The 72,089-nt window shown below is 40.2% G+C and overlaps 1 non-coding gene and 1 pseudogene across 1 annotated transcript; one reads left to right on the forward strand and one right to left on the reverse strand.

Moving 5' to 3' along the window:
* The first annotated feature begins 25,540 nt into the window (after positions 1-25,540).
* LOC117197265 (U6 spliceosomal RNA) lies at positions 25,541-25,647 on the forward strand. The gene has a single exon (XR_004477797.1). It is a non-coding gene; the product is annotated as a U6 spliceosomal RNA (small nuclear RNA).
* A 9,557-nt stretch (positions 25,648-35,204) lies between these two features.
* On the reverse strand, positions 35,205-41,254 carry LOC101286649 (tRNA wybutosine-synthesizing protein 3 homolog; annotated as a pseudogene).
* Between the last annotated feature and the right edge of the window lie 30,835 nt (positions 41,255-72,089).

Raw genomic sequence — 72,089 nt, forward strand, 5'->3', positions numbered from 1 at the left:
AGCAAAAAAAAAGAAAAGAAAAAGAAAACAGATCAATGATGTTTAGGGTGAGAAGATATAACTATGAAGGGGCAGCATGAGGGAGTGTGGGGGGTGATAGAACTATTCAGTATCCTGATTGTGGTGGTAGTTACACAAATCTATATATGGTTTCAAATTCATAGCATTGTACACCAAAGTAAAAAGTCTGTTTTACTGTATGATCATTTTAAAAGGGGAAAAGATGAAAAAATTCAAAGTGGCTAAACATTTGCCAATGTGTAACTTATTTTAAAGTGGCTCATGAAAGAAAATACAATTTTAAATTGAGCTAACAGTGGTAATGACAGCAAAACAAAGGCAAGTATGTTGGTGCCATTCCAAGTTTAGATAGGTTATTAACCTCTGTCATGTTGTCAACCATTACTATAGAGATTGTTCTATGGAATATTGCCTATGCCAGTAAGGAGAGGCTGCAGTGGCTAGATGGTAAATGTCATGGATCTGGGGCAGATGGAGGATCATTAGATGTGCCACAAATAGTGTTCTGCAATATCAATGCCTCTGGAATAGCATTACTAATTAAGACATTTAAGGTGTCATTGAGAATTTGGCCCAGATTAGAACAGTGGACTACAAGTCATTCCCAGAAAGGACAAATAGTATTTTCAACTTTCATAACCAATGCCTAATATGTCTCTGCAGAACAATAACTTGTTCAGCATTCACAGGCAGGCACCACAGGGAGTTGGGTTTCTCTGGGGTGAGCCTCTCATGGGCAGGTACTTCTGTTATTGGAGCCCTGTGGTAATGAACACGCTAACATTACCTCCAGATGGTGGCAGTGATGAACAATAACTCTAATCCCTGTTCATCCAATTAAAGAGCTCCTAGTCAGGTTTTGCAAACCAATATGATATTGTCTTTCTTTGCCATCCAAGGACGTATCTCTTCATCTAGTCTTTCAGAGTCCATTTTTCAGTTAGTTGAAATATGATTCCTTCTAGATGAGAGAACCAAGAAAAAGGAAACACTGATCATACATCTCTATCATACGCTCTCTCCAACATACCTGAACCACTACAAGTACCAAGAGAAGAAAATAAATGTATTTTCTTTGATATCCACCTAACTGCAAGGGAGGGTGGCAAATGGAGTCTAGCAATGTTCCCAAGAAGAATTAAGCAGTTTGGTAAACAGCCAGCCAGTCTTTGCCACAAGCATATTGGTGGTGATGGAGGATGAATTGAAGAGAGACCACTTGGACAACTTTCCCCAGAGGGTATTCACTGAGTGATCGATGTCAGCCAAGAATGAAGACTTTGAGGCAGAGCCACAAGACTGTGATCTCAGACTTGTTTATTAGTTGAGTCTTCCGGGAACAGATGTTAAGACAGAGTTAGGAGTGAGGAGGTTTACTGGTAGGTAATGCTTGTGAAAGATAAAGGGGAGAGAATGCCGGCTGGGCAGGGCCAGCTTCAGAATGCAACGCAGACCTGACAGTCTTAGCCAATACAACGGGGAGCTCCAAAGTGAAGATTGCTTGTTACGGGAGTTCCATGCTGCGTAGTCATGGCAAGGGCTTAGTACCCCCACCATACTCAGACATTGTGTAGGAGCTACCAAGGAAGAGAATGGCCTTGGCTCGAAAGCTGAGGCATAGTGATGTCAGCAAAATGGCAGAAGAGGACCTTCTTTCCTCCCATGGAGACACCCAATTCAACAGTACACGGATGAGAAATCCCTTTATGAGAAATCCAGAAACCAATTAAAAGGCTCCTGTACACGAGGCAAGCATGAAACCAGCTATATCAAAGCCAACAGGAAATTTTGTGGCAGCCTCTCACCATAGTCCCTCCCCCTGGCACAGTGCCATAAGATCATGAGGAAACTCTCAGCTCCTGGCTTCTCCACAGGGAGGGAAAGAGAAGACTTGACTATACATCCAACGTTCTGACTTTTCAGGAGGGGCTACCCAAGGGACTGGCTTCTGTCTCACCTGTCTCAGAGTGCTGACAGGACCCAGCATACTTTAAATGCCTGGGGGCCACTGAGAACGCAGACACACACACACACAAAGACCTGGGCAGCATGCTGCTGCTCCTGAGAACCTTCAGTACAGCAGACAGAGGCCTCTCTCTCAAGGAGCCTCTCCCTCAAGCAGAAAGGGAAGAGTGGAGCATATGTCGAATGTTCTAATTTTGCAGGGGGCTGCCCACGGGACTGATTTCTGTCTAGCGCAACTTGGGGTGCTGACAGGACGTGATATACTCTAGATGCCTGGGGGCCACTGAAAAAAAAAAACCTGCCAGGTGGCATGCTGCTGCTTCAAAGGACGCACAGTAGAGCAGATAGACGCCAGAGTAAGCAAGAGATTATGAGCTCCTGAATGAAAAAACAAGCAAGTCTCTTTCATGAGAAATCTACATGCACAAGTCCAGAGAAGACACATCCACAGAAAAGGTGTGAGAGGCCCCCAGAATCTCTAGCCAAGTTGATTGGTGAAGGCCTTCCCCTGTACAAAGCCAGTCCTAAAGACTGAGGGAGATGGCTGTTTTTTCAGTATCAACAGCTATCAACACAAAGTTATAAGGAACATCCAGAAACAGGGGAAAATGGCCCAATCAAAGGGACAAAACACTATTTACAATAGCCATGACATGGAAGCAACCTAAATGTCCATCAACAGAGGAATGGATAAAGGAGATGTGGTACATATATGCAATGGAATATTACTCAGCCATAAAAAGGAATGAAATAATGCCATTTGCAGCAACATGGATGGACCTAGAGATTGTCATACAGAGTGAAGTAAGTCAGAAAGAGAAAAACAAATATCGTATAATATCACTTATATGTGGAATCTAGGAAAATGGTACAGATGAACTTATTTGCAAAGCAGAAATAGAACCACAGATGCAGAAAACAAACTTATGGTTACCAAGGGGGTAGAGGGGATGGGATGAATTGGGAGACTGGGACTGACAAATATACACTACTATATATAAAATAGATAACTAATGAGAACCTACTGTACAGGGAACTCTACTCAGTGCTCTGTGGTGACCTAGATGGGAAGGGAATCTAAAAAAGAGTGGAGACATTTTATATATATATATATATATATATATATATATATATAAAAAAACAGATTCACTTCGCTGTACAGCAGAAATTAACACAACATTGTAAAGCAACTATACTCCAGTATCAATTAATTAAAAAATTAATAAAAATAAATAAAAACAAATCTCTAAAAACCGACCCTAAAGAAATGGAGATACATGAATTACCTAACAAAGAATTCAAAATAACCACCATAAAGGTGCACAATGAGATCAGAAAAATGATACATGAACAAAATGAGTTCAACAAAAAGAGAATGTAAAAGAGAACCAGATAGAATTTTGGAGATGAAGAATGTAATAACTGAAATGAAAAATTCACTAGAGGGGTTCAATATCAGACTTGATCAGCAGAAAAGAGAATCAGCAAACTCAACAGTTCATTTTGAAATTATCCAATCAAAGAAGCAACATGAAAAAGGATGAAGAAAGCCTAGGGGATTTATGGGACACCACTGAGCAGAACAACATAGGCATTATGGCAATCCTGGAAGGAGAAGAGAGAGAAAGGAGGAGAAAGCTTATTGAAAGAAATAGTAGCTGAAAACTTTCCAAATCTGGGGAAGGAAGTAGCATCCAGATGCAAGAATCTGTCAAAAGTCAAAGACAAAGAGAGAATTTTGAAACCAGCAAGAGAAAAGTGACTCATCACATTCAAAGGATGACTCATCACATTCAAAGGAACTCCTGTAAGACTATAAGTGAATTTTTCAGCAGAAACCACGCAGGCCAGAAGGAATATTACTCAAAGTACTGGAAAAAAAAAACAAAACAAAAACCTGCTAACCAAGAATACTATATCCACCAAAACTGTCCATCAGAAATGATGTAGAGATTTTCCCAGATAAGCAAATGCTGAAAGAGTTAATGACCACTAGACTAGTCTTACAAGAAATCCTAAAGTGAGTCCCTTAGATTGAAATGAAAACACACTAAACAGCAACACAAAAACATATGAAAGTATAGGGCTTCCCTATCAGTCCAGTGGTTAAGATTTTGCGATTCCACTGCATGGGGTGCAGGTTCAATCCCCTGGTCAGGGAACTAAGATCCCCCATGCCGCACAGTGCAGCCAAAAAAAAAAGCATAAAGCTCACTAGTAAGGATATATATATAGGTAAATACAGAATACTGTCATACTGAAACTATGATGCATGAATCACTTTTAATTGTGGTATAAAGTTAAGATACAAAAGAATAAAAATGACTATAAAAATAGTTAATGGGGGCTTCCCTGGTGGCGCAGTGGTTGAGAATCTGCCTGCCGATGCAGGGGACACGGGTTCGAGCCCTGGTCTGGGAAGATCCCACATGCCACCGAGCAACTAGGCCCGTGAGCCACAACTACCGAGCCTGCGCGTCTGGAGCCTGTGCTCCGCAACAACAGAGGCTGCAACAGTGAGAGGCCTGCGCACCGCAATGAAGAGTGGCCCCCACTTGCCGCAACTAGAGAAAGCCCTTGCACAGAAATGAACACCCAACACAGACAAAAAATAAATTAATTAATTTTTAAAAAAAGCTTTAAAAATATGTTAATGGATACACAATATAAAAGATGTAATTTCTGACATAAATAACATAAAGTGGAGGCGTGAGAAGTAGAAGTGTAGAGTTTTTATATGTGATTGAATTGTTATCAGCTTAAAATAGATTGTTACAACTATAAGATGTTTCATTTTAAGTCCCATGGTAACCACAAAGAAAATGCCTATAGAAGATATACAAAGAAAATAAGAAAAGAATCAAAGCATGTCACGATTAAAAAAAAAAAAATCAATGAAACTCAAAGGAAGACAGCAAGAAAAGAGAGGGACAAAAGAGCTATAAGACAAACAAGGGGGGTGTTAAAGTCCCCTACTATGAATGTGTTACTGTCGATTTCCCCTTTCATGGCTGTTAGTACTTGCCTTATGTATTGAAGTGTTCCTATGCTGGGTGCATAAATATTTACAATTGTTATATCTTCTTCTTGGATTGATCCCTTGATCATTATGTAGTGTCCTTCTGTGTCTCTTCTAATAGTCTTTATTTTAAAGTCTATTTTGTCTGATATGAGAATTGCTACTCCCGCTTCCCTTTGGTTTCCATTTGCATGGAATATCTTTTTCCATACCTTCACTTTCAGTCTGTATGTGAGTGTAGGTCTGAAGTGGGTCTCTTGTAGACAACATATATATGGGTCTTGTTTTTGTATCCATTCAGCCAATCTGTGTCTTTTGGTGGGAGCATTTAGTCCATTTACATTTAAGGTAATTATCAATATGTATGTTCCTATTCCCATTTTCTTAATTGTTTTGGGTTCGTTATTGTAGGTCTTTTCCTTCTCTTGTGTTTCTTGCCTAGAGAAGTTCCTTTAGCATTTTTGTAAAGCTGGTTTGTTGGTGCTGAACTCTCTCAGCTTTTGCTTGTCTGTAAAGGTTTTAATTTCTCCATCAAATCTGAATGAGATCCTTGCTGGGTAGAGTAATCTTGGTTGCAGGTTTTTCTCCTTCATCACTTTAAATATGTCCTGCCAGTCCCTTCTGGCTTGCACAGTTTCTGCTGAAAATTCAGCTGTTAACCTGATGGGGATTCCCTTGTGTGTTATTTGATGTTTTTCCCTTGCTGCTTTTAATATGTTTTCTTTGTATTTAATTTTTGACAGTTTGATTAATAGGTGTCTTGGCATGTTTCTCCTTGGATTTATCCTGTACAGGACTCTCTGTACTTCCTGGACTTGATTAACTATTTCCTTTCCCATATTAAGGAAGTTTTCAACTATAATCTCTTCAAATATTTTCTCAGTCCCTTTCTTTTTCTCTTCTTCTTCTGGAACCCCTATAATTCGAATGTTGGTGCATTTAATGTTGTCCCAGAGGTGTCTGAGACTGTCCTCAATTCTTTTCATTCTTCTTTCTTTATTCCGCTCTGCAGTAGTTATTTCCACTATTTTATCTTCCAGGTCACTTATCTGTTCTTCTGCCTCAGTTATTCTGCTATTGATCCCATCTAGAGTATTTTTCATTTCATTTATTGTGTTGTTCATCGTTGCTTGTTTCATCTTTAGTTCTTCTAGGTCCTTGTTAATTTTTCTTGCATTTTGTCTATTCTATTTCCAAGATTTTGGATCACCTTTACTATCATTATTCTGAATTCTTTTTCAGGTAGACTGCCTATTTCCTCTTCATTTGTTAGGTCTGGTGGGTTTTTATCTTGCTCCTTCATCTGGTGTGTGTTTTTCTGTCTTCTCATTTTGCTTATCTTACTGTGTTTGGGGTCTCCTTTGTGCAGGCTGCAGGTTCGTAGTTCCCGTTGTTTTTGGTGTCTGTCCCCAGTGGCTAAGGTTGGTTCAGTGGGTTGTGTAGGCTTCCTGGTGGAGGGGACTAGTGCCTGTTTTCTGGTGGATGAGGCTGGATCTTGTCTTTCTGGTGGGCAGGTCCACGTCTGGTGGTGTGTTTTGGGGTGTCTGTGGGCTTATTATGATTTTAGGCAGCCTCTCTGCTAATGGGTGGGGTTGTGTTCCTGTCTTGCTAGTTGTTTGGCATAGGGTGTCCAGCACTGTAGCTTGCTGGTCGTTGAGTGAAGCTGGGTGCTGGTGTTGAGATGGAGATCTCTGGGAGATTTTCGCCATTTGATATTATGTGGAGCTGGGAGGTCTCTTGTGGACCAGTGTCCTGAAGTTGGCTCTCCCACCTCAGAGGCACAGCACTGACTCCTGGCTGCAGCACCAAGAGCCTTTCATCCACATGGCTCAGAATAAAAGGGAGAAAAAGTAGAAAGAAAGAAAGAAAGAAAGAAAGAAAGAAAGAAAGAAAGAAAGAAAGGAAGGAAGGAAGGAAGGAAGGAAGGAAGGAAGGAAGGAAGGAAGGAAGGAAGGGAAGGAAGGAAGGAAGGAAGGAAGGAAGAAAGAAAGAGAGAAAGAAAGGAGGGAGGGAGGAAGGAATGAAGGAGGGAAGGAAGGAGAGAAAGAAAGAAAGAAAGAAGATAAAATAAAATAAAGATAACAAAAATAAAGTTATTAAAATATAAAATAATCATTAAGAAAAAAAAATTTTTTTAAAGAAAAAAAAAATGGACGGATAGAGCCGTAGGACAAATGGTGGAAGCAAAGCTAACAGAAGGCAAAATCTCACAGAGGAGCATACACATACACACTCACAAAAAAAAGGAAAAGGGGAAAAAATCATAAATCTTGCTCTCAAAGTCCACCTCCTCAATTTGGGATGATTCGTTGTCTATTCAGGCATTCCACAGATGCAGGGTACATCAAGTTGATTGTGGAGCTTTAATCCGCTGCTTCGGAGGCTGCTGGGAGAGATTTCCCTTTCTCTTCTTTGTTCTCACAGCTCCCAGGAGCTCAGCTTTGGATTTGGCCCCGCCTCTGCGTGTAGGTCGCCGGAGGGCGTCTGTTCTTCGCTCAGACAGGACGGAGTTAAAGGAGCCGCTGATTCGGGGGCTCTGGCTCACTCTGGCCGGTGGGAGGGAGGGGCACACAGTGCAGGGCGGGCCTGCGGCGGCAGAGGCCGGCGTGATGTTGCACCAGTGTGAGACGCGCGCCGTGCGTTCTCCCGAGGGAGTTGTCCCTGGATCCCGGGACTCTGGCAGTGGCGGGCTGCACAGGCTCCCCGGAAGCGGGGTGTGGATAGTGAGCTGTGCTCGCACACAGGCTTCTTGGTGGCGGCAGCAGCAGCCTTAGCGTCTCATGCACGTCTCTGGGGTCGCGCCTGTCTCTGGAGCTCCTTTAGGCAGCGCTCTTAATCCCCTCTCCTCGCGCACCAGGAAACAAAGAGGGAAGAAAAAGTCTCTTGCCTCTTCGGCAGGTCCAGACTTTTCCCCGGACTCCCTCCTGTCTAGCCGTGGTGCACTAACCCCTTCAGGCTGTGTTCAGTCCGCCAACCCCAGTCCTCTTCCTGGGATCTGACGGAAGCCCGAGCCTCAGCTCCCAAGCCCCCATCTGCCCCTGCGGGAGAGCAGACAATCCTCTCGGGCTGGTGAGTGCTGGTCGGCACCGATCCTCTGTGTGGGCATCACTCCGCTTTGCCCTCCGCATCTGCATTGCTGCACTCTCGTCTGTGGCTACAATGCTTCGCCCCCCGCCCCCCCCACAGTCTCCACCCGCGAAGGGACTTCTAGTGTGTGGAAACGTTTCCTCCTTCACGGCTCCCTCCCACTGGTGCAGGTCCCGTCCCTATCCTTTTGTCTCTGTTTTTTTCTTTTTTCCTTTGCCCTACCCAGGTACGTGGGGACTTTCTTGCCTTTTGGGAGGTCTGAGGTCTTCTGCCAGCGTTCAGTAGGTGTTCTGTAGGAGTTATTCCACGTGTAGATGTATTTCTGGTGTATCTGTGGGGAGGAAGGTGATCTCCGCATCTTACTCTTCCGCCATCTTCCCCTCGTCCTCCTCTTTTCTAATGTAAGCATTTAGTGTTTATAAATTTTCCTCTCAGCACTGCTTTAGCTGTGTCCCGCAAATTTTGATAAAATGTGTTTTCATTTTAATTTTCATTCAGTTCAATATTTATTTATTTAACATTTATTTTATTTATTCGGCTGCGTCAAGTCTTAGTTGCGGCACACGGGATCTTTTAGTTGCAGCACATGGGATCTAGTTCCCAGACCAGGGATGGTACCCGGGCCCCCTGCATTGGGAGTGCAGAGTCTTAGCCACTGGACCAGTGGGGAAGCCCCTCGATATTTTTTTAAAATTTCACTTGAGACTTCCTCTTTGGCACATGGGTTATTTGGAAGTGTTCTGTTTCATTTCCAAGTTTTTAGCGATTTTCCTGTTATCTTTCATGTACTGATTTCTAGTTTGATTACACTGTAGTCAGAAAACAACTATATGATTTCAAATCTTTTAAATTTCTTGAGGTTTGTTTTATGGCCCAGGATATGCTCTATCTTGGTATATGTTCCATGGGCACTTGAAAAGAATGTGTATTCTTCTTTTGTTAGGTGGAGTGCTTTATAAATGTTGATTTAGATCCTATTGGTTGATGGTAGTGTTGCGTTCTTCTATATCTTTTCCAATTTTCTGTCCAGCTATTAATTGTTGAGAGAGGAATGTTGAAGTCTCCAACTATAATTGTGGATTTGTCTATTTCTCCTTTCAGTTCTATCAGTTTTTGTTTTTTGTTTGTTTTTTTTGCGGTACGCGGGCCTCTCACTGCTGCGGCCTCTCCCGTTGCGGAGCACAGGCTCTGGACGTGCAGGCTCAGCGTCCATGGCTCACGGGCCCAGCCGCTCCATGGCATGTGGGATCCTCCCGGACCGGGGCACAAACCCGTGTCCCCTGCATCGGCAGGCAGACTCTCAACTACTGCGCCACCAGGGAAGCCCAGTTCTATCAGTTTTTGATTCACATATTTAGCTGTTCTGTGGTTTGGTGCATACACATTTAGGAATGCTATGTCTTCTTGGTGTATTTACTCTTTTATCATTATGTAGTATCACTCTCTGTTCCTGGTAATTTTCTTTTTTCTGTAGTCTACTTTATCTTCTATTGATATAGCCACTCCTGCTTTATTTTGATTAATGTTTGAATTATATAGCTCTCCCATATTTCTACTTTCAATCAACCCATATCATATTTGAAGTGTATTTTTTATAGACAGAATATAACTGAGTCATTTTTAAAATCCATTCTGCCACTCTGTCTTATAATTGGTATATTTAGGCCATTTAAATGTAATTATTTATATGTAAAATCTTACGTCTGCCTTTTTATTTTTTGTTTTCTGGTTATTCTCTGCTTTTCATTTCTTTTTCTGCCTTCCTCTGGGTTTCTAGAATATTTTTTAGAATTGTGTTTTATGTGTAGTGTTTTTGAGTATATCTCCTTGTATAGCTTTCTTATTGGTTCTTCTAGGTAATACTTATACTAATGTATATGAACACATACATATTATTCCTGTCTACCAGTGTCACCATTTTACCAGTTTTAGTGAAGTCTAGAAACTTTATCTCCTTTTGTAACCCTTTACCCTCCCCAATTTATAATATAATTGTCTTAAATATTTCCTTTACATACATTTACACCCATATAAGATCTCCATGGCTCTTGGTATGATGAATAATTTTCTGTTGAAACCTGTTACGAGACTTGGGATTTAATTCGTAACCAGCTTCTAGGTTATGCTGATGCTGCTAGTCTACAGACCACACTTTGAGGAACAAGTTTCTCTGCCTCTCTTCTCAGAGAATTTTCAAATCAAAAAAAATTAAATAATTCGTTTTCTGTGCAAAAGAAATATTGACATCTGATCTCAGTCCATAGATGACTGTCCTTCTAGTTGGCTGAGACATGAAAGAAAACACAGGTGCTCTGAAATGCAGCATTCTCACCACCAGAAAAACTTGCCTCGTGTATTTCTCAATATTATGTTTTAATTCTGTAGCTAAGCACCAAGGCCTTTCCTAAACTGTATTCCCTGAGATGCCAGCCTCCTGCAAGGTGTTAACAGGGCTTCTTGAGGAAAAGGGATTCTAAGGTCAATTGAATTTGGAAAGCCTATAGCCTGCACATTTGGAAGTTGACAAAGCCCATTAATTTCCTAAAGACTACAAGAGTACTGAAGTGAAGAAGCTTACTTAATTTTGTTTAACCCAAGCATATTTGACCCCCGAATCTCATAACACCTATTAGCGTCTCAAAGTCCAGCAGAGTTCATGCAACCCAGGTAGGAAGAAGTGGTGTGCACAGGGGACTTTGGTATTTTTTCCTCTAATAATACATTATAGAAAGTATATTATTATACATTATTATGCTAGTGTTCAAATCAGGTATGCCTTCTCAGGAAAACACTTAAATCTTTAACCTTGAATATGCAATCTCTTGCCTTAGTTTGGGCTCCCCCAGAAGCAGACCCCAAGACAAGAATTTGAGCACAAATTTGGGGAGCAGGGGGAAGGTGATCTCAGGAAACATCAGTAGGAGAGTGAGAAAGTAACTTGGGGAAGAGAAGGGAGACAAAAAGTGTGAGTTGGTGAGCGGGTTACAGTTATGGGCAACTGAGCCTCCGTCCCGCTGGGGAACTCTGGGAAGACAGAGCAGGACACACTTTGGGGGTGTCTAGTTACCGCCGTACAATGAAGAAAAGAAGCCAGAGTATTTATCCTCAACTCCATCTCTGGCTGAGGGCTGCTCGCAGGGGTGTTAACGCTCTGGCATTTCCTGCCTGCCCTGCCCTGCCCTGCCCAAGGCTGAGAGAACGTGCACAGGCTGAGTCACAGGTGCTCGCTGGAGGGAGCCTGAGTCTCATACTGGAAAAGTGAGCGCCAAGGGGCTGTGAATAGGGCACTGACAGCATCCGCCACATCCCTGGATTCTAAGCATGTTTTTCCGAAAAAATGCCATTTGCAGCAACATGGATGCAACTAGAGATTATCATACTAAGTGAAGTCAGTCTGGAAGAGAAAGACAAATACCATATGATATCACTTACATGTGGAATCTAAACTATGACACAAATGAACCTACCTACAAAACAGAAATAGACTCACAGACATAGAGAACAAACCTATGGTTGCCAAGGGGGAGGAGGCGTGAGGGAGGGATGGACTGGGAGTCTGGGGTTAGTAGACGTAAGCTCTTACATATAGAAAGGATAAACAACAAGATCCTACTGTATGGCACAGGGAACTATATTCAATATCTTATGATAAACCATGATGGAAAAGAATATTTTAAAAAGAATGCATGTGTGTGTGTGTGTGTGTGTGTGTGTGTGTGTGTGTGTGTGTGTATATACACACACATATATATATAAAACTGAATCACTTTGCTATATAGCAGAAATTAACACAACATTGTAAATCAATTATACTTCAATTAAAAATATTGATTGAAATAAATAAATGTGCTTTTCCTAGTCTCTTCTTGGCTCTCGTGTAGGTAAACGTAAAACCCTATTAGTGGGACTTCCCTGGTAGTGCAGTGGTTAAGAATCCACCTGCCAATGCAAGGGACACGGGTTCGATCCCTGGTCCAGGAAGATCCCACATGCCACAGAGCAACTAAGCCCATGAGCCACAACTACTGAGCCGGCGTGCCACAACTACTGAAGCCCACGCGCCTAGAGCCTGTGCTCTGCAACAAAACAAGCCACCGCAATGAGAAGCCCGCGCACCACAACGAAGAGCAGCCCCCGCTCGCCGCAACTAGAGAAAGCCCGCGTGCAGCAACGAAGACCCAACGCAGCCAAAAATAAATAAACAAATTTATTTATTTAAAAAACCCTATTAGTAAAATATTTTTGAGGATGCTGAAATGAACTATTTATTTATTTATTTACTATGTATATTCTAATATATTTTTTTTCTCTTTTTGTTTTTTAAGAAGCCGTCTGGGAATGACCAGGTTGGCTGCAGTAAGATGAGGGAAGGCTGGGAAGGACTGACATCTCAAACTACCCCCTCCCTCCCTGGAATGGCACAGAGGCCAGTGGGGACAGTCTCAGCTGCAGGGACATGGGCCACGACCCAGCTTCTAGGAGGAGAACAGTCCAATATAGCAGAAAGCCCGTGGCCTCTGACAGCCATGGCAAAGCACAGCTGACTGTGATCTTGGCAGCATTAGGAAGGACACACCTGGGTGAACAAAATGTCCCTGAAGGTGCTCAGAGCAAGTGATGGGAATCAGGCATAGGTGATGCTTAGAGAGCCAAGAGGACAGACGGGCAGCGGGTGACAGTCATCAGCTGCCTCCACTGGGGCCGGTCCCCGGGAAGTGATTTGGGCACTACTCTGGATTCTGTGATTAGCCAATCAAGGCTACAGCAAGGCCCCCAGCCTGAAAGGCTTTTAGGAACCAGACGGGTGTCCAAGGCACGGCCTTAAATACAGAGCACAAATCCAAGACCAGGAGAGAGTAGAACTGTGGCTTCCAGTTAGGGAGACAAAAAGATCCAGATGACATTAACAGCAAGGCTGCCCTGTTTCTGGGTCCCAGCACGTGGGGCCAGGGCTCCTGAGATAGCCCAGGCTAAGGCCAGAATTTGTCCTCAAGCTTTGGGAAAGCTGCACAAACAGATGGTCATCGAGCAGCCCTAGCAGTAGGGGAGGAAGTTCGCTGAGACCAGGCAAGACTTGGCCCCCTACTGTGATATTTGTAGCCAGGTGGTCAGCGGTTCTTGGCAAGGAGCCCAGCCATCCTTCCCAATACCTTCCTCAGGGCCTCGCATATCCCCTCCTCTCCCTGCCCCACTGCCACCCTAAGCTTTTGGAGCACTTAAAAAACTGGGCATCATGAGCCTGCCCAGTGGCCTTGAAAAACAGCTGACTTCTGGGATGGAAAATCATAGGAGCTAATCATTCCTGTGACGACATCCAGAGCTTCCTTCCTCTGTAATTCACAGAGATAGAATTGGCAGGTAATTTGAAAGGCCTGCATTTTTGAATATTTAAAACCCGTCTCTCCCCGAATTTTCTGCTTGCCTAGTGTTAATGGCCCCTTGTCCCCCTCGCCCTTCCGGTGACACTGTCTGTACTTGTCTATTTCGGTTGGTTTCCTGTTAAATGTGCTTCCTTTCCTCTTTCTATTCTTGCTCCTTATTCATCTTTTCCCTTTGACTCATTTACTTGCAATTTTTTTTTTTTAACCCCGAGTTTGACCCCGGCCGGCTGTCCCCATGCCATGACCCCAACACCACCCCCAACACCACCCCCAACAAGATGTGGATCTTTTCATTTCTATGGACCACGTCACCAGCCATTTATTCCTCGTAGTACTTTTCTTATCCGGTTCCCTTTTTGTTTTGTTTTTAATCCTTCATTACCCAGCTTTCCCTGGCCAATGTTCAAGACAAAACTGCTTATTTGTCTAAGCTTTCTCTCTCTTTCGGTTCTTTTTTCTTTGCTCCCTTTTGCCCCTGGTTTTTCCCCCGAACATCTGCCAGAGGGTCTATTTTATATCTTTGTTTATACCAATAACAAATACTTCACTTACTATGTTGAATAGATGGTGCTTTTCAGCTCATGGAGAACTTGTTTCTCCTTTGAAAACATTGTATTCAAAGAACCAGATAAACCTCTCTGCTACTTTTCTTGAACTATTTCTGCATTCTCCTCGCAGAATTCCAAACATGTGGCATCACGCGTATTTGGAGCCAGACTTCTGACAAGATGCCCTCCGTCACCCACAGCTTCTTCATGAGTTTTTCCATCAAATGTGACTTCGGTTGTTAAGATGTCCCAGGTGATTAGACTTGCCGGCAGCCTCCTAAATACTCAGCTGAGGAAACCTGATATTGTTGGGAGAGGCTGTTCGGGGGAGATTACTTTGCAACGGTAAAAGTCAGAGGCCTGATGTCTGCAGAATTTTGTTCACTTCTCAGAAGTCCTTTGACTGTGAGATGTGAGGAAGTCCCTCTAAACAATGCTTTGCACGTCTTGTATATTTCACCACAGCAGATCTAGCAAACTACTTTTCTTTGTCCCAGTCAGGCACTCTGAGGCAGAGAACTGTTCAGGGTGGTAAGGCTAGCCAGGGGGTAGCCTGTGGGGTATACCGTTCCAGGCATATTTCCTTAGCTTTCCAGTATTTCGTACATCTGAGAGTTCTTTTTTTTTTTCTTGAGACTATCTATTCCTTATGGTTCAAGTTAACAAGGGCCGATGGAGTAAAATGATGATGGAGAGGCAGTATAACACGGTGGTTGAGAATATAGATTTGCACGGACATAGAGAACAGACATGTGGTTGCCCAGGGGTTGGCGGTTCGCGGAAGGATGGAGTGGGAGGTTAGCAGATGCAAACTATTATATATAGAATGGATAAACAACAAGGTCCTACTGTATAGCACAGAGAACTATTTCAATATCCTATGATAAACCATAATGGAAAATAATATTTTTTTAAAAGATGTAAATATATGTATAACCGTATAACTTTGCTGTACAGCAGAAATTAACACAACATTGTAAATCAACTATACTTCAATAAAAAATTTTTTAAAAAAGAATATAGATTTGGAAGGCAGGTGCCCTGGTTTCGACACCTGGCTCTGCCATGTTTAGCATTTTTTTTTTTTTTTTTTTTCTTTTTGGCGGTACGTGGGCCTCTCACTGTTGTGGCCTCTCCCGTTGCGGAGCACAGGCTCCGGACGCGCAGGCTCAGCGGCCGTGGCTCACGGGCCCAGCCGCTCCGCGGCATGTGGGATCTTCCCGGACCGGGGCACGAACCCGTGTCCCCTGCATCGGCAGGCGGACTCTCAACCGCTGCGCCACCAGGGAAGCCCTGCCACGTTTAGCTTTGTGGCAAGTTACTTAACTTCTCAGTGCCTCAGTTTTCTTATCTACAAGTTGAGAATCATGTTCTGAGGATTAAGCAAGGTAATATTGTAAAGGGCCTGCTTGGAACAGTGCCTGACACATAGTGAGTATGTTAAAATACTTGGTAAATAAAACCATTGATCCAATTCTAATGGTCTTAATGTTATACAGTCTTTCTTGAAAAATAATTGGATAAGATATATCAAAAGACTGGAAAGACAGCCTTCTTCTGGCAATGTGGAAAATAAAATGTAAACATAGCAAAAATACAATTCTTTAGGGAGCGCCAGACAGACCATCAAAATGACCCTGCTGGCAAGATATCATACTGTGAAACAATAACTCACTGATGGTTGTGCTGTTTATAACTGAGAGGATGGAAGGACGAAAGGGAGGGAGGGAGGGAGGGAGAGTGGAAGGGAAAGAAGAGAAAAGAAAGTCCTCTGAGGTTTGGATTTCTTTTTTACAAATGTACATCCAAGAGAGTTCCTGTAGAAATTTGGGAAGTGTGACAGATTGCATGTGGCCAATATGGCTGCATCAATTGATGTATCCCATCCCACATGCTCTTTTTTCAATGTGACTTTGACACCCCTCCCACCAAGAAGTGGGGTCTCTGTTCCCTCCTCTGGAATCTAGGTGATGGTTCATGACCGATCCAACCAATGGAATATGGTGGAAATGATGCTAATGTGACTTCCGAGCCTAGGTCATAAAAAGGATACAGCTTTGGCTCTGCACTCTCTCTTTCTGGATACTCGCTCTTGGAATCCAGCCACCATGCTATGTGAGCCATCTGAGGAGGCGAAGTGTAGGTATTTTGGCTGGCAGCCATCATCAGCCACTAGATATGTGAGTGAGTAAGTGAGCCTTCAGATGTTTCCAGCTCCCAGTCATGGAGTCTTCCCAGCTGAGGCCTACACATTGTGAAGCAGAGACAAAGTGTCTCTGCTGTCCCCTGTCTGAATCCCTGACCCACAAAAACCGTAAGAGATGATAAATAATTATTGTTGTTTTAAGCCACTACGTTTTAGAATAATTTGTTATGTAGTAATAGATAAAATAATACAGGAACTATAAGAAGGTAAAGAGTATGGTTTCTAAGAAGGACCATGGTGAACTCCTACACTGTTGGTGGGAATATAAACTGGTACAAACACTATGGAGAACAGTATGGAGGTTCCTTAAAAAACTAAAAATAGAACTACCATATGATCCAGCAATCCCACTCCTGGGCATATATCCTGAGAAAACCATAATCCAAAAAGATACCTGCACCCCAGTGTTCACTGCAGCACTATTTACAATAGCCAAAACATAGAAGCAACCTAAATGTCCATCGACAGAGGAATGGATAAAGAAGAGGTGGTACATACATGCAATGGAATATTACTCAGCCATAAAAAGGAATGAAATAATGCCATTTGCAGCAACATGGATGGACTTAGAGATTATCATACTAGGTGAAGTGAGTTAGAGAAAGACAAATATCATATGATATCACTTATATGTGGAATCTAATTTTAAAAATGATACAAATGAACTTACTTACAAAACAGAAACAGTCTTACAGATATCAAAAACAAACTTATGGTCACCAAAGGGGAAACGTGGGGGTGGGGGGTGATAAATCAGGAGGTTGGGATTAACATACAAGCACTACTATATATAAAATAGATAACCAACAAGGACCTACTGTATAGCACAGGGAACTATACTCAGTGCTCTGTAATAACCTATATGGGAAAAGAATCTGAAAAAGAATGAGTATATGTACATGTATAACTGAATCACTTTGCTGTACACCTGAAACTAACACAACATTGTAAATCAACTATACGCCAATAAAATTAAAATTAAAGAAAAGAAACTGAAAAAAAAAGAATTTTCCCATGGCAAATCCTCTTTATTTAAGCCTTTGGCATCCATGCCATTTTATGTTGAAATCCTCCCCCCAACAAGCAAACTCATCATTCTAAAATAGTGTCAAATGAACTATGCTTGATCCAAGTCAAATTAAGAATCTCTGAAAAGGTGCCATACTTGGGAGCCTTGAAAGCCCGTCATAGAGATCCAGGGCTCCCTGACCAGGCTGCCATCCAAGGACCCAGTGAAGGAAGGGCTAAAGATTTTCAACCTGAGAGTAATTATGAAGTGGCCTGATGTATGGAGCCCATGAAAAGCACAACCAACAGCATTTTGAACTTATTTCCTACTGTGTTGGCTACAAGTATATACAATAAATGTAAGAAAATATAATTTAAAGTAACTAAAAGAAAACACTACTCAATCCTCTATTATTTCCTAATTAAATATACAAGTAATCCATATTTCATTTTAGATAAATTAAAAAGTAAAAAGTTTTAAAAAGAAAAAAATTAACAAAATCCCACCACCCAGAGATAACCACTCATAATATCTTGGTGTATTCTTTAAAGAAATTATACATATTAATGATATATATAATAAATTATAATATACAATAAAGAAATATTGTATTCACCTGGATATATAGACAGGTGACCATATGAAACATTCAATTCTGTATCCTACTTTTCTCATTTAACAACATATCTATACATCTTTCCATGTCAATAAATAAATATAGCTGTACTTTACTATTTTAATTGTCATATAGCAACCCATTGCTTGAATATACCATAATTTAGTCAATTTCCTATTATTTGGAATTTTGTCATTTCTAGTTGCTTTGTTTTTTAATAAAAATTGTACATATTAAGATCTACAACATGATGTTTGATACACATATAGTGAAATGATTACCACAGCCAAACGAATTAACATATCCATCTCCTCACATAATTTCCATTTGTGTGTGCATGTTATGTGTGTGTGTTATATGTGGTGTGTGTGGAGAAAGCACCTGATATCTACTCTCTTAGCAAATTTCCACTATACAATACAGTATCATTAACTACAGTCCCCATTGCTGTACAGTAGATCTCTAGAACTTATTCATCCTACATAACTTCTCCTTGGTACCCTTTGACCAACATCTCCCCATTTCCCTCAACTTTCTGCCCCTGGTAACCACCATTGTATTATCTCCTTCTATGAATTCAACTTGTTTTAGATTCCACATAAGTGAGATCATGCAGTATTTTTTGTTCTGTGTCTGGCTTATTTCACTTAGCATTATGTTTTCCAGGTTCACCCTTGTTTTCAAAATGGCAGGATCTCCTTTTTGAAGGCTGAATGATAATCCATTGTATATATATATCAATATATATACTACATCTTCTTTATCCATTCATCAATCAGTGGACACTTATGTTGTTTCCATATCTTGGCTATTGTGAATAATGCTGCAATGAACACGAGAGTGCAGATATCTCTATAAGATGCTGATTTCATTGCCTTTGGCTATATACCCAGTAATGGGATTACTGGATTGTATGGTAGTTCTCTTTTTAATTTTTTGAAGAACCTGCTTACTGTTTTTATGGTGGCTGTACCAGTTTACATTCCCACCAACAGTGTGCAAGTAAGTGTTCTTTTTTCTCCACATCCTCGCCAACACTTGTTACCTCTTTTTTTTTTTTTTGCGGTACACGGGCCTCCCACTGCCGTGGCCTCTCCCATTGTGGAGCACAGGCTCCGGACGCGCAGGCTCAGCAGCCACGGCTCACGGGCCCAACCGCTCCGCGGCACGCTGGACCCTCCCGGACCGGGGCACGAACCCATGTCCCCTGCATCGGCAGGCGGACTCCCAACCACTGCGCCAGCAGGGAAGCCCTCCCTTATCTTTTTGATAATAGCCAACCTAACAGGTGTGAGGTGATACGGCTCATTATGGGTTTGATTTGCATTTCCCTGATGATTAATGATGGTAAGCACCTTTTCACGTACTTGTTGGCCATTTGTATGTCTTCTTTGGGAAAATGTCTATTCAGGTCCTTTGCTCATTTTTTAATCAGATTGGTTTTTTGCGGTTGAATTGTATGAGTTCCTTTTTTTTTTTTTGGATATTAACTCATTATCAGATATATGGTTGGTGAGTATTCTCTTCCAATCTGTAGGTTGCCTTTCCATTTGGTTGGTTATTTCCTTTGCTGTGAGGAAGATTTTTAGTTTGATGTAGTCCCACTTGTTTACTTTTGCTGCCTGAACTTTTAACGTCATATCCAAAAAATCACTGCCAAGGCCAATATCAAGGAGCTTTCTCCCTACGTTTTCTTCTAGACGTTTTACAGTTTCAAGTCTTATGTTTAAGTTTTTAATCCATTTTGAGTTGATTATTGCGTATGTTGTAAGATAGGGGTCCAATTTCATTATTTTGCATGTAGATATTCAGTTTTCCCAACACCATTTATTGAAGAGACTATCCTTTCTCATTGTATATTCTTGGCACCCTTGTCAAAAGTTAGTTGTCCGTATATGCTTGGGTTCATTTCTGGGCTCTTGATTCTGTTCCATTGGTCTATGTGTCTGTTTTTATGCCAATACCGTACTGTTTCTACTTGCTTTCTATTACACAGCCTGGAAGTGACCATACTTCTACACACACATATCTGATTAGTTCTTTAAGATAAATTCCTAGAAGTAGAATTGTAGGATCAAAGAGTCAGAATCTTATAGTCTTTGGTGAAACAGTGCTATATTGCCCTCTAGAAAGATTATAACAATTTACACATACACCAGCAGTATATGAGAGTTATATACTTGCTAGCGATCAGATTATTTTTAACTTGGCTAAACTTATAAGCAAAAAATTGTGGATCACTGTTGTTTTAATTTGTACCTTTTAAAGTTGAACATGTTTTTCTTTTGTTTTGGTTTGGGTTTGGGCCATTCGTAGTTATTCAGGAATTGCCTGCTCCTGTTCTTTACCTTTTTTATTAATGTATATACACTTTCTAATTGATTTGTTCGAATTATTTATGTGGTAAATATATTAACCCATTGCCTATCAGAGATACTGTAATTACTTAAGTTTCATTTGTCTTTTAATATTATTAATGCTGGTGGCAGTGTTTTCTTTTTTTTTTAATTTCTCCAAATTTTCTAAATACAAAATACCTTCGCGCCTAGTGACAATTTTGTTAAATTGTCTGATATTAGCATACACCATATATGCAAAAAGTCCTGGGGGGAAGGTTGCTCTTTGTACTTTTCTGTACTTCTCAGGTTTACTAAAATGAGTAACTAACTTTTATAATCTTAAAAAGTACTCTAAAGAACTTTTTTTTAAGTGCAGAGACATTTTGTGGTCTATGTGAGTGGAATGCCAAAAGCAAGAAGGAGGATGGCAGGGGGAAGAGAGGTGAAGGATGAAACTGGAAATGAAAATGGGAACCAGACAAGCAAGGACTTTGGATTCCATATCTGGGTTGCAGTTGGTAGTTGAAAGCTTTTCGACAGGAAAGTGCTCTAATAGGATCTGTATTTTAGAAGGAGAGCTCTGGCTACAGTGGGAAACATTAATTAGATTTTGGAAATAAGAAGCCATTGGTGATGGTATCAGTTGTTTATTGCTACAATAATGCTGTTTAACAAGGAACCACAGAACCTCAGTGATATACAACAGTGTTCATTGCTCACATGTCTGGGGTCAGCCAGAGGCCAGCTAGGCAATCCTGCAGGTCTTGGCAAGGCTCATCCACACGTCTGTGAGTAATTGCCTGTTGGCTGATCTAGACTGGCCTTGGCTTGTTCCGGACTGTCTTTTCATGGATGTTTGTATAGCTAAGAGGCTTGGAAGATAGAGATGGTATCTCCCTCCACAGCAAAGGGCAAGCATGTTTACTTACCATCTATTATAAAAGATTCACGTTCCCTAACCTTAGAGTTATTCTCCTGTAACCGCCGTCCACTGTGTGTGCAGGCATCCATCTGAGCCCATCCACATCAGCTTCATCAGACTTGGGGAGCAAGTCTGCTTGCTGCACCATGAGTAATGAAATCCTTTACCTTTGACCCAGAAGTCACATGTCTCTTGCCAGCAACCAGGAAACTGTGGCAAGTTAATGGGGTAGAATCTCAAGATCCTTCAGTTTATTTTAAAAATAAAAGTGTTTATTCTTTTTCAGTTTTATTGAGATGTAATTGACATACAGTGCTATGTAAGTTTACAGTGTACAGCATAATGACTTGCATATACTGTGAAATGATTACCACAATAAGTTTAGTTATCATCTATCACCTTACATAATTACAGAAACAAATTTTCCTTTGTGATGAGAACATTTAAGATCTACTCTCTTAGCAACTTAGAAATATACCGTACAGCAGTGTTAACTGTAGTCATCATGTTGTACATTACATCCCGAGTACTTATTTATCTTATAACTGGAAGTTTGTACCTTTTGACCACTTTCATCTAATTCCCCCTGCCCCCACCCATGTCTCTGGCAACCAAAATCTGATCTCTTTTTCTATGAGTTTGGGGTTTTTTTGTAGGGTTTGTTGTTGCTGTCGTTGTTGTTATTGTTTAGATTCTACATACGAGTGAGATCACACAGTATTTGTCTTTCTCCGACTTATTTCACTTAGCATAATGCCCTCAAGGTCCATCCATGTTGTCACAAATGGCGAGATTTCCTTCTTTTTTATGGCTGAATAGTATCCCCTTGTGTATGTATGTGTGTGTGTGTATGTGTGTGTGTGTGTATATATATATATATATACACCACATTTGCTTTATTCATTTTAGAACCTTCACAATTCTTGACATCAGTAGCTTCTGCCTTGCAACCATTGGATCCATGAGGATCTTTCACAGTCATATTCCCAGTGCTGGGCACAGGGCTTTTATTTAATTGGCACTTCGGAAATACTTGTCAAATGAATGAATTATTCATTTTTATTTATCCTTTGTTTTTAATAAATAGTCTTGGAAATACCATTTTACTTGACATGGTCATCAATCTCCTGTCATTGCCCAGTACTTCTTAAGACAGTGGTTTCACAGCATTGGGGTATTTGGGTGTATTGTAATTTTTAAAGCATTTTGGGATGGTGCCTGATGCAGCGTTTCCTTATACCCAGCACAGTTATACAAGGGCTCTTATTTTTCTGAAATTCATTTCATTATGAGCTCTGATTTCTTTATGGAAATTCTTCCTGTAGACTTTAGAAAAGAAACTCGTAATGCTTCCCTGTACACTTATAGGTTGGATTCCCAACTATTTGTCCAACTGAGTGGGCAAACCCAGAAGGAAAATAGGGGGAAATAAAAATAGGGAATCAATTGACTCAAAAGGGGAGAAATGGATAAAGGTTAGGACAACTTGTCCATTCAACTGTATTGTGCAAGTTTTCTGCAGCTGTCTGTTCAGCTGCTGAAGTCTGGGTTAGAGTTCAAAAGGGAAAGTTCTATGTGCACATATTTTCCAATTTAAAAAAATGTTCAAGTATTTGCAACTCAAACACTTTCATACGTTAAAAATCCAGTGATGAATTTTAATAAAGCATATATGCAGGATAGGGGAGATTCAGCTCAGATTTAAACATCATCAATATTTAAACTGCATTAATTTTAAAACCTCAACCTTGGCACACTTAGCCTGTCTCCTCCTGCTGACTCTGGTGACAATCTCCAGGCTAAACGTGAGTCATAACTTGTGACACTGCAGACAGCATCTGTGCAGTGGGGTGTTTCACTTCTCACTTTAGCTCATGTTTGCTTGGGCTGCTTGGAAAGTAGGGACGTAAGAGGAAAGCAAATTTGAGAATAGGGTTCTCCTAATTTCATTCAAAAGGCTCTGTGTGAAAAAAAAAAGCCTCTGGACTAAGAAATAAAGTTTTTTTTTTTTTTTTTTTTTTAATGGAACAGATGAGACAGTTTGAGCTTCAATAAGGAGACAATGTCACAGAACTGTACACTTAACCATGGCTAAAATGGTAAATTTTATGTTATGTGTGCTTGACCACAATTTTTTTAATGTAATGGATTAAAACCCATAAAGTATGTTTAAATATTTTAATTTATAGTGATATTTTAAAACTAGCCTCTTTAGAGGATATCAGGGAACAAATTCACCATCTGGAAACTAAAAATGAAATTTAAAAATCATCTGAAAAATAAAGGGAAAGAATCAAATGTATATCCTGCTTTTCCTATAGAAACTGTACCACTAGGCAACCAAATAGTACATCATGGAAGCATTTCTTTGTAAAGTTATTCCAACCAACTAATAAATGCAAATAAAATGACAGAATTAGATTATCACTATTTTGCAACTCTCAATGAAGTAACTGATTCAGACAATGAGAATCAACAGGTGCTAATGTTGCAAAAAGAGACACGATCAGAAGCTGTGTATCTCCTGATGAAAGACCTCAGCACTGCTTATAGTCTTGCAAAAGAAATCCAGTTTAAGTCTGGTCAAACCTCTGAATCCAGGACTACTTTTAAGAAAAGTTGGGGACAGGATACATGTTGAAATGCACCATGAATGTGTCATCAACAAAATTCAAATTGTGGGAAACTCTATAGGTCAAACTGTCCGTGTTCTTCAATAGGTAACATATAAGGAAAAGAAAGCAATGAAGAAGGGACCTGTAGATTAAAAGAGGTTTAAAAGATGAATCAATAATTTTTTAATGAGCAAGTCTAAACTAGAGTGTCTAAGGATGTACACTTGCATAATGAAGCCATAAAGAAGCGTGAGGAAAGTATTACTATAAAAATCAGGATCGTGGGCATGGAGCGGCTGGCAAAGTACTACTTCTTCACCTGGATGGTAGTTATGAAGGTGTGACCTTATAATAAGTCACTAATCTATACATTGGTTTTGTGTGCATTTCTGTGTTTTATCTTAAAATAAAAATATAACTAAGTGGTACCCAGACTGCCATGTGGATGTGGACAGCTGGTCAGAAAGAAAGACAACAGGAGAAGTGGTGAGGCCTCAGAGTTCGCCTACGCACCAAGCGTTTGCCCAGCTACATGTGGGCAGGGGGCTATTGACTTGTATCATGAATTTGGGTCAAGACAGAGTTTTCAATTCCTGGCAGAAATGAAGAGGAAAGGGCTCAGAAGTTGTTTTACGCCAACCGTATTTTAGTTCCTGGAGCAATTCTGTTCTCTGGTCATCATAGCTCAGGCCAGTCAATTACCAGCAAAAACTTGGAATTACACCTTCAGAACTGTGCTGTCTGAAGGATGTGAGTGAGGAAGTACTAGTTTTAGACACCTCATTTCATTACAGAGCAATGATACAGCATCCGTATCAGCAATGCACTTAAAGCTGTCTCCAAGGCTGCAGCTAGCTCTTTTTCTACCAAGAAATGTGGAGAAAGTGAGGAGCTTATGACATAAACGATACCAAAAAGCCCAGATGTAAGTCCCCAAGGGGAAGGTAATATAAAATGTCAGAGTAGGAGAAATAATGCCAAAGAATCTACCGAAGATTATATTTAAAAGTAGGATACCAATAAACACCTATTAGAATCCTAAAATCCACAAACATGTCAACACCAATTGCTGGCAAGGATGTGGAACAACAGAAATTCTAGCCACTTTGGAAGACTATTGGGCAATTTCTTATAGAGCTAAACGTAGTCTTACCACACAATACAGCAATTGTGCTTCTAGGTATTTACCCAACTGATCTAAAAGTTACGTCCACATAAAAACCTGCATGCGGGGCTTCCCTGGTGGCACAGTGGTTGAGAGTCCGCCTACCGATGCAGGGGACGCGGGTTCATGCCCCGGTCCGGGAAGATCCCACATGCCGCGGAGCGGCTGGGCCCGTGAGCCATGGCCGCTGAGCCTGCGTGTCCGGAGCCTGTGCTCCGCAACGGGAGAGGCCACAACAGTGAGAGGCCCGCGTACCGCAAAAAAAAAACCCCAAAAACCTGCATGCGAATGTTAATAACAGCTTTATTTATAATCACCAAAAAGTGGGGCAACCAAGAGGTCCTCCAGTGATAAAAAGGAATGTGCTATCAAACCACGCAAAAAATATGGATGAATCTTAAATGCATATTGCTAAGTCCAAGTACCCAGTCTGAAAAGGCTACATACTGTATGGTTCCATTTATATAACATTCTGGAGAAGGCACAACTGTAGAGATAGTAAGTAGATCAGCAGTTGCCAGGGGTTTGAGGAAGGGGGAGGGTTGAACAAGTGAACTACAGGGGATTTTTACGTCAGTGAAACTATTTTGTGTGATAGTATACTGGCAGATACATGGTGCTATGCATTTGTCAAAACCCACAGAACTGTGCTTGCTTCAGCAGCACATATACTAAAATTGGAACGATACAGAGAAGATTATCATGGTCCCTGTGCAAGAATGACACGCAAATTTGTGAAGCGTTCCATATATTTATCTGCATAATTTTCCGTTACATAAATGCATCAAAATCTGTTTTGCTATTAATGGATATTTTTTTCAAAAATGTTTTGCTCTTACAAACAAGATTATGATGAATACCTCTGTAAAAACATTTCCCATCTGGGTAAATAAATCTTATGACAAATTCTCAAAAAAAAAAAAAAAACCATAGAACTTTACAGCTTACAGAGGGAGCTTATCTCAATAGATGCAGAGAAAGCTTTCGAAAAAATTCAACACCAATTTATGATAAATACCCTGCAGAAAGGAGGCATAGAGGGAACTTTCCTCAACATAATAAAGGCCATATATGACAAACCCACAGCCAACATCATCCTCAATGGTGAAAAACTGAAACCATTTCCACTAAGATCAGGAACAAGACAAGGTTGCCCACTCTCACCACTCTTATTCAACATAGTTTTGGAAGTTTCAGCCACAGCAATCAGAGAAGAAAAGGAAATAAAAGGAATCCAAATCGGAAAAGAAGAAGTAAAGCTGTCACTGTTTGCAAATGACATGATACTATACATAGAGAATCCTAAAGATGCTACCAGAAAACTACTAGAGCTAATCAATGAATTTGGTAAAGTAGCAGGATACAAAATTAATGCACAGAAATCTCTGGCATTCCTATACACTAAGGATGAAAAATCTGAAAGTGAAATCAAGAAAACACTCCCATTTACCACTGCAACAAAAAGAATAAAATATCTCGGCATAAACCTACCTAAGGAGACAAAAGACCTGTATGCAGAAAATTATAAGACACTGATGAAAGAAATTAAAGATGATACAAATAGATGGAGAGATATACCATGTTCTTGGATTGGAAGAATCAACATTGTGAAAATGACTCTACTACCCAAAGCAATCTACAGATTCAATGCAATCCCTATCAAACTACCACTGGCATTTTTCACAGAACTAGAAGAAAAAATTTCACAATTTGTATGGAAACACAAAAGACCCCGAATAGCCAAAGCAATCTTTAGAACGAAAAACGGAGCTGGAGGAATCAGGCTCCCTGACTTCAGACTATACTACAAAGCCACAGTAATCAAGACAGTACGGTACTGGCACAAAAACAGAAAGATAGATCAATGGAACAGGATAGAAAGCCCAGAGATAAACCCCCGCCCATATGGTCACCTTATCTTTGATAAAGGAGGCAGGAATGTACAGGGGAGAAAGGACAGCCTCTTCAATAAGTGGTGCTGAGAAAACTGGACAGGTACATGTAAAAGTATGAGATTAGATCACTCCCTAACAGCATACACAAAAATAAGCTCAAAATGGATTAAAGACCTAAATGTAAAGCCAGAAACTATCAATCTCTTAGAGGAAAACATAGGCAGAACACTCTATGACATAAATCACAGCAAGATCCTTTTTGACCCACCTCCTAGAGAAATGGAAATAAAAACAAAAATAAACAAATGGGACCTAATGAAACTTCAAAGCTTTTGCACAGCAAAGGAAACCATAAACAAGACGAAAAGACAACCCTCAGAATGGGAGAAAATATTTGCCAATGAAGCAACTGACAAAGGATTAATCTCCAAAATTTATAAGCAGCTCAATAACAGAAAAACAAACAACCCAATCCCAAAATGGGCAGAAGACCTAAACAGACATTTCTACAAAGAAGATATACAGACTGCCAACAAACACATGGAAGAATGCTCAACATCATTAATCATTAGAGAAATGCAAATCAAAACTACAATGAGATATCATCTCACACCTGTCAGAAGGGCCATCAAAAAATCTAGAAACAATAAATGCTGGAGAGGTTGTGGAGAAAAGGGAACACTCTTGCACTGCTGGTGGGAATGTGAATTGGTACAGCCACTATGGAGAATAGTATGGAGGTTCCTTAAAAAACTACAAATAGAACTACCATATGACCCAGCAATCCCCCTACTGGTCATATACCCTGAGAAAACCATAATTCAAAAAGAGTCATGTACCAAAGTGTTCATTGCAGCTCTATTTACAATAGCCCGGAGATGGAAACAACCTAAGTGTCCATCATCGGATGGATAGATAAAGAAGACGTGGCACATATATACAATGGAATATTACTCAGTCATAAAAAGAAACGAAATTGAGCTATTTGTAATGAGGTGGATAGACCTAGACTCTGTCATACAGAGTGAAGTAAGTCAGAAAGAGAAAGACAAATACCGGATGCTAACACATATATATGGAATTTAAGAAAAAAATGTCATGAAGAACCTAGGGGTAAGACAGGAATAAAGACACAGACCTACTGGAGAATGGACTTGAGGATATGGGGAGGGGGAAGGGTGAGCTGTGACAGGGCGGGAGAGAGGCATGGACATATATACACTACCAAACGTAAGGTAGATAGCTAGTGGGAAGCAGCCGCATAGCACAGGGAGATCAGCTCAGTGCTTTGTGACCGCCTGGAGGGGTGGGAGGGAGAGAGATGCAAGAGGGAAGAGATATGGGAACATATGTATATGTATAACTGATTCACTTTGTTATAAAGCAGAAACTGACACACCATTGTAAAGCAATTATACTCCAATAAAGATTAAAAAAAAAATGTCATTTAGGAGGTCTAGGGATCCCTAGATGGAATACAGACTGTGACAAAAGAATCTAACTACATTACAAATGTATGAAATAACTGCACTGAGGGGGGTGGGAAAAAAGGTAAGATCCTAAGTAACTTTGGAAAGGAGTAGATACTATAAGACTAAAAACAAAAGAAACTGTGTATAAGCAGCACATTCTGGTTGATAAAGTGGTTTCCCATGGAGGGTAGAGGTTAACAATTCTAATGCTGCTGTACGTGTATCCTGGACATGAGCAATTAAGCAAATAGATGGCAGATCCTGGAAGCCAGGTTTCTCGCCGTTAGAGGGGAAGGTTCCAGACAAGCAAGAGGAGAAGGCTAGAATAATCCTTTTGGTACTGGATTAAACTTGGAGACATCAGTATGGAGATATGTTTAGCTTAATATCGATATAGATGAATACATATAGAACTATTTATAGATATGTAGATATACATTGGTTAGTATACACACGTTTCCTTACTCCATCAGCCGAGAATGCTAAGAAGCAATGATGAACTAGTAACAATGAACACACCTAGTGCCTAGATATTGGTTTCTAATACTGTTTTCTAATTAAAAAAAAAAAGAAGGCACCCAGGCTCTTTGCAGAAATGGCTGATTCTAGAGCTGGGGCAGGGGATATACAAAATAAGCCTAGAGCATCTTGTAGTGCCAGAAGGTAAGGTAGTGCTGAACACACACACACACACACACACACACACACACACACACACACACACACACACAAGGGGTATGGCTAAAGGACAAGGAGTCAGGGACTTCCCTGGCAGTCCAGCGGTTAAGACTGTGCTTCCACTGCAGGGGCACAGGTTCGATCCCTGGTCAAGGAACTAAGAACTGAAAGAGCTCCCAGTAGCCAAAGCTAGAACAATTCGAGTAACAAAATAAAGTACTATTGGATTATAACCCATATATTCATGAGTCCATACTCATGATATAAATGACTGAATAGATAAATAAGTAAGTGGGGAAGAAGAGACAAATGTCCCTGTGCAGAAGAATTCCAAGTAATTTATGTAGATACTCCGCCCTTTAGGAGGTAGAGTGTATCTCCCAACTCCTTAAGTGTCGGCGGTATATAGTAATGTCCTTACAAAGAGAAGAGTATGGAAAGGCAGGGCAGGGCGGGAGGAAGGAGCAGCTTTATGGTAAAGAAATCTGACAAACACTATATCAGCCTGGTGGTCAAGGTCAACATTAACAATGATGTCATGTTGATAGTTTGTACACGTGATATGATGTAATGAGAACTGCACTTTACCTCTATGGTCTTTCTCCCCAAAACCTGTAACTGCAGTCTAATCATGAGAAAAAACACCAAACACATCCCCATTGGAGGACGTGCTACAAAACATCTGACCGCAACTCCTCTGAATCCTTGTCTCAGGGTCCGCTTCTAGAAGAGCACAAGCTAAAAGAGCCTTCAAGTTCATTTAGTCCAGGAAGGAAAAAAAGAGGTGAAGTGACATCCCCCAGCCCTCACATTGAATTAGTAGCAGAGCTGGGTCAGTGACTCACACAAAGTAAGTGCTCAAAAAACTATTGGTTGAAGAATTAAGAATGAAGGTGTAGAACCCATGTTTCCTGCCTGCTAGTTTGGTGCTCTTTCCACGAAGCAATTTACCCTTAGTTATTAAAAATTGCACAACATTTGGGGGCTACGATTTCATAGATAAACACATAGATGGATATGGTAACTGTCAGCCATTAGGACTGGAACTTATTCCTTATGAAAGGCTGGATGTTTGAAGGGGTCAGGGACCACCTGGGAATGGTAAAGTTGGAAATGGGATAGGAGTTAAGATCAGAAATGAGGGGAGGGTCACCAGGCTGAGTGGCACAAGCAGGAGCCCAGAGTGGCATCAGTGTATGAGTCACCAAATCCAAGCAAGAGAAGAGGCAGTAGGGTCACAGCGCTGGCAAGAAGCAAGGTAGCAGAAAATAGGATGCAACCAGGATGGCTTTGGACAAAGTGCTGTGGAAAGCCCTCCCCTGTGAGGGGACCCTATGGAAGGGTCCTGTTGTCTTAAAGTGGCAGTGTTCAGAATGTGCTACAAGCAATTCACAAAATTACAATTATTGAGGTTGACAGACTGTAGCACAGATTGCTAGTTGCCTATCCACTGTTCATTCTCCCCTTCTTTGTTATGAACAGAAACCCTATATTATTGGGGGTGGCAATGCGCTTAGCTTTAAAACAATACTTTTCCAGCTTTCCCTGCAGATATTGATGGCTGATAGGGTGAAAGCAAAAGTCATTGCGTGAGACTTCTGAGAAAGCGTTGTAAAGAAAACTGACTAATGCAAGTGATTTAACCTTTTGCCCTTGCCCTTTCCTCCTGCCTATGGCCTTGAATGTGTACATATAATGGCTGAGTTGCAACAGCCATCATGGACTGTGAAGCAATCTTGATGATGGGAGCCATGCACCAAATATAGGGGAGCAGAAAGAAGGGTCCTGGGTCCTAGATGTGTGTAGAGCTGCCATATCAGCCCTGGATGCCTACTCCGAAACTCCCTTCATGGGAGAAAAAAAAATAAACCCCTATCATGTTTAAGCCACTGTACTCTGGGTTTCTGTTACATGCTGTGGAATCTAATCCTAACTGATACATTGACCAAGGAAGGGAAAGTTTAAATTTTACGTATGAATTATCCTAAAGAAAAATGCCAGAAATGTTAGGTTTCCTAAGGTAATGATTAAGCCACTTAAATCTGAAATCATTGACCGATATATAAGGAAAAGAGGAACTTTAATTCAGCCAATCGTTGTATTTTTTGTTTGTTTGTTTTTGTTTTGTTTTGTATTTTTTCTTTTTTGCGGTACGCGGGCCTCTCACTGCTGTGGCCTCTCCCGTTGAGGAGCACAGGCTCGGGACGTGCAGGCTCAGCGGCCATGGCTCACGGGCCCAGCTGCTCTGCAGCATGTGGGATCCTCCCAGACCAGGACACGAACCCGCGTCCCCTGCATCAGCAGGCGGACTCTCAACCACTGCGCCACCAGGGAAGCCCCAATCGTTGTATTTTTTGACAAAGGAAAAGTCCGCGTGAGCAAATTTGTGGTGCTGGGTTATGTGCTGCTGTACCTTTGCTATGCTATGGCTTTGGTGAGGGAGCACACAGACCATCTTAAAGAGTTTAGACTTGATGTTGGTTTCTACAATACTATGATTTATAAGAAATATAGCAATTTGGTCATTCAGATGACCAAAATACATTTCTCACATACATTTGGTCTTCATCCACAGTTTCTCGCTCATAGTTACCCAAACCCTTGGAATTTCCTGAGCAATAAGAACAATAGGAACATCTTTCATTAAAATATTCATTCTCTTGCCCTCAGTTTCCTTCAGAGACATTAAGGCGCAATGGGTGTCTTGTTATTCACAACAAGCCCCTTTCTACCACAGCTGGGTTCATGTTAATGAGGTGACTTTGGAGAGCACCTAAAGATGGGGGCTACTAGGGAAGCCAACCAAGAATAGAGGGGGTGGAACTTTCAGTCCCACCACCTGATTTCCGGGCAGGGGAGAGGGGCCGGATGCTGACTCAACTGCCAATAGCCAATGCGTTAATCAATCATGCGTATCTAATGAAGCTTCCAAAAAAACCCCAAAAGGACGGGGTTTGGAGAGCTTCCAGGTTGGGCAACCAGAATGCTTCCATGTGCCCCACGCTGGGCCCCAAACTCCACGAGGACAGAAGCTCCCTTGGTCAGGACCTCGTCCTGTGTATTTCTTTATCTGACTGTTGATTCATATCCTTTAATATCCTTTGTAGTAAACCTGTAATCTAGTGAGTGAACAGGTTTCCTGAGTTCTGTGAGCTGTTCTAACAAATTAATCAAACCTAAGGAGCGGGTCATGGGAATCTCTGATGAATAGCCAGTTGATCAGAAGTTAATGTTGTATGTGTGTTGATCACACACACACACACACACACACACACACACACACACACACACATACAATGGAATACTATTTAGCCATAAAAAGAGAACGAAATCCTGCTATTTGCAACAATATGGATGGACCTAGAGGGCATTATACTAAGTGAAATAAATCAGACAGAGAAAGCCAAACACCGTATGATCTCACTTACATGTCGAATTTAGAAACAACACAACAACAAACCAAGCTCATAAATACAGATAAGAGATTGGTGATTGCCAGAGGTGGGGGATGGAGGCTAGGGGTGAGAGGAGTGAAGGGTGTCAAAAGGTACAAACTTCCAGCTATAAAATAATTAAATCATGGGGATGTAACGTAAAACATGGTGACTACAGTTAATAATACTGTATAGCATATTTGAAAGTTGCCAAGAGAGCAGATCTTAAAAGTCCTCATCACAAGAAAAAAAATGTTTGTAACTATGTATGGTGGCAGATGTTAACGAGACTTATTGTGATGGTCATTTCACAATACATACAAATATCAAATCTGTACATCTGAAACATATATAATGTTATATGTCAATTATACCTCAATTAAAGTTTTTAAATTATGTCCAATAATTTAAAATATATAGTGTTGACTGTACATCTCTTGTGGGATATATCCTATAGACAAAAGAAATTTTAGAAAATCTTAAACTTTTAGTGATGATTCTACTATTGCTTTTTTGAAACTATTAGTGTGTATGATATATATACTTTACCCAGTAAAAATAACTAGGACTCCCTGGACCAGGATATATACAAGATAAGCTATTAAAACAGAAAACATGGAAGCTATCAAATATTATTGATGTCAAAAGGGCACAGTAATCGATTTTAAGGGGTTCTACTTGCTAAAGGTGGAACAATTTGAACATTAAAAAGAACAATGATCCTAAAGTCAGGAATAAGATAAGAAGGTCTGCTCCTAACACTTCCATTCAACATTGTACTGGAGGTTCTATCCAGGACAATTTGGCAAGAAAAAGAAATAAGAGCCAGGAAAGGAAAAAGTAAAAATATCTCTATTTGCACATGACATGATCTCGTAAATAGAAAATCCTCAGAAATCCCCTAAAAAACTATTAGAACTAATAGTTCAGCAAGATTGCAGGATACAAGATCAATAAACAAAACCCAACTGTACGTCTATACACTAGCAATAAACACTCTGAAAATAAACAATTCCATTTATGACAGCATCAAATAATACTTAGGAATAAATTTAACAAAAGAAGTGTAAAACTTATACACTGAAAATTACACAACATTGTTGAAAGATTAAAGATTTAAATAAATGAAAACTTATCACATGTTTATGGGTAAGGTAGTAATACTTCCCAAAGTGATCTACAGATCCAGTGCAATACCTATCAAAATCCCAGCTTGCTTTTTTGCAGTAATTGACAAGCTAATCCTAAAATTCATATGGAAATGCAAGAGACCCACAATAGCCAAAACCTTGAAAAAGAAGAACAAAGTTGGAAGACTCACATTTCCTGATTTCAAAACTTACTACAAAACTTATAATCAAGACAGTGTGACACTGGAATAAAGACAGACATATAGATCAATGCAATAGAACTGAGAATCCAGAAATAAACCCATTCACTTACAGTCAAACAATTTTCAACAAGCATGCCAAGACTATTTAATGGGAAATGAAGAGTCTTTTCAAGAAATGGTGCTGGCCACCGTGTTCATAGCAGTACTATTTACAATAGCAAAGACATGGAAGCAACCTAAATGTCCATTGACAGAAGAATGGATAAAGAAGGTGTGATACATATATAGAGTGGAATATTACTCAGCTACAAAAAAGAATGAAATAATGCCATTTGCTGCAACATGGATGGCCCTAGAGGTTATCATACTAAGTGAAGTAAGTCAAAGACAAATACCATATGAAATCACTTATATGTGGAATGTTAAAAAATGATACTAATGAATTTATTTACAAAACAGAAATAGACTCATAGACATAGAAAACAAACTTATGGTTACCAATGAGGAAAGGGGGGAGGGATAAATTTTGAATTTGGGATTTACAGATATATAAAATAGATAAACAGCAGGGAACTGTACTCAATATCTGGAAACAACAGGGAACTACCTTCAATATCTTATAATAACCTATAATGGAAAAGAATCTGAAAAAGAATATATATATCTGAATCACTTTGCTGTGCACCTGAAACATTGTAAATCAACTATACTTCAATAAAATTTTTTAAAAATTTTTAAAAAAGAAGCAGTGCTGGGACATCTAGATATCCACTTGCAAAAGGATGAAGTTGGACACTTACCTCACAACATACACCAAAAATTAATTGAAAATGGATTAAAGACCTAAATGTAAGAGTTTAATCTGTAAAACTCTTAGAAGAAAATATAGGAGTAAATCTTCATGACCTAGGGTTAGGCAATGGATTCTTAGATACAACACCAAAAGCACAAGCAACAACAACAGAAGAGAGAAATTAAACAATACCCAAACTAAAATCTTTTGTGCTGCAAACAATACTATCAAGAAAGTGAGAAGACAAAGGACAGAAGGAAATTTGGCAAATATATCCTTAAGAAGGGACTTATATCCAGAATATGTTTTTAAAAAAAGAAACTCTTAAAACTCAATAATAAAAAGACAACCCAACCTAAAAATGAGCAGAGGATCTTTTTTTTGGCATTAAAAATCATAATTTTATGTTTTCAATGACTATGTGACTAAAAAAGATGGTATTTAAGAGCAAATATTATACACAGGTATTTTTTAAAGCTAAGGGTTTCTCTAAAATATAGGAAAAAATTAAATCTTGCTTTTCTGACAGGCTGATACACTCAACAGACTAAAATACTCTAATATAGAGCAACTTTATAAAATCTATTAGAAACATTATTCTACCAAGACACTTTGGAACCAGATCTCAGCAGTCTTCAGGGAAGACAGTTACACCCTGATTCCTGGATCATCGTGCTCATCATTTTCAAGTTATTTATCACTTCCTTCAGTAATACATTTGCCATGTGCTTTTTCTGGGTTTCTTTTTTTCTTATGAGTATATGATGAGTTATTTTTCTCTTTGATTTTCTCTTTGGGATGTGAGGTAGTAGAAATAGTTTCTTTTTACAAAGCATGTTATAGGCAGAAAACCTTTCAATTCTCTTCTTGCTTTCCTCCATTTTTTGATTTGCTTATCTTTAACAGGAAGTCAGTATATTCCTCTGTCACCATCAGTTTTCCTTTATGGCTTCATGGAACTTCTAAGCCACGTGTGCTCTGGACAGCCAACACAGTCTTTCCTCTCTTTCCCACTATTATGCCAGAGTTCCTGAAAGCAGAATCTATTGCCACTGAATGCTATAAATTCAAGTATAATCACAAAATTTTGCCAGAATCTGTGCATCCTGCAACTGTTGACGCTGCACATGAAGAACAAGTGGTTCAAATTTCAAAATGGCACCACCATTCGCTTTCTTTAGGGCTACAATCACGTCATCTTTCACGTACAGTTTGTGTGTAACCAGTAGCCAGCAACGGTTTTGTTTCTGAACCTCAAAACCATTTATACCCCCGTCTAGGAGGATGATGCAGCCAGCGCAGGAACTGGCAGTGAAAAACTGTTCTCGCCCAGTCAAGGGCTGCACAAGCTCTACCACATCCTCGTCCACACTGCCTTTCCAGCTGAGGTCCACTTTGCTCAGACACTTGCACCTTCCATCTCTTGAACGCTGCACTACTATCCGTGCAAGGAGGGAGTTAGGGTCTGCACTTTCACATTAGCCTCGCCTTTCCCTGGGGGCAGCCATATCGAAGCCAGTGGTGGCCAGAAATGTCCAAACTCTAGAGGATCTGAGTAGACATTTCTCAAAAGAAGATGTACACGCCAATAAAAATGTGAAAAGATACCTCAAAACTGGGGTGGGGGAAGAACGTGAAAAGATGCTCAATATCATTAGTCATTAGAAAAATGCAAATCAAAACCACAATGAGATACCACTTCCCACCCAACAGGCTAGCTATAATCAAAAATACACATGATAATAAGTGTTGGTGACGATGTGGAGAAACTGAGACCCATATATGTTGTTGGTGGGAATGTAAAATGGTGCAGCTGCTTTGGAAAACAATTTGGTAGTTGCTCAAAATGTTAAACATACAGTTACCATATGATCCAGCAATTCCACTCCTAGGTATATACCCAAGAGAAATGAAAACATACGTCTGCACAAAAACTTGTATGTGAATGTTCATTGCAACATTATTCATAATAGCCAAAAAGTGAAAATAACCTTGTATTTGTTTCCTAAGGCTGCAGGGCGGCTAAAAACAACAGAAATTTATTCTCTCACAGTTCTGGAAGCCAGAAGTCTGAAATCAAAGCGCTGGTAGGGCTGTGCTCCCTCTGAAGTTTCTAGGGCAGAATCCTTCCTTGCCTCTTTCAGCTGTTGGTGTCTCCAGTGGTTCCTTGGCTTATTGTGACCCCATCAATCCAATCTCTGCCTTGATCTTTACATGTCTCCTCCTTCTCTCTCTCTCTCTCTCTCCTCTATGTGTCTCTTATAAGGATATTTGTCACTGGATTTAGGGCACACTAGGATGATCTCATCTTGAGATCCCTAACTTAATTACATCTGCAAAGAAGCTTTTTCCAAATAAGGTCATGTTCACAGGTTTCAGGGGTTAAGAGATGGCCATATCTTTTTGGAGGCCACCATTCAACCCTCTACAAACCCAAAGGTCCATCAACTGATGATGAGTAAACAAATGTGGTTCATCCATACAATGGAATATATTTTGGTGCTAAAATGTACTGACACATGCGACAGCATGGATTAACCTTGAAAACATTATACTCAGGGAAAGAAGCCAAAGGCTACATGTGGTGCAATTCCATTTAAAGGAAATGTCGAGAATAGGCAAATCAACAGAAACAGAAAGTAGATCAGTGGTTGCGTAGGGTTGCTGCAGCCTTGGGCAGGCTGGGGAGCAACTGCTAACGGGTATAGGGTTTCTTTTTTGGCAGAATGAAAATGTTCTAAAATTATATTATGGTAATGATTGCACAACTCTGTGAATACACTAAAAACCATTGAATTGTGCATTTTAAATGGGTGAATTGTATGGTATGTGAATTATAATCTCAATGAAATGGTTAAAAGTGAGGAATTAAAAAATGAATGTAATGAATTGAAATACATGACATATGCTAAAAATCCATAGGCTCGTAATGATTTTTCTAAAAAGCTCTTTGGTCATCTTTAGACAATATTGGTGAACAAAGGTAACGAATCAAGCACTTATTCTGCCTTTCTTATATGAACTGTACTTCAGGGTATCCAAACAGTTGATAAAAGTTCTTTATTACAGAAAAATTCCCACTAATAAAGGCAGAAGAAATGACAATTAGAAGCTCACAAATTTGTAAGCCCTAATGATATAATGGATCAAGGCAATGTTTTCCATCAGGTGAAAGGCTGATGGAAACTTTAAAAGAGGGACTAACAGCACCAGAATCTGATGATTAATCTTAGCATCACTAAAAATGGGACAGCCAGACGTCACAGGCCTCCTGATATGGTGCAAAAGGAAGTACACAGTACTACTTACAAAATATATTTTTTAATTGAAATATAGTTGATTTACAATGTTGTGTGTTTCAGGTGTACAGCAAAGTGATTCACATATATTTTTTTTCCAGATTTGTTTTCCTTATAGGTTATTACAAAATATTGAGTGTAGTTTCCTGTGCTGTACAGTAAGTCCTTTTTGGTTACCTATTTTATACATAGTAGTGTGCATATGCTAATCCCAAACTCCTAATTTATCCCTCCCTCACCCTTTCCCCTTTGGTAACCATAAGTTTGTTTCCTATGTCTGTGGGTCTATTTCTGTTTTGTATGTAAGTTCATTTATTAGAACATTCTCTAACACCATACAAAAAAATAAACTCAAAATGGATTAAAGACCTAAATATAAGACTGGATACTATGAAGTATTCTTGCCAGTAAAAGCAAACCTGAATTTGATCAAGCCTGTAAACCTAACTGCCACTTTATAGGAAACACAGGGTTTAAAGGAACATATTAAATGACACTGGAGACATGGATACAATCAGCCAAATACTGACTGTGGGAAATTTGCCAGAGCAGATGTGTCCATTTTTTTCTGCAAACAAATAGCAACAATATAAGAGGAAGGAGTAACCTATCAAAAAGACTTGAGATACATTAACCACATGCAATGAGGGACCCTGTCTGGTTCCTCGTTTGAAGAAACCAACTGTTAAAACAAATAACTATGAGATAATGTGGAAGATTTTGAACACTGACTGGATATAAATGATATTTTTAAACTGTCGATATGTTTTAGCTGTGATAAGGGTTATGCTTGGGGGAAAAAGTTTTTATCTTTTAGAGATACATACTTAAATATTTACAGATGAGAAGACATAATGTCTGGGATTTGCTTTAAGATAATGTCATGGTGGGGTGAAAAACGTAGTTGGGAATGTAGATGAAACAAGATTGGTCATCTGTTCGTAATTGTTGAAACCACGTGATGGGTACATGGTGGTTCATACACTGTCCTACTAGTATATATGTTTGGAAATGTTCCAGAGTAAAAAGGGGTTTTTTAAGTGTTCTTTGGAGCATTGAGTTGAGGCTTGAGTATGTTTTTTCCATATAAATCCTTATGTTTTTTGCCTAGTAAAGTTTATGGGAATTCCTTTTTGCCTAATCTGACTAAAGCAGATCATTTGGACGGCAGAGAGGCACGCTTTGAAACTGGGTCTGCGGTTTGTTTGTTTTTTTTAATTGAAGTATAGTTGATTTACAATGTTGTGTTGTGTTTCTGGTATACAGCAAAGTGATTCGGGGTGTGTGTGTGTGTGTGTGTGTGTACATATTCATTTTCGTATTCTTTTCCATTATGGTTTATTGCAAGCCTGAGTTTGAGTTCTAGCACCAGTATTCACTAACTTTGTCAGATACTTAACATTTCTGAAGCTCAAAGCTCTTCACTGGTCAAGCAAGCATCATAATAATAGCTCTCACCTGGGGTCGCTTGGGGGATTAAATTAGAGAATACAAAGCACTCAGCACTTGGCACAGTGGCTGGCCGTGCTCCATAGATATCAGAGGCAGCTAATGCTTAATTGTTTCAGTTATCTATTGTGGGTTCACTTGGATCACCTGGGAGCTTCTTCTACTCTGTCTGCTGTCAGCTGGGACTACAGTCATCTGGTGGTTGAACTGGGCTGGAACAACCAAGACGACTCACACAGATGGCCGGCAGTTGATGTCAACCGTTGGCTGACAGCTCAGCTAGAGCTGTTGTCCACAGCATCTACGCATGGTCTCTCCATGTCACTCGGGCTTCTCACTTGATGGTGGAGGAAGTGCCCAAGAGCGAAGAGGAAGCTGCCAGTTCTCAGGGCGTGCAACTGGCACAGGGTCACTTCTGCCACATTCTGTTGGTTAAAGAGTGGCAAGCCCTGTTCAGACACAATGGTAGGGGAAATAAACTCTACCTCTCAATGCGGACAGGGGCAAAGAATTTGCAGCCCTCTTTAATCCACCACCAAGTGTTCCTGTTTCCTCAGTACTTGGTCCATAGATAAAAATATAGATTCCAAGAATCACACCAAAAAATGTACTCATATATGTCTCTAGAAGGTAATTGGACCACACTGGCTGATACTTTCCTTGCTTCTCTGCAGACTAAGACAGGGCCTGGGGAATCGGAGGGGCTAGGCAGCCGCTAGCCCCTCACCAGTGAGAGGAGAAACCAGGGCAGGACCAAGTCTTCACTGCAGAAACACCTTGGCATGAGTCAGTGGTTCTCAAAAATAATTTATGAGACCAAATTAGGTCATCTATTTTTAATTTTTATGGTTATTAATTTGACAAATTGTAATTCAATACTGTTCTCCCAGGCAATAATTCTGGAGACTTGAGGAAATATTAGCATTCCCTTCCAAGGTATTCTTTCCTTAATTCTTTAGTTCCAAGGCATAACAGCTTTCCACATATTTCTTCTCTTATCCTTTGACCAACAATTGCTGACTCTCATGTATTCTCTGATATTAGCTAAAACACTGTCCAGGAGAGGTGATTGTTTGTTTTCATTTACTGCACATTATACAAACACAAAGTTTGGGTAAGAAATATTTCCTAGAGCTAATAAATGCAAAGTTAGGGGCAAGCTTGGGCAATGTGAATTTTACCTAAAGAGCTTTGCTTCTAATTGGAACACTTACAGTAAACAAATGATTGATAAAGACACCCAGTCACCTCTATAAACAAGGAAGCGGGGAATCCAGCCATGCTGAACACTGTGTTCATTTTCCACTGGAAGAGGATGTAAACTGCAATCACAAGCACGCCACCGTTTAATTTCTATACAAGACCCCTTCCTGGCTTCCTATAAAGCAAAAAACTGATGGCAGTTTTTGCTCACTAAATTTCTTTGTGCAGAATTGTTAAGTGCTATTAATTTTAGCATAGCTTATCAAAAAACAAATGACCAAACAAACAAACCAAAAGGCCTTAAAAAAAAAAAAAAACCCTTAGGTGCTTCTAAGCTTGGAGTCATTTTGCTGTTGAAAAGATCCCAGCTGACAGCTGTGATATAAATGTATGGAGAAGGAAATAAATACTGGCTCTTAGACCATGACCTGGAAGTTATGTCAGAAGAGTCTGGCATTGTATCAACTGGCCATAAAGCAAATATGGGAGGGAGGGGATGGAGAGGATGGAATGGCCACATGTTTCTGGCCCTATCTGAAGTTCTGAGCACATCAGAGCATACAGCTAGAGGCTCAGAATCATCGTGATGATACACAAGTGGGTGAAATCATTTCCTTAGAAATGAACTGTCTTTGTCTAAGCTAAGACCCTTGCTGACATATCTGAGAAGATGTCTGACTTTTTAAGACTCTTTCTGACTTATTTAAGCCCTTCCTGACTTGTTTCAGACTCTGTCTGATGAATTAGATACCCTTCCTGATTTGTATGGGACCCTTCCTAACTTGTTCAAGACTCTTCCCGACATGTTTGAGACCATCCCTAACTTGTTTCAGACCTATCTTCTCATGTCAGAGCTTTCTGACATATTTGAGATCGTTCCTGATTTGATTGGGATACCTCCTGATGGACTTGAGACCCATCCTGATGTATTTGAGACTAGTCCTGAGGACTTTGACATGCTTCCTGATACATTTGAGACAATCCCCAACATATTTAAGACTCTTCCTGTCTGTCTGAGATCCTTCCCAATATATCTAAAACTTTGACAACTTGGAGACCCATGCTGATTTGAGACTCTTCCAGACTTGTTCGAGAACTTTCCTGGTGTGTTTAAGACCATTCCTGATGTGTTGAGATTCTTCCTCTCTGTTTTAGACTCACATATTTAAAACTCTTCTGGACAATTTTAGATGCTTCCTAACTTGTTTGAGATGATACCTGCCATGTTGGAGACCCCATCTGACATATTTCAGACCCTACTGACGTGTTTGTGACCCTTCATGACTTGTTTGACAGCCTTTGTCACTATGTGAGAAACTTCTTGACATGCTTGAGACTCTTCCTAAGATGTCTGAGCCCCTGACTGATTTGAGAAAATTCCTCATGTATTTCATCCTCTTCCGGACATGTTTCAGATCCTTCGCTACTTGTTGGAGGCTTCCTGACATTTTAGAGAACTAGGCTGATTATTTGAAACTCTCTCTTTCTGTTTGTGACCCTTCCAAAAATATTTGAGACACTTTTTTTTTTTGCGGTACGTGGGCCTCTCACTGCTGTGGCCTCTCCCGTTGCGGAGCACAGGCTCCGGACGCACAGGCTCAGCGGCCATGGCTCACAGGCCCAGCTGCACCGCGGCATGTGGGATCTTCCCGGACCGGGGCACGAACCCGTGTTCCCTGCATCGGCAGGCGGACTCTCAACCACTGTGCCACCAGGGAAACCCTGAGACACTTCTTGACTTGTTGAGACTCTTCCTGACTGAGACCCTTCCTGAGGTAATGAAAACGCTTCCTGAGATCTTCCTGCCATGTTTGAGACTCTTCCTGGCTTGTTTGAGAACATTCATGACACATTTGAGACCCTTGCATATATCTGACCCCTTCCTGGCTTGCTTGAAACCGTTTCTGACTGTTTGAATCTCTTCTTGACATTTTTGAGACACTTTTTGAGGTGTCAGAGATAACTTGTTTGAGATTGTACCTACAGTATTTGAGACCCTTCCTGACTTGTTTTGACAGTCTTTATGACTATGTGGCAGCACTCCTAAGTTGTTTTAGTTTCTTTCTGATGTGTATTAGATTCTTCTTGTCTATTTGAGACTCTTCATGACTTACTGTCAATGCCTAACTGAGTATGAGATCCTTCCTGACATATTTGAGACCCTTCTTGACTTATTTGAGACCATTTCCGACATGTTTGAGACCCTATCTGACTTAATGAGATGCTTCCTAAGAGGTTTGAGAACTTTTCTATTTGAGACTCTGCCTTTTGAGATGCTTCCAGATGTATTTAGGACTATTCCTGAAATGTTTCCTACTTCTTCTGGTGTGTTTGAGACCCTTCCTGACTACTTTAAGACTGTTCCTGACTTGTTTTGAGCTACTTCCTGACATATCTGAGCCCCTTCCTAACATGTTTGAAACTCTTCTTGACTGTTTGAGCCACTTCCTGTCATGCTTGAGACCCTTGCTGATGTATGTGAACAATTCCTGCATGGTTGAGACCTTTTATGACATACGTGAGACACTTCCTAACCTACTTGAGACTTTTCCTGATGTCTTGAAAGACTCCTTGATTTATTTGAAACCCTTCCTGACACATTTGAGACTCATCCTAACTTGTTTGAAATTCTTTTCGACATTTTTGAGACTGTCTATTGGAGACCATTTTGTATGTATTTTAAACTCTCCCTGAGGAATCTGAGACCCTTTCTGACCAGTTTAAGACCCTTCCCTATTTTTCTGAGACTCTTCCTGATATATTTGAAAACATTTCTGACTTGTGTTTGAAACTCTTGCTGAGCTGTTTGAGACCATTCCCGAAGTACCTGAGACTCTTCCTGGTTCTGAGATCCTTACTAATGTACTTAAAACTCTTCCTGATTACAATCAGATACTGACTTTTGGGGAAACAACTTTCCAACATATTTGAGACCCTGCCTGCCTGTTTGAGAAACACCCTTACAAGTAAGAGGCCCTGCTTGACATTTCTGAGACCCTTTTGGACTGTTGGAGACTCTTTCTGATGACTTTGGCACCCTTCTTCGCTTGTCTCACAGCCTTTCTGACCCTTGGAAAGCCTCCCAGACATGTGTGAGACCCTTCCTGACTAGTTGCGATCCTTGCTGAGGTATATGAGAATTTTCCTGACATATTTAAGACTATTACTAACCTGTGTGAGACTTTTCCTGATACATTTGAGACTCCCTCTGAGTTTGAGATGCTGTCTATTTAACACTGTCCAGACTTGTTTGAGCCTGATGTATTTGAGACCCTTCCTAATGGCTTTGAAACATGTTTTAAAATCTTCCTGAGTGTTTGAGCTCTTTAATGATGTATTGGAACCATTCTTGTATGGTGGAGACCCTTGCTGAGATATTGGAGGCATTTCCAGCCTTATTTACAATCCTTCCTGGGGATTCCCTGGTGGTCCGGTGATTAGGACTCCAAGCGTCCATTGCCAGGGGCCAGGGTTCAATCCCTGGTCAGGGAACTAAGATCCCACAAGCTGTGTGGCATGGCCAAAAAAAACAATAATGAAAAAAAAAATCCTTCCTAACATATTTGAGACTCTTCTCAAAGTACTGAGAAACTTCTTGATGTATTTTAAACCCTTCCTGAGATACTTGAAATTCATCCTGATTCATTTGAGACCCTTCCTGACAAGTTTTTTTGTCTTTTTTTTTTTTGGCCACGCTTCGTGGCTTGTGGGATCTTAGTTCCCCAGCCAGGTATTGGACCCAGGCCCCGGCACTGAAACCACCGAGTCCTAACCACTGGACTGCCAGGGAATTCCCCTTCCTGACCATTTTAAAATCCTTTCTTAATCGTTTGAGACCATTCCTGAAGTATTTGAGATTCTTCCTGTCTCTGAGACCCTTCCTGGTGAATGTAAAACTCTTCCTAACTACCTTCAGATAGACCCTTCTTGTCTGTTTAAGACACTCACGGCGACTTCCCTGTTGGTCCAGTGGTTAAGAATCCACCTTCCAATGCAGGGGACATGGGTTCGATCCCTGGTCCAGGAACTAAGATCCCACATGCCACGGGGCAACTAAGCCTGCACGCCGCAACTACTGAGCCCATGTGCTCTTGAGCCCACACACTCTGGAGCCCACGTGCCACAACTAGAGAGAAGCCTACGCACTGCAACGAAGAGCCCACGTGCCACAACTAAGACCCACCACAGCCAAAAATAAATAAATAAGTATATAAATTTTAAAGTGTTATTTTAAAAAAGACACTCTCTCACAAGTTTGAGACTCTACCTTACTACGTGAGCCTTCTTGACCGGATGAGACCTCTCTTGATTTGTTCAACAGCATTTCTGACAGATTGAGACCCTTCTGATATAGTTGAGATGTTTCCTGAGAAAATTCCTTACATATTTAAGACTTTTCCAGACAGTGTGATCCTTTGTGACTAGCTTAAGATGTTACCTGTCATGTTTGAGACCCCTCCCCACCTGCTGGAGACTCTTCCTGAGGTGTTAGAGATTCTCCTTGTATTTGAGATTCTTCTTCTCAGGGTCCTAATATATTCAAGACCCTTACTGAGTTGCGTCAGAGCTTCCTGGTGTATTTGAGACTCTTCTCTCTGTTTGAGACCAGTCCTGGCACACTTAAGAACCTTTCTGACCTACTTAAAACTCTTGCTGAAATGTCTGAGGCACTTCATGACTTGCTTGAGAAATGTACAGACATGTTTGAGACCCTTATTGTTGTTTTTGAGACCCTTTATCTCTGTTAAAACCCTCATTGATGTCTTTAAACCTCTTCCTAATGACTTTGAGATGCTTCCAGAATTGTTTGAGAAGATTCCTGATGTATTTGAGACTTTTTTTTCTGTTTGTGACACTTCCTGACATGTTTGAGTCCCTTCTTAATATGTTTCTTACTCCTCCTGATGTAGTTGGGATTCTTCCTGATGTATCTGAGGCCCTCCTTGACTTTTGAGACCGTTCTTAACACGGTGACACTTGCTTGTATCTGACACACTTCTTTTCTGTTTGCAACCTTTACTGGATTATTAATAACTCTCCTTAACTACATTGAGAAACTTCTTGACTGGTTTGAGATATTTTGTCATGTACTTGAGACACTTCCTCTCTGCTTCAAATACTTCCTGACAAGTTTAAGACTCCTCCATACATGTTTGAGACCCTTCATGCTGTATTTAAGAACCTTCCTTGGGCTTCCCTGGTGGCATAGTGTTTAAGAATCCACCTGCCAATGCAGGGGACATGGGTTCGAGCCCTGGTCCAGGAAGATCCCACATGCCGTGGAGCAACTAAGCCCACATGCCACAACTACTGAGCCTGCATGCCACAACTACTGAAGCCCGCATGCCTAGAGCCCGTGCTTCACAATGAGAAGCCACTACAATAAGAAGCCCACACACAACGAAGAGTAGCCCCTGCTCGCCACAGCGAAGATCCAACACAGCCAAAAATAAATAAATTTATAAATAAAAAAAAGAACCTTCCTTGTGTATTTAAGACTCCTCCTGAAAAGTTTGAGAGTCACCATGACTTGTTTAAGATTCTTCATGGCATATTTGAGAACTTCTCTGACGTGCTTGAGACACTTCTCCTATTGAGACCCTTATTGAAATCTTTGAGCCCTTCTGGATGTGCTTGAGACCCTTCCTTTTTGTCTGAGACCCTTTCTGACAAGATTAAAGCTCTTCCTCACTACTTTGAATACTTGTGGTCCAATTTGAGAGAACTGATGTGTTTCAGACTTTTCCTCTTCCTTGGCAACACTTCCTGTCTTGTCTGAGACACATCCTAAAAACCTTGAGACCCGTCCTGATGTATTTGATATCTCTACTGTATTTAGTTTCCTAGGGCTGCTGTAAAAAAAAAAAAAAGGCAAACCCCCCCCCACAAACTGGATGTCTTAAAATAACAGAAAGTAATTCCCTCATGGTTCAGGCCAGAGGTCTGAAATCAAGGTATCGGCAGGATTGATTCCTTCTGGAGGTTCTGAGGGAGAATCTGTCCCATGCCTCTCTCCTAGCTTCTGGTGGTTGTTGGTATTTCTTGGCATTCCTTGGCTTGTGGACATATCACTCCAATCTCTGCCTCCGCCTTCATATGGCATTCACTTTCCTATGTGTCTTCACATGGCCTTCCTATAAGGACAGCAATTATTGAATTTAGGGCCCATCCTAATCCAGTATGGCCTCGTCTTAACTAATTACATCTGCAAAGACTCTATTTCCAAATAAGGTCACAACCTGAGGTTCCAGGTGTACATGAATTGGGGGGGGGTGTGCATCATTCAACACAGGTGCACCTACTAACATATCTGAGATTCTTCCCAACTGTTTGAGACCCTTCAAGACATATTGCAAACTGTCGGATGAATTTGAGACACTTCCTGACTTGTTTGAGATGCTTCCTGATTTTTTGAGAATTTTTCTAATGTATTTGAAGCCCTTTCTAACTTGCTTGAAAGTCTTCCTGTTTGAGACTCTTCCTAACATGTCTGAGATTGTTCCTGCCATATCTACTACTCTTGTTGACATATTTGTGAATCTTCCCAATTTATTTGAGATATTTCCTGAGAGTGTACCTGGCATATTTGAGTCTTCTGTCTCTTTGAGAGTATTCCTGATGGATTTAAGAAGCTTCCTACCTATTTAACACTCTTTCTGACATGTTTGAGAAGACTTCATGAATTTTTTGAGACTCTTCCAGATGTATATGAGATTTTTTCTGACGTTCTTCAGTCCCTTCTCAACTTGGTTGAGACCTTTCCTGACATGTTCAAAACATGTGAGATGTATTTGAGACACTTCCTGCTCTTTGAAACACCTTACTGACTTATTTCTAGTTTGTCCTTGCTATTTTGAGAACCTTCCTGACTTATTTGAGATGCTTCCTGATGTATCTGAGACACTTCTTCTCTGTTCTGGCTACTTCCTGACAAGTTTGACAGTCTTCCTGGAGTATTTGAGACGCTTCTTGCTATATTCGAGAACCTACCCTCATGTATTTAAGATTTCCTGACATACTTGAGAGCCTTCAAGACTTGTTTAAGATTCTCCATGACATATTAGACACCTTGCTTAAGACCCTTCTCAACTTATTTGAAACTTTACCTGACATGTTTGAGATCCTTCCGGAGGTATTTGGGTTTCTTTCTCTTTCTCTCAGTTTGAGATGTTTACTGACTTGTTTTACAAGTTCTTCTTGACTACTTTGAGAACCTTCCAGACTTGAGTAGTTTCCTGATGTATTATTTGAGACTCTTTCCCTCTGTTTGCAACACTTCCTGACATGCTTGCTACTCTACCTGATGATTAGATTCCTCCTGATATACTTGACATTCTTCACCCTCTCAGTTGTATCTGAGACACTTCCTTTCTGTTTGAGACCCTTACTGACTTATCTATAACTCTTCTTAACTACTTTTAGAATGTTTCTGACTTAAGATGCTTCCGCATGTATCTGAGAATCTTCCTCTCTGTTCTAGAAACTTCTTGACATATTTAAAGCCCTTCCTGACATGTTTGAGACGCCTTCTCATGTGTTCCAGACCTTCCTTGCCATATCTGAGAACATTTCTCATGTATGTAAGACTCTTCTAGACGTGTTTGGGAGCCTTCATGGCTTGTTTGAGACTCTGGTATATTTGAGACCTTCTCTGACATGCTTGAGATGCTTCTCGAATTGTTTGAGTCTCTTTCTGAAATGTTTGAGACCCTTCCAGGTTTATTTGAGAGTCTTCTCTCTGTTTGAGACCCTTACTAACAAAAGCTCTTCTTGACAGCTTTGTGATCCTTCCAGACAGGTTCGAGAGGATTTGCAACGTATTTCAAATGCTTCCTCTCTCTCTCTCTGCAACACTTCCCATCGTGTTTGAGACACTTCCTGGTATTTGAGACTCTTCCTGTGATTTTTTTCCGACATGCTTGAAACTCTTCCAAAGGTTTTTGATATTCCTCCTGATGATTTTGAGGCCCTACCTGATGTATCTGAAACGCTTTCTGATCTGCAAATGACTCTGTTGAATTGTTTGAGACCCTTTCTGACATGTATGAAGCTATTCGTAGAGTATTTGAGACGTTTCCTGTCTGTTTGAGACCCATTTTGACTTGAAGACACTTCCCGCCATGTGTGAGATTACTTTGAAACTGTTTCTAACTTAAGATGATTCTTGATGTGTTTGAGACATTTCCTCTCTGTCTGTGACCCCTCCTGACTTGTTTGAGACACTTCCTGACATATTTGACGCCCCTCCTAATGAATTTGAGACCCTTCCTGACAAGGTTGAGACTCTCCCTGACTTATATGAGACCCTTCCTGATTTTTGACACATCCTGAAATATTTAAAGCCTTCTCTGACTTGCTTGCAACTCTTCCTGACTCTCTGAGACCTTTCCTGACATGTTTGAGACCACTCCTGACATATTTACTCCTCTTCCTGATGTATTTGAGACATTCCTTGAATTTGAGGCTGTTTTTGACATCTTTGAGATTCTTCTTGTCTCTTTGAAACCATTCCTAATGGATTTGAGAAACTTCTGTACTTATTTAAGACTCTTTCTCCCATGTTTAAGACCCTTCATAATGTGTGTGAGACTCTTCCCTACACGTATGACTTGGTTGACATGCTTCCCAACTCAGAATCCCTTAGTGAAATGTTTAAGACCCTTCCAGAAGTATTCAAGACACTTATTGACGCTCACTGACAAATGTAATGTTCTTCACGACTACTTTGAGATCCTTCCAGTCTGGTTTGAGAGGATTCAGGATGCATTTCAGCTCCTTCCTCTCTCTTGACACTTCCTGTCATGTTTGAGACACATCTTGTCATGTTTGAGACTCTTCCTGATGATAGTGAGCGTCCCCCGCCCCCTGATGTATTTGAAACCCTTTCTGACATGCATGACTCCTTTTCATGTACTTGGGACCCTCCCTTCCTAACAGGTATGTGAAGTATTTGAGACTCTTCCTCTCTGAGACACATCCTGGCTTGTTGGAGATGCTTCCTGAGATGTCTGAGATTTCCGGACTTGTTTGAGACTCTTCCTCATATGTTGGAGACTGTTCCTGACACACTTGCTATTCTTTCTGATATATTTGAAAATCTTCTTGCTGTCTTTGAGACATTTCCTGACTGTTTGAGACCATTCATGACATATTTGAGACTCTTCCTGTCCTTTTGTAATCATTCCTGACAGATCTGAGAACGTTCCTTCCCTATTTGAGATTCTTCCTGATGTATTTGAGATTCTTCGTAACATTTTTGAAACTCTTCCTGACATTTATGAAATCTTTTCTATCTTGCTTGAGACTCTTCCCAACTTGTTTGAGAATCTTCCTGACATGCTTAAGACTCACAAATGAATTTGAGACACTTCCTTTGGTTCAGTAAACATTACTGGCTTATTTACAGTCCATCCTTACCACCTTGAGAACACTCCTCACTTATTTGAGATGTTTCCTTATGTATTTGAGACTTTTCCTCTCTGTTCTGGACTGTTTCTGAGAAGTTTAAGACTCTTCCTGTCATGTGTGAGGCTCTTCCTCACATATTTGAGAACCTTCCTGACATATTTAAATCCCTTCCTGACATGTTTTAGAGCATCCATGATTTCTTCGAGACTCTTCCTGATTTATTAGGAACATTTTTTCTACTTGCTTGAAACCTTTCCTGACAAGTTTGAGACCCTTCTGGAGGTATTTAGATCTCTTTCTCTCTGTCTGAGACCTTTATTTACTTGTTTGACTTGTTTGAGAAGATTCCTGATGCATGTGAGACCTTTCCTCTCTGCTTGCGACACTCCTAATATGTTTGAGAAACTTCCTGACATGTGTGCTACTCTTCCTGATGTATTTGAGATGCTTCCTAATTCATTTGAGACACTTCCTGATATGTTGATTCTCTGGGTTGTATCAGAGACACTCCATTTCTGTTTGAGACTCTTACTGACTTATTCATAACACTTCCTTACTACTTGGAGAATCTTCCAGTCTGGTTTAAGAGGATTTGTGATATATTTCAGATCCTTCCTCTCTTTGTGACACTTCTTGTCATGTTTGAAACACATCTTGATATGATGAGACTCTTCCTGACCATTTGAGATGTGCCTGCTATGTTTGAAACCCTTACAAAGTTGAGGCTCTTCCTGACTGTTTGAGACTCTTTCTGACTTTCCCGAGACTCTTCCTGACTTTCCTGAGACTCTTCATGACATGTTTGAGACCTATATTTATTTATTTGAGACTCTTCCTGACAAGTTTGAGACTTCTTGACATACTGTGACCTTTCCCAACTATTGGAGACTGTTGCTCTCAGTTTGAGACACTTACTGACCAATTTGAAACTCTTCCTAATGACTTTGAAAGTGTTCTTTACTTGTTTGAGATGATTTGTGATGGTTGAGACATTGTCTCTCTAATGTGACCCTTTCTGACATGTTTGAGACTCTTCCTGACAGATTTGAGACACTTCCTAATGTATGATTCTCTTCCTAATTTGCTGGCCTGTTTAGGACCATTAGAGACATATTTTACACTCTGCCTGACAAATTTGAGACCCTTCCTTACCAGTGTCAGACCCTTCCTGACTTGTTTGAGTTGACTACTGTGTTAGATATTCCTCTTGACTATTTGAGTCTCTTCCTGCCTGGGTAAGATGACTCCTGATATATTTGAGACCCTCCCTAACTTATTGTTACCTTTCCTAACTACTTGAGACCTTTCTCATAAAATCTTAAGATCCTTACTCACTTTTTGAGAACCTTCTTAACAGATGTGATACCTTTCTTGATTATATGACACCTTTCCTTCAGGTTTGAGACCTTTTGTGATGTATTTAAGATGTTTGTCTCAGTTTGAAGCCCTTACTGACATATTTTGAAATCTTCCTGACTACGTTGAGACCATTACTGACTTGTTTGAGATGATTTCTGATGTATTTGAGACACCTCCTCTCTCTCTGAGAGCATTTATGATACATTTGCCGCACTTCCTGATGTATTTAAACCGTTCCTATATGATTGAGACCCTTCTTGTCTTGTCTATGACCCTTCCTGAGGCAATTAAAACTCTTCCTTACCATATGACCCAGCAATTCCACTCCTAGTTATACATTCCCTGCAGAATAAGAACTGATGTTCATACAAAACTTGTACTCAAATGTTCATAGGATCATTATTCATAATAGCCAAAAAGGAGAAACAACCCAAATATCTATCAACTGATGAATAAATAAAATGTGATATATCCATACAGTGGAATATTATTCAGCCATAAAAGGGAATGAAGTACTGATACATACTACAGCACAGACGGATCTTGAAAATATTACACTAAGGGAAAGAAAACAGAAAAAAAGGTCACATGTTATATGATTCCATTTATATGAAATGTCAAAATAGGAAAATACATAGAGACAGAAAGTAGATTTGTCATTGTCACCGGCTGGGGGTAGGGAGGAACAGTGAGGGACTGCTCATGGGTATAGGGTTTGTTTTTAGAGTGATGAAAATTCTGGAATTAGATAGTGGTGATGGTTGCACAACCTTGTATACACACTAAAAGCCGCTAAATTATATACTTCAACATGGTGAATTTTACTGTATGTGAATTATATATCAACAAGAAACTCTGTTACAAAAACAAAAAACTCTTCCTGATGACTTTCAATTTTGAGATAATTCTTGATGTATTTAAGACCTGTTCTGACTTTTTAAGACCTTTAAGAACATGTTTGAGACATGAAGACATGGAGACCTTTCCTGATGTGGTTTTTTTTTAAGATTATACATGGTTTTATTTTTCTCCAGCTTTATTGAGATATACTTGACATATAACATTGTGTAACTTTAAGGTGTACTATGTGATTATTTGATACACATGTATATTGTGAAATGATTACCACAATAAGGTTAGTTAACACCTCCATTACCTGACATAATTACATTTTCTCGGTGTGTGGTGAGAACATTCAAGATTTACTCTCACAGCAACTTTCAAGTATGTAGTAAACTGTTCTTAAACATACTCACCATGCTATACATTAGATCCCCAGAACTTATTCATCTTATAACTTGTAAGCTTATACCCTTTGACCAACATATCCCATTTCTTCCAACACCATCACCATCCCCCCCACAGCAGCCCCTGGCACCCACCATTCTACTCTCTGTTTCTATGAGTTCAGCCTTGTTAGATTCCATATATAAGTGAGATCATTCAGCATTTGTCTTTATTTGACTTATTTCACTTAGCATAATGCCCTCAAGGTCCATCCAGATTGTCACAAATGGGAGGATTTCCTGCCTTTTTATGGCTGGATAATATTCCTGTGTGTGTGTGTATGCATCACATTTTCTTCACCCATTCATCAGCCAATGGGCATTTAGGTTATTTCCATGTATTGGCTGTTGTTAATAATGTTGCATTGAACATGGAGATGCAGATATCTATTTCAGATCCTGATTTCATTTCCTGTGGATATATACCCAGAAATGGGATTGCTAGATCATATGATAATTCTATTTTTAATTTTTTGATTTTAATTAAAATTTTTAATTTTTAATTTTTTGTTTTCCAAATGGCTGTACCAATTTACATCCCAAACAATGTAACAGTGCTCTTTTTTCTACATCCTTGCCAACACTTATCTCTTTTTTAAAAAATATTTATTTATTTTTATTTGGTTGCATGGGGGTCTTAATTGCAGCAGGTGGGCTCCTTAGCTGCAGCACATGGGCTCCTTTGTTGCAGCAGTCTCCTTAGTTGCGGCATGTGAACTCTTAGTTGCGGCATGCATGGGATCTAGTTCCCTGACTAGGGATCAAACCAGGGCCCCCTGAATTGGGAGCACAGAGCCTTATCCACTGCACCACCAGGGAAGTCCCAACACTTGTTATTGCTTATCTTTTTAATTATGGCCACTCTAACAAGTATGAGGTGATAGCTCACTGTGGTTTTGATCTGCATTTCCCTGATGATTAGTGATATTGAGCACCTTTTCATGACCTGTTGGCCATTTGTATGTCTTCTTTGGGAAAATGCCTTTTCAGGCCCTTTAACCATTTTTAATTGGAATATTTGGGGGACTTTTTGGTATTGAGTTGTATGAGTGCCTTATATATTTTGGATATTAGCCTATCATCAGATATAAGGTCTGCAAATATTTTCTCTCATTCCATAGGTTGTCTTTTCATTTTGTTTATTGTTTCTTTTGCTGTGTAGAAGCTTTTTAGTTGCTGTAGTCCCACTCATTTATTTTTGCTTTTGTGGTGTGTGCTTTTGGTGTTATATAAAAAAATCATTGCCAACACTAATGTTAAGGAGTTTTTCCCCTATGTTTTCCTCTGGGGATTTTACAGGTTCAGGTCTTATATTTAAGTCTTTAATCAATTTCAAGTTAATTTTTGTGAGTGATGTAACATAGGGATCCATTCCATTATCTCACATGTGAATATCCAGTTTTCCCAATACTATTTATTGAAAAAACTATCCTTTCCCCATTGAGTATTCTTGGCCCCCTTGTCAAATATTAGTTGACAGTATGTGCATGGTTTTATTTCTGGGCTCTCAGTTCTGTTCCATTGGTCTGTGTGTCTGTTTTGATGCCACTAGTATACTGTTTTTATAACTATAGCTTTGTAATATACTTTGAAATCAGGAAGTGTGATGCCTCCAGCTTTGTGCTTCTTTCTCAAAAGTGCTTTGGCTATTCACAGCCTTTTGTACTTCCACATGAATTATAGGATTGTTTTCCTATTTCTGTGAAAAATGCCATTGGAATTTTGATAGGGATTGCACTGAATATATAGATGGCTTTGGGTAGTGTGGACATTTTAATAATATTAATTCTTCCAATCCATGAACACAGGATATCTTTCCACTTATTTGTGTCTTTTCAATTTCTTTCATCAGAGTCTTATAATTTTCACTATACACATCTTTCACTTCCTTGGTTAAAATTCTGCCTAATTTTTTCTATTATTTTTAATGCTATTATTAATGGGATTGTTTTCTTTTTCAGATATTTCATTGTTAGCGTATAGAAACGCAACTGATTTTTGTATGTTGATTTTGTATACTACAAGTTTTCTGAATCTATTGATTAGTTCCAGCAGTTTTTTGGTGGAGTCTTTAGGATTTTCTACGTGTAAGATCATATCATCTGCAAACAAAAACAATTTTATTTCTTTTTGTTTATATGTAAGTTTCAGGTGTATATTATAATATACACTGCAAAGTGATCAACCCCAAAAGTCTAGTAACTATCCATCCCCATGTAATTGACTCCCTTCAACCTTTTCACCCACCCCCAACATCCTTCCTTTGTGGTAACCACCAACCTGTTCTCTGTATCTGTGAGCTTGCCTTTGTTTTGTTTTGTTTAGATTCCACATATAAGTGAAATCATATGTATTGGTCTTTTTCCTTCTGACTTATTTCACTTAGCATAATACCATCAAGGTCCATCCATGTTGTCACAAATGGCAACATATTCTTTTTTATGGCTGAGTAGTATTCTATTGTATATACACACCCCATCTTCTTTATCCATTCTTCTGTCAATGGACACTTATGTTGTTTCCATATCTTGGCTATTGTAAATAATGCTGCAATGAACACAGGGGTGCCTATATCTTTTCAAATTAGTGTTTTCATATTCTTGAGATAAGTACCCAGAAGTGGAATAGCTGGATCATATGGTAGTTCCATAGTTCTATTCTTAATTTTTTGAAAACTCTCCATACAGTTTTCCATATTGGCTGCACCAAGTTACAATCCCCCCTCAACAGTGTACAAGGGTTCCCTTTTCTCCACATGCTCTCCAACACTTGTTATTTCTTGTCTTATTGATAATAACCATTCTAATAGGTGAGGGGTGATATCTTATTGTGGTTTTGATGTGCATTTCCCTAATAATTAGTGATGCTGAACATCTTTTCATGTGCCTGTTGGCCATCTGTATATCTTCTATAGAAAAATGTCTATTCATATATCTGCCCATTTTTTAATTGAATTATTTTTTGCTGTTCAGTTGTTTGAGTTATTTATATATTGCTAGTAACCCCTTATTGGATTTGCAAATATCGTCTCCCATTCAGTAGGTTGCCTTTTTGTTTTGATAATAGTTTCCTTCACTGTGCAAAAGGTTTGTAGTTTGACATAGTCCCATTTGTTTATTTTTGTATTTGTTTCCTTTGCCTTTGGAGTCAAATCCACAAAAACATCACTAAGACCAATGTCAGTGAGGTTATTGCCTATGTTTTCTTCTAGGAATTTTATGGTTTCAGGTCCTACATGCATGTCTTTAATCCACTTTGTGTTCACATTTGTGTATTGTGTAGGAAAGTGGGCTAGATTCATTCTTTTACATGTGGCTGTTCAGTTTTCCCAGCACCATTTTTAAAAAAATATTTATTTGTTTGTGCCAGGTCTTAGTTGCGGCAGGTGGGCTCCTTAGTTGTGGCTCACCAGCCCCACAGTTGCAGCATGTGGGCTCCTTAGTTGCAGCATGCGAACGCAAACTCTTAGTTGTGGCATGCATGTGGGATCTAGTTCCCTGACCAGGGATCAAACCTGGGCCCCCTGCATTGGGAGCACAGAGTCCTATCCACTGCACCACCAGGGAAGTCCCCCAGCACCATTTATTGAAGAGACTTTCCTTTCTCCACCATATGTTCTTTGCTCTTTTGTCATAAACTAATTGTCCATACATGTGTGGGTTTATTTCTGGGCTTTCAATTCTGTTCCATTGATCTGTGTGTCTGCTTTTGTGCCAGTACCATACTGTTTTGATTACTATAGCTTTATAGTATAGTTTGAAATCAGGGGCCATGATACCTCCAGCTTCGTTCTTCTTTCTCACGGTTGTTTTAGCTATTCACAATCTTTCGTGATTCCATACAAATTTTAGAATTATTTGTTCTAGTTCTGTGAAATATGCCACTGGAATTTTGATAGGGATTGCACTAAATCTGTAGATTGTTTTGGGTAATACTGACCTTTTAATGATAGTCATTCTTCCAATACATGAGCACAGAATATATTTCCATTTATTTCTGTCTTCTTCAATTTCTTTCATCAGTGTCTTATAGTTTTCAGTGTACCGGTCTTTCACCTTGGTAAATTTATCCCTAGGTATTTTATTCTTTTTGTTGCAACTGTAAATGTGATTGTTTTCTTAATTCCTCTTTCTGATAGAAATGCCATAGATTTCTGTATGTTTTGTAACCTGTGACTTTGCTTAATTCACTCCTTAGTTCTAACAGTTTTTTGGTAGTCTTTAGGGTTTTTCTATATATAGTATCCTGTCACCTACAAATAGTAACAGTTTTAATTCTTCCTTTTTGATTTGGATGCCTTTTATTTCTTCTTGCCTAATTGCTGTGGCTAGGATTTCCAATACTATGTTGAATAAAAGTGGCAAGAGTGGGCACTCTTGTCTTGTTCCTGATCATAAAAGGAAAGTTTTCAACCTCTCACCACTGATTATGATGTTAGCTGTGGGCTTGTCATGTATGTCCTTTATTATGTTGAAGTACATTCCTTCTATACATAATTTATTGAGAGTTTTATCATGAAAGGATGTTGAATTGTTATCAAATGCTTTTTCTGCATCTACTGAGATGTTCATATGATTTTTATCCTTCATTCTATCAACGTGGTATATATTAATTGATTTGTGTACGTTAAACCATACTTGCATCCCAGGGATAAATCCCACTTGACCATGATGTATGATAATTTTCCTGTGCTGCTGAATTCAGTTTGCCAGTACTTTGTTGAGAACTTTTGCATCTATATTCACCACGGATATTTGCCTGTAGTTTTCTTTTCTTGTAGTATCCTTATCTGGCTTGGTATGAGGGTAATGCTGGCCTCATAAAATGAGTTTGGAGATGTTTGCTCCTCTTCAATTTTTTGGAAGAGTTTAAGAAGGATTGGTATCAATTCTTCTTTAAATATTTGATAGAATTCACCAATGAAACCATCTGGTCCTGGGCTTTTCTTGGTTGGGTGGGTTTTTTTTTTCACATCTTTATTGGAGTATAATTGCTTTACAATGGTGTGTTCGTTTCTGCTTTATAACAAAGTGAATCAGTTATACATATACATATGCTCCCATATCTCTTCCCTCTTGCGTCTCCCTCCCTCCCACCCTCCCTATCCCACCCCTCCAGGTGGTCACAAGGTTGGGTGGTTTTTGATTACTGATTCAATCTCCTCGCTCATTATTGGTCTGTTCATATTTTATATTTCTTCATTACCCGGTCTTGATAGGTTCTATGTTTCTAGGAATTTTTCCATTTCTTCTAGGTCATCCAATTTTTTACTGTATAATTGTTCATAATAGTCCTTATTTTCCTTTGTATTTTTGTGATATTAGTTGTATAATCTTCTATTTCTGACTTTACTTATTTGAGTCTTCATTTTTGCTTGGTTAGTCTAGCTAAAGGTTTGTCAATTTTGTTTATCTTTTCAAAAAACCAGCTCTTAGGGATTTCCCTGGTGGTGCAGTGGTTAAGAATCTGCCTGCCAACGCAGGGGACACGGGTTCGTGCCCTGGTCTGGGAAGATCCCACATGCCACGGAGAAACTAAGCCCCTGTACCACAACTACTGAGCCTGCACTCTAGAGCCCACGAGCCACAACTACTGGGCCTGTGTGCCACAACTACTGAAGGCCGGGCACCTAGAACCCATGCTTCACAACAAGAGAAGCCATCACAATGAGAAGCACGCGCACCGCAATGAAGAGTAGCCCCTGCTCTCCACAACTAGAGAAAGCAACAAAGACCCAAAGCAGCCAAAAAAATAATTAATTAATTTTAAAAAACAGCTCTTAGTTTTGTTGATCTTTTCTATTTTTTTTCTGGTCTCTATTTCACTTGTTCCTTTTCTGGTCTTTGTTTTTTCCTTCCTTCTGCTAACTTTGGGCTAGCTTGCTCTTCTTCTTCTAGTTGAGGTGTAAAATTGGGTTGTTCATGTGAGATCTTTCTGTTTCCTTAATGTAGATCTTTATAAACTTCCCGCTTCGAATTTCTTTTGTTGCATCCCATGAGATTTGGCATGTTGTGCTTCCATTTTTGTTTGTTTCAAGATTTTTTTAAATTTCCCTTTTGATTTCTTCTTTGACTCACTGGTTGTTCAAGAGTGTGTTGTTTAATTTCCACATACTTGTGAATTTTCCCAGGAGGGACAGAACTTCAGTATTTATCATTCCACCCTCTAGGTACCTGTTGCAGAGGCTAAGTTCCAGGTGAGCACGGCTCCTGTCTTCCACACAGTCCCCATTCCTTGGGTGGAAGATCTACTTCAGGTGCAGTACACTGAGAATACTGGGGCATTGTTCACTCTTTTCCCAGCTTGTTCATGGGGCAGAGGTTTCATGAAGGAAGAGGCAAACTGAGAAGACCAGAGGCTACCACCCCCTCCTCAGTGCCCAGCTCCTAAAGCAGGTGTATCACTTAGAAGGCAGCTGCCACTGTTCCTGCCCCAGCTATGAGCCATGGCTTAGAAATTTTGCCCAAAGGGAGAGGCAGGGCATAAAACAGTGCTCTGGAGCTCTTTCCAAAGGAACTTTATTTGCAACATAATGTAGGGAAGGTCAAGCCTAAGGATACTATCAAAAACAATGGAGGAAAGATGGAAAGCAATTAGGAGGAGACTGATCTTTCATTAGAGATATAAACTAAATCACAGGCCAGCTAGTTTACGGGGAGAACCAGGGAACGTGACAGCTAGAATAGCCCTCTTAGGGTCAGAAAAACCCTCAAACACTGACCTCGAACACTACCCCTCCAAAGTAGTCTGAATTTAAAGAGTTCATTCTGTGGGGCAATTTATGCCCCAGGGCATTGTTGAAAGCAATAGAGCAATCAGCCAGCAATTAGTGGAGTTTAACAGCTGGGTGTGATCAGGGAAAGAGAGTCAAGAGAGCCCTGCTAAAACCACTTTCATCCCAGGCTGATTGCTCATGCCCAAGACTTTGCCCTCTGAGGAGCAATATCAGAGGTTTAACACTGAAGGGGAAATCGACTTCACTAAAATAATCCAGCCACTCACTAAGCAAATAAACAAACAAACAACAATAACTAGCCCCTGGGGCAAGGGAATCAGTGCCCAGAGTTGCTATAACACATTATATAAAATGTCCAGTTTTCAACAAAAAATTACAAGACATGAAAATAAACAGGAACGTATGATTCATACACAGGAAAAAAATCAGGCAACAGAAACTGCCCGTTAGAGCAATCAGATGTCAGATTTAATAGAACCAAGACATCAAAGTAGCCATTATAAATATATTCAAAGAACTAAAGGAAATCTTGCTTAAAGAAGGAAAGGAAGGTATGATGACTGTGACAGACTGAATGTTTGGTTCCCCTCAAAAATCATATATTGAAATCTAATCCCCGATGTTATGGTATTTGGAGGCAGAGCCTTTGGGAGATAATTAGATCATGAGGGTGGAGCCCTTAAGAATGGGATTAGTGGGCTTCCCTGGTGGCGCAGTGGTTGAGAGTCCGCCTGCCGATGCAGGGGACACGGGTTCGTGCCCCGGTCCGGGAAGATCCCACATGCCGCGGAGCGGCTGGGCCCGTGAGCCATGGCCGCTGAGCCCGCGTGTCCGGAGCCTGTGCTCCGCAACGGGAGAGGCCACAACAGTGAGAGGCCCGCGTACCGCAAAAAAAAAAAAAAGAATGGGATTACTGTCCTTATAAAAGAGACCCCAGTTATAAAGCAGAAACTAACACACGATTGTAAAGCAATTATACTCCAATAAAGATGGTTTTTTTAAAAAAAAAAAAAAGAGAGAGAGAGACCCCAGATCCCTTGCCCCTTCTGCCTTGTGAGGAAACAATGAAAACATAGCTGTCTATGAACAAGGAAGCAGGCCCTTACCAAATATGCCACCACCTTGATCTTGGACTTCCCAGCCTCCAGAACTGTGAGAAATAAATGTTTGTTGTTTAAGCCACCCAGTCTGTGGTATTTTTGTTATAGCAGCCCTAATCAACTAAGAGAATAACCATGTCTTATCAAGTAGGGAATAGCAATAAAGAGATAGAAGTTATATATTAAAAAATAGTAAAATGCAAATTCTGGAGTTGGAAATACAATAACTGAGACTTTTGGTTTCTGGTTCTACATGTAAGAAGTTTGGACGTTGCCACTCTGTCCTAAAAGCAAGTGAAAAGCTGAACAGACTGAAAAAGCAACAGCTCTTCTTGGATCTGTAAGAGGGGAGAACATAGAGCAAATCACTGCCCCAGAGATTGACGAGATAGACAAGTGAACACAGGGAGTCACAGCTTACTTGAACAGAGACTCACAAGTGGAAACAACCATAGGAACCACTGCAAGGGTAGAAAAACCTGAACTATAATTGACAAATTGCTGGAGGCTCAGTGTGCAACTCTGAAAGCTAAAAACTCCAGGGGGACCCAATTAAGGGGGCCTCCAAGATATTGTGAGATTTACCTCCAGGACTCAACCAATTTCCCACAATTAATATCAGCGAAAAATCCCTTCATGCTTGTGGGGAGGGGGAGAGGAAAGGAAGCATTTTGAAATACACTACCACACTCCATTCTTCTTAACAAGGTCTGCCCTCATGAGAAACTAGTTAACCAGAGCCTAACCTGCTGCAGTATTATCAGAGCCTAGCTGACCTAGGGGGAAGGGAAATAACAAACTACAGCCCATTCTAGCCATCCTGCCCCAACTATGGGAGAAGAAAAAACCAGAAACTCTTATGAAGTTCACAGTCCAGAGGCACAGTGTCACTAAAAGACTGAGATCTAATCACAGGACAGTACAGTGCTTCCCTTCCCCCGACACCTCACCACCACAATACTAAGGCCTGTTTACAGCAGTTTCTTTTACCCAGTACACCATGTCTGGCTATTAAGAAAAAATTACAAGGCATATCAAAAGGCAAAAAACACACTTTGAAGTGAGAGTAAGCCTCAGAACCAGACATGGAAGGAATGTTGGAATTATCAGACCAGGAATTGAAAACAACTATGATTAAAATACTAAGTGCACCAATAGATAAAGTAGACAGCATGTAAAAACAGATGGGCAATGTAAGCAGAGAGATAAGAATCCTAAGAAAGAGCCATGAAGAAATTCTAGAGATTAAAAACACTGTAACAGAAATGAAGAATGCCTTTGATGGGCTTATTAGTATACTGGACATGGCTGAGTAAAGAATCTCTGAGCTAGAGGATACATCAATAGAATCCTCAAAACCTGAAAGCAAAGAGAACAAAGTCCAAAAAAAAAAAAAAAAGAAAGAAAAGAATATCCAAGGTCTGTGGGGCAACTAAAAAAAAGTATAACATAGGCATAATGAGAACACCATAAGGAGAAGAAAGAGAAAAAGGAATAGAAGAAATATTTCAAACAATAATGACTGAGAATTTCCCCCAAATCAATGTCAAACACCAAATCACAGATACAGGAAGCTCAGAGAATGCAAAGCAGGATAAATTACAATAAAACTACACCTAGACATATCATTTTCAAACTACAGAAAATCAAAGATAAAGAAAAAACCTGAAAGAAGTCAGAGGTTAAAAAAAAAACAAAGAAAAACAACAAAAACCCACAACACCTTACCTATAGAGGAGCAAAGATAAGAATTACATCTAACTACTCCTCAGAAACCATGCAAACAAGAAGAGAATGAAATGAAACATTTAAAGTGTTGAGAGGAAAAAAACATCAACCTAGAATTCTGTATCCTGCAAAATTAACCTTGAAAGGTGAAGGAGAAATAGACTTTCTCAGACAAACAGAAATTGAGAGAATTTGTTGCCCATAGACCTGCCTTGCAAGAAATGTTAAAGGATGTTCTTTTGAGAGAAGGAAAATAATATAGGGCAGAAACTCAATCTACATAAAGTAAGGAAAAATATCAAAGAAGGAATAAGTGAAGGTAAAATTAAAACTTTTCTTTTTCTTATACTTAATTGATCTGACAACAGTTTGTTCAAAATAATACCAATGTATTTGATTATATATGCTTAATGTATATATCATATATATAGATATATGCTTATGTATGCTTAGATATTAGTGAAATGAATGACAGCAATGATACAAGGGATGGGAGGAAGGAATTACTATTATTTTGTTACTATAACCTCACACTACCCATGAAATGGTACAGTGCTATTTGAAAGGACTTGGTTTAACTATAATTGTATATTGCAAACTCTAGGGCAACCACTAAAAAAGTTTAAAAAGAATTGTGACTGATATGTTGTGAAAGGAAAGAAAATGAAATTATAAAAAATGCTCAACTAAAACCGAAAAGGGAAGAAAAAAGTGGAAGACAGAAATAGGAACAAAGAACAAGAGCCACAAATAGAAAATAGTAATGAATATGGTAGATGTTAATCCAACTACATCAATAATCACTTTGAATGTCAATGGTCTAAATGCACCAATTAAAAGACAAAGAATGTCAGAGTGGATCAAAAACCAAGACCCAACTATATGTTGTCTACATGAAACCCACTTTAACTATAAAGACACATATAGATTAAAAGTAAATGGATGGAAGAAAATATACCATACTAACACTAATCAAAAGAAAGCAGGAATCATTACTTTAATTTCAGACAGAGCAAACTTCAAACCAAGGAAGGGTATCAAGGATAAAGAAGGGTATTACACAATGATAAAGGGGTCAATTCTCCAAAAAGACATAACAATCCCAAATGTGTATGTGCCTAACAACAGAGTGTCAAACTCTGTAAGGCCAAAACTAATAAAATTGCAAAGAGAAGTAGATGAGTCCACTATCATAGTTTTTCCCGGACTCCCTCCCAGCTAGTGGTGGCGCACTAGCCCCCTTAAGGCTGTGTTCACGCAGCCAACCCCAGTCCTCTCCCTGCGATCCGACCAAAGCTGGAGCCTCAGCTCCCAACTCCCAGCATTAGCATTTCATGCCTGTCTCTGGGGTCCAAGCTGATAGCCGTGGCTCGCACCCATCTCTGGAGCTCATTTAGGCGGTGCTCTGAGTCCCCTCTCCTCGTGCACACTGAAACAATAGTCTCTTGCCTCTTCAGCAGCTCCAGCCTTCTTCCCAGACTCCCTCCTGGCTAGCCATGGCGCACTAGCCTCTTCAGGCTGTGTTCACGCCGCCAACCCCAGTCCTCTCCCTGGGATCCGACTGAAGCCTGAGCCTCAGCTCCCAGCCCGGCCCACCCCGGCGGGCGAGCAGACAAGCCACTCGGGCTGATGGAGTGCTGGTCTGCACCGACCCTCTGTGTGGGAATCTCTCCGCTTTGCCCTCCACACCCCTGTGGCTGCGGTCTCCTCCGCTCTCCTCCACGGCTCCGAAGCTTCCCCGCTCCGCCACCCACAGTCTCTGCCCGCGAAGGGGCTTCCTAGTGTGTGGAAACCTTTCCTCCTTCACGGCTCCCTCCCACTGGTGCAGGTCCTGTCCCTATTCTTTTGTCTCTGTTTTTTTTCTTTTTTCTTTTGCCCTACCCAGGTACGTGGGGAGTTTCTTGCCTTTTGGGAGGTCTGAGGTCTTCTGCCAGCATTCACTAGGTGTTCTGTAGGAGTTGTTCCACATGTAGATGTATTTCTGATGTATTTGTGGGGAGGAAGGTGACCTCCACGTCTTACTCTTCCGACATCTTGAATCTCCTCCCCTGCCTGACATCTTTAAGGCCCTTTCTTTCTGATGATATTGAGACCCTTCCTGAGTGCTGAATCAATCCCTGGTGCAGTCTTAAGAAGAGGCAAAAAGACCGTTAGCCTCAGACCTGAAAGAACCTTTCTTTAAGCATCTAGTCAAGAAATGTCTATGACCATATATCAAGAAAAACTCATCAATACTTTTTCCAACCCTCAATTGCAAATGGAAAATAGAGACTTTTGTTGGTCATTTTCCTAGTCTTTTAATAAAAATTTTCTACAAATTTGTTTGTGTCAGTGTTTTTCATTAGAATATAGTTTTAGCTGTTGTCTTGGAGAGCCAAAATAATAATGTCTTACACAATAGAAAGCAGTTCATTTCTCCTTCGTGTTAACATCTGGGCACATGTGGTCCAGGAGTGCCCTCTCAGTACCATGGTGTTTCCCAGGCTCCTCTGTCTTATGGAATTGCCATGCCCTAGTGGAGCTTTTCCACATGGTCCAAGATGGCTCATTAGCACATCCCTCTTCCGTCTTCCGGCCAAAAAGAAGAGGGAAAAGATAGGGAGTAGCAAACTCTGCCCTTTTAAGGACATGACCCGCAAATTGCATATATCACTTCTCCTCACATATCGTTGGCCAGAATGCAGTCACATGACCATACTTAGCTATAAAGGAAGCTAAGTAATGTAGTCTCTATTCTGGGAAGCCATTTTACCTTATTAAAGTCAGGTTTCCATTACTACCAAAAAAAAAAAAAAAAGACAAAAAGGCTATTAGGGAAAAATTAGCAGTCTCCCATTCTGAAACTTGGAAATTTTTAATTGGGCTTAAAAAAAATTTCCCTCTCTGACAAGAGACGAAAGTGGAATTTTCCTCCCTTTTCTCTTCCTTAACTTGGTAGCTCCCACAGAATAGTTTTTAATTCTAAGCAATGAAAACCAAGGGGAAAAAGGTTGCTGAAAACTGGAGTATTTATTTGTAACCAAAAATGACTTGGACTATCACACTGGTACCTAAAGACCAACCTGAATTTTGTAATGGAATGCCTGTGCATGCAGCAAAAGCTCAGAACATTTTGAGATGCAGAGCAGGATCAGATCACCATCTGGACCATAAATAATTTATACATTTTAAATACCTAGGAATCACATGGGTCAGGAATAAATAATATACTAAATCTCAGGGAGAAAAAAATTCTCCAAACATCGTATCTGTGAATCCAATTTAAATCCTAATGACAGTTCTGAGAATTGGATTAAAATTCAGGAAAGGCCCCTAGTGCTTATGTAAAACTAAATGAATATTATTCTTGATTTTTTAAATATACAAAGAATGGCTGATCAAATTAAGCTTAAATCTCCACAATCCAGTCATAGGATTGCGGCACCAACTGGGATTGAACTCCACATCCAATGCCCTGTCTCTGGGTAAGACTTTGAGGTAAGACTCCCTTATCAGATTCTGACCAAACAGTGACTTTACACACTGGGCCCTGAGTTTGTGCAATATGGTCAATGCTTTAGGGGTTTTTGAGAGTTTGCTGAGGTATCTGATTCTTGAAGAAACAACACGGCAGAAAGAGATACGGGGGGCTGGTCTTGGTTGGTGGTGAGAAGGTGAGACAGAGCACTGGGCTACCCCAGATCCTGGGGGTGGGGCACTGGCAGGGGGTAAGGTCAAGCTGGACATTGTCATAAAGTCACAACAGAAGCTCTTCCAGGGTGGAGCCAGGAGCCTGAAGCCTAGAAATAAACTAGGTTAGGAACTGGCAAGGTAACTGGACCACTGACCTTCACCAAGCACTTGTCAGTGACCTTGGTCAGCCTTTACAGGCCCAGCCATCTACCTGCCAGCCACTCTCTGGGCAGTGCCTTAAAGGCCCCGCAGATGAAGCTTCAGCATTATACTCTCTGGGATGGATTTCAATGAGTTGGTTGGGCATTTTTCTGTCTTATTGGGAAATGAAGGATCATGGGCAGTCCCCCTGAATTTGAATATGTGTGGACACAGATATGTGTTTTTGAGCACTGAGAATTTTTATTTCAAATATATTGAAAGAGTTCTTTTGGACTTAGATGTTTGTTTTTATCATCTATCACTTTGGATATACATAAAAAGGAAAATTATATTACAAAATAAGTTGAAGGTATTCCTGAGGCTTCTTCACATTCAGAACCCCACTTTTCTGAACTTTTTAAATTGAGGTATAGCATACATAAAGTATATAAGGTACACTAGTCCTAAAGTTGATTTTCACTTATATGTGGAATCTGGAGAAAAAAAAAAAACAAACTTGTAGAGGGTAGAATGGCGCTTACCAGGAGCTGGGGGTGGAGGAATGGGAGAGATGTTGTTTAAGGGTACAAACTTGCAACTAGTAGATAAATAAGTCCTGGACACTATACACAGTACAGTGATTATAGATACCAAAATTGTATTATAAACATTAAACTTGCTAAGAGACTAGATCTTAATTGTTCCCAATACTAGAAGAAATGATACTTATGTGCCATGTTAGAGGTGTTAACTAATGCTACAATGGCAATCATACCACAATATAAATATATCCATCTATATATTGTACACCTTGAACTTACACAATGTTATATGTCAAATATATCTCAATAAATAAATTTATATATATATAATTGGTGGGAATATAAATTGATACAACCACTCTGGAAAATAGTTTTACAATATGTACTAAAGTTAAACATATTCTTACCAGCAATTCCACTCCTGAGTATATACCCAAGAGAAATGAGTGCATATGTTCACCAAAATACATGTATAAGCACATTCATAGCAGCACTATTCATACTGGTCAACATTGGCAACAACGAAAACGTCCATCAACAGGGGAATGGATAAATACATTGGTGGTATATTCATACAATAGAATAATACACAGCCACGAAAAAGAACAATGACTAAGATACACAATAACATGGGTGAATATCACAGATATCATGATGAATGAAAGAAGGCAGACACAAAACAGTACATACTGTATGATTCCATCTATATGAGGTTCAAGAACAGGCAAAACTAAGGGATTGTGATAGAAGTCAAAATAATGATTACCTCTTGGATGTGGTGTTATTAACAAAAGCAATAAACGCTCATTGTAAAACACAAACAGTGCTGCCAGGGCCTCTCTTCCCCCATGTATCTGCAAAACTAACTTCTCACCTTTAAGTCTTCGTTCAAATGTCACCGAGTCAGCAAGGCCTATCCTGACCACCCTATTAGAAATTGCAATCCACAACCCTCAACTCCTGATCCTTTGTACCATACTTTCTCACTTTTTCTATTTTACCTTTTACCTTCTAAAATACTCTAGAATTTACTTATTATATTTTTGGCTTACTACCTCGTCCCCTCGCTAGAATGTAAGCTCCACATCCAGTGAGTAGTGTTTGTGGGGAGTATAAAGACCCAGCCCACTTGCCCCAGTTCAGGGCATCACGATAGGCTTATCCCCACTCCACAGCTCCCCATGGGATCCACTGAGGCCTTTGTTACAACCACATCCAAACCCAACTTTTCCCTCTGCCCAATCAGGCTTCACTCACTCTCCAAAGGTATTGATTTCTACAGAACTTCCCAGTAAGTTTCCTGCATGTGAATCATAGTCTCAAAAGTCTGTTTCCTGCCGTACCCGAACTGTGACACTGTCATTCCCTGAAACAGAGAACAAGGCAGGCTCGGGTACTGGGGAAGAGTCATGAGTTCAGATTTGGACATGTTCCCTTTGAAGCAACTTTGCCATATCTAAGAAATGCCAAGCAGGCAGTTGTATATATGAGAAAAAGAATAGATTTTTTCCCTCAAGCTGTTCATGATATAATCAAGAAGACACGTGCTCCAAAAAAATCCGTAATATGAGGTATTATATTACATAAGATTACAGATGACGTACTAGAGGGGTTCAGAGATGGTCAGGAGAGATTTCCTGGCAAAGGTGACATTTTTTTAAAGTGATCAGTGAAGATGGGAGCAGAGGCAGAGCAACGTGAGCTAGGCCTGAAGATAAAACACTCAGAGCAAACACAGGGAGCAGTGGGCAGTTCAGTTTGAATGGAGGTCAGGTGCACAAAGGGGCTTAGAAGGACACAAGGTTAGGAAGTGTATTAACCAGGGTTCTCCTGAGAAACAGAACCAATAGGATATGTATATGTATTGAAAGAGATTTGGTACAAGGAGTTGGCTCACATGATTATGGAGGCTGGCAAGTCCAAAATCTACAGGGTGGGCTGGCAGGCTGGAGACCCAGGAGAGCTGATGCTGCAGTTCAAGTCCAAAGGCCAGTAGGCTAGAGACCCAGGAGAGCTGGTAGTGCAGTTCTAGTCTCAAGACCAGCTACTGTAGAGCCAGGAAGACCAATGTTGCAGGTGAAGTCTGAAAGCAGTCTACTAGAGAATCCTGTTGCTTGGGGGAGGCTGGTTTTGTTGTTCTATTCATGCCTTCTAGTGATTAGATGAGGCCCACCAAATTAGAGAGGGCAATCTGCTTTACTCAAAGTCTACCAATTTAAATGGTAACCTTATCCAAAAACATCCTTACAGAAACACTCAGGATAGTTTGACCAAAGATCTTGGCACCCCATGGACCAGCCAAGTTGACATGTACAGTGAACCATCACAGGAAGGTATGGGCCAGCTGAGGAAAGACCTTGACTGCCAGAGTTTAGGCTGTGGGAACTTCTAAAGGTTTAGAGGCCAGAGGACTGGAATGAGAGCCTAGAGGCAGAGAGAGAACTTAGGAGACTACTGTGACCATCTAGGCAAGAGGGAAAACAGGATAATGATAGTGAGCCTGGAGGTCAGTAAGACCTTGAATGCTAGAGATTAGGCTGTGGGAACTTCTAAAGGTTTAGAGGCCAGAGGACTGGAATGAGAGAGCCTAGAGGCAGAGAGAGAACTTAGGAGACTACTGTGACCATTTAGGCAAGAGGGAAAACAGGATAATGACAGTGAGCCTGAAGGGAAGAAACAGAGGCAAGCAATATGGAACTGACAAGACTTGGCAAGTGACCGGTCCTGGGGATGAGGGAAAGTATGCAGAGAATGACTCTGTAGTTTTAAACCTAGGCATCCAGGAGGATGGTGAAGCCACTGAGAGAAATGAAGCGATTGGGAGAGAGAAGATGACTGTCTCCCTGGGGGCTCCTCTGGTTGAGGAGCTGGGGGCATGTTCAGGTTATCAATTGATGTGTAACAAACCACCCCAAAATGGTGACCTAAAACCAATAAAATATTTTGCTCACAAATCTGAGAATGACTGGATTCACATAGCTGTTCTCACTCCGTATAATGATGCACTGTATTAATTTTGTGTTGGTAACAGGAAATTAATTCTTCACATAAGAATTATTAAATGGCTAATGAAAGCAAACATTTCTGCATATTACCTACTGAATTTTTAAATTCAGCACCATTTTTATCTACTGACACTGATTAATTTTAGATCCTACTTCATTGCCCTGAAAGAAAATTATCTACTGTGTGTACCTCTCCTGTGCTCAGAAAGCGTTCTGAGTTAGAGTATGAAATGTCTAACACGTTTTAAAAGTAGACCTTGGTTGAATGTAAAATGGATGGCTAGTGGGAAGCGGCCACATAGCACAGGGAGATCAGCTCGGTGCTCTGTGACCACCTAGAGGGGTGGGATAGGGAGGGTGGGAGGGAGGGAGACGCAAGAGGGAGGGGATATGGCGATATATGTATACATATAGCTGATTCGCTTTGTTGTACGGCAGAAACTAACACAACATTGTAAAGCAATTATACTCCAATAAAGATGTTACATGTATATATAAAAAATAAGTAGAACTTGGTTGAATTACCTATCTTTTAAATTAATTTTAGATTTCCCTTTGATTGTAGTTTTATTGGATTTTATTAAGTAGTCTAGATCCAGTTGAAATTTTTTAAATAACTTTATTGAGTCATAACTTACTACCACAAAGTTCACCCTATTTTTAAATGTGCAATGCAGTGATCTGTAGTAAATTTACTGAGTTGTGCAGCCATCCACCTACAGTTTTAGAATATTTGTATCATCCCAGCCCCAGGCAACCACTGCCTCTACAGATCTCCCTTTTCTGGACTTTTCATATAAATGGAATTACACAATATATGTTCTTTTGAGTCCGGCTTCTTTCACTTAGCATGACGCTGTCAAGGTTCATGCATGTTATAGCATGCGTCGATACTTCATTATTTTTTATAGCAGAATAATATTCTACTGTATGGATATACCACATTTTGTTTATCTATTCATCAGTGGATGGACGTTTGGGTTGTTTCCACCTTTGAGCTACTATGAATAATACTGCTGTGAATATCTACATGCAAGTCTTTGTGTGGACATAAGCTTTCATTTCTCTTGTGTAGATACCTAAGAGTGGAATGGCTGGGTCACATGGTAAAGTTATATTTAACTTTTTAAGAAACTACCAAACAATTTTCCAAAGTTATTGTACCATTTTTTCTTACCTACCCACAGTAGGGTTCCTACTTCTCCACCACATTCTTGCCAGCATTTGTTACCATCTGTCATTTTTATTCTAGCCATCCTAGTGGGCATGAAATTGTATCTCATGGTTTTGATTCGCATTGCCGTCATAACAGTGATGTTAAGCATCTTTTCATGTGCTTAATTAGCCATTTGTACATTGTCTTTGGTGAAATATCTATTCAAATCCTTTGCTCGTTTTTAATTGGGTTGTTTGTCTTTTTAAAACTGAGTTGTGGGCTTCCCTGGTGGTGCAGTGGTTAAGAATCCGCCTGCCAATGCAGGGGACATGGGTTCGAGCCCTGGTCCAGGAAGATCCCACATGCTGTGGAGCAACTAAGCCCACATGCCACAACTACTGAAGCCCACGCACCTAGAGCCTGTGCTCCACAACAAGAGAAGCCGCCACAATGAGAAGCCCGCGCACCACAGCAAAGAGTAGACCCCGCTCACCGCAACTAGACAAGCCCACGCGCAGCAGCAAAGACCCGACGCAGCTAAAAATAAATAAGTAAATAAATAAACTTATTTAAAAAATTGAGTTGTAAGAGTTCTTTATTCTGGGTTGAAATTGAATATAATCAATAACCACCTTTCTAGAGTACAATATGGTATTATGTTCCAAATGCCCTAGAACTTTATTTTTATTTATCCCTCCAAGTGGGCATCGTGGTGGATACTGTGATGCACCACCTAGATCTTTCTTCTTCTTGTCCAACTTCAAAAGTATGGTCAGCAGACAGCCCTTATATATCAGCCCTCCAGGGTCTGCCTCAGCTGCAGAGAACCACCAGGGCAGCCCACATCCAATGACTGATCAATGCAGGGGTATAAAGATCTGGCCATATCCACCCAGCTCTGGACAACTCTGCAGGGCTATTCTAACTCCAGCACTCCCTGTAGGGTCAGCCAAGTCTGTCACCAGGCTTGCATCAAAGCTTAACTTCTCCCTCTTCCCAGTCCTGCTTTCTTCCCCTCCCCTCCATAAGTGTTGATTTCAAGAGCACTTTTCCCAGCTTTACTGAGATATAACTGACATATAACATTGTGTAATTGAAGGTGTACAATATGTTGACTTGATATATTTGAATATTGAAAAATGCATATTTTAGCATTAGCCAACACCTCCAATCTATCACATAATTACTACTTCTTTGTTGTGGTGAAAACATTTAAGATCTACTCTCCTAGCAACATTCAAATATATAATACAGTATTATTAGCTCTAATCATCATGCTATACATTAGATCCCCAGAACTTGTTAATCTTATAACTGGAAGTTTATACCCTTTGACTAACACCTCCCCATTTCTCCCATCCCCAGCCCCTGGTAACCACCATTCTACTCTCTGTCTCTCTGAGTTCAGCTGTCTTTTTTTTTTTTTTTAAAACGTCTTTATTGGAGTATAATTGCTTTACAATGGTGTGTTCGTGTCTGCTTTATAACAAAGTGAATCAGTTATACA

The sequence above is a fragment of the Orcinus orca genome, chromosome X (genome assembly GCF_937001465.1).
Source record: "Orcinus orca chromosome X, mOrcOrc1.1, whole genome shotgun sequence".
In the NCBI taxonomy this organism is placed as follows: domain Eukaryota; kingdom Metazoa; phylum Chordata; class Mammalia; order Artiodactyla; family Delphinidae; genus Orcinus; species Orcinus orca.